This window comes from Ischnura elegans, chromosome 7 (assembly GCF_921293095.1).
Source record: "Ischnura elegans chromosome 7, ioIscEleg1.1, whole genome shotgun sequence".
NCBI lineage: Eukaryota > Metazoa > Arthropoda > Insecta > Odonata > Coenagrionidae > Ischnura > Ischnura elegans.
In genome coordinates, this window is record NC_060252.1 from 118,170,189 (window position 1) to 118,242,277 (window position 72,089).

Consider the following 72,089-nt stretch of genomic DNA (forward strand, 5'->3'; position numbering starts at 1 on the left):
AGCTATATGAATCCAATTGAGTGAAATGGGTTAAACTTAAAAAAAATTCTCTGAGCTATTCTCTGAGCGAGGGGGTTTATCCCCCCCCTCTCGCTGCGCCTCTGGGTGCATCCACACTTTAAATTGCATTTGGATACAGTTCGATTGAAAAGAGGAAGTAATGGTCTATTTGTCGATAATATGGTGATATGGATTCTCCGATCGTATTATTTCTCTACCTGCCGTATAAAATTTATAATTCGAGCCAATAGTTTCTCAGATATCCGGTCGTGGACACAAAACTTTGCCCATTCCCACGTGAAACATACCGATTCTTTGTGCACTTACATATTTACTTTTAATGCAAAGACTTTCCATCAATAGGTTTAAAATCCAATGTCAGGGTATTGAAATACTTCTTGGTAGTTTTTCAATTTATGGCGTTAAATGCAAAGGACTAAGGAATTTTTTCCCTTGACCTCAAAATTCTGTGCCGCTTCTTTTTTCCTAACCAGAACGAGCCGTGGTTATTTACCATTATTATGCAATATATGCTATACTATATGCATTTATTCGTGCGTTTATTGATCAATTGGTAGTTGTTGGTATTTCAATTAATGACATACATAGCTGGTGAATCCTCGCTATCTAATTTTTGGGTCGTTTTCCTAAGCAATTGATGTTGAATTTATGGCCCAAAACGTAGACGTATTCAACATAACTGAATCAAGTATATATCGTAATTTGTAATTCTGAAACGTTTTGATAATCATTACCAATGAGGTTTGTTTAGTAATTTAAGAAAAATAACAATGGAAAGTTAACTAAACATCTGATTGGATGATGCTGAAGAACTTTGGAAAATTTCAAAGCCATATTGTTTGTAGGCTGAACACATTCCGTGAAGTAGGCTTTGGAAGCCATATTTTCCTACCTTTTTACGCTGTAGGAGAAGTCTCGGCGCATTTCCAGTCCATCAGGGAACTACGGTTACAGGCTGGAGACTCAGGAGATATGACCTCCATCACTGCGCATATCACGTGTTGGTTTTCCTCGTTGTGTGTGTGTGTGTGACGTCTAATCCCCTCTGGAAAGCATATCGCATATGTTACGCGGTAAATGGAGGCGGATGAGAGCCTATAGTCTATTCACTTCATGTCTGCGGGTGAGCTTTCGTGAGAGCCCGGACACTCTCGGATGGCTTCGCTGATAGGGGAGGGGTAGTATCGAGAGAGAGAGAGGAGGAGCGAACATAACGTTGCCAAATGTACAGCGGTTTCCAAAAGTTTCTTGACAAATGAGCGGCGCCACTTCTGCTCCTCAGAGAAATTGAGCTTCACTTACTGCAATTATTGTCCTTGGTTACGCGCCACAAATATTTTGTTTGTTTGTAAATATATGTTTTTCTCGAAGAAGAGAGCGTAGAATGTACCGTGTTATTGCATATTTATCTTTCTCCCAGTGTTTTATATTGTTGAAAATGATATTATACGTGGTTTGTTTATGAGTCTGTAAACCATCCGCTATATTTCTTCCATCGCCTCAAGGGCGCAGCTAGGAATTAAGGATAGGGGGTTTTAGGCGCAGCTAATACTACGGGTCTTAAGGCCTGGTTACACGGTGCATTAACCCGTACGGGTTAATGTATGAATGCGTGTCTGTTTGCATGTCTGAATTCATGCACGTTTGCGTGAACGAGGAGCATGAAGGAGCGGTTACACGGTACATTCGTTCGGACAAGTTTTCACACATTTTCTCGTAACGCGAGGCGTTTCGTTTTTGCTTATTCCCTTTATAGTGCACAAAATTTAAATGTGAAAACAGTATCATTAGGTAGGAAGCAGACGATACCTACCAGCAAATAAATCCCTTTTCGTTGTTTCCTGTAGGACCAGAAAATTTCACATACTGGTAATATATTTGCGCTGCCGTGTAAACAGTGGTTTTCATTGTAGTAGCCGAAGTTATTTCATTTCGTGCCAGTAATATTTATTTATCTTTAATATTTATCGTTATCGCTCGCTTAACGCTATATCTCAATAATTCTCTATTTATTTCAAACCGTAATCAAAGTTAATACTTAGGCTGAAAATTTGTAGACGCATCTTGTTTTTAAGCCGTGTTTACTAGACATTTTCTGTCATCTGTTTCACTGGGTGTAGATGATCTATGAGAGTAGATATTTTTAATACTTTGTTTTACTTTTGTCAGGGCGGTTATAAAGTTAAGAAGATATTTGCTGTCGATGGAAAAGATGTTGGTTTAGAGGCCTGGTCGATTTATGAGCTTGCGTATTGTGAGTCATCTTTTAGTGGTGGGCCAGTGCATTCCCACCTCGGACGTATAAAAGGTAGAATTGTCGTTAATTCGTATGATGTAAATTATGTTTAAATGTGTTCTATTAGTCGTATGATAGCCGTTGTATTTCACAAATGTCGTGTTGAAACCTCTGTGATAACCTCATCGATTGTTTTGTTCCGGCATAATACAACCATTAAGATACCATAAATAAACTTGGTATGTCCGGCATACATACAGGGATAATCTATAGGAATATTAGTGTAGATGCAAATGGTGAGATTGTGGTAGGATTCAAGCACTTACGATACAGTACAAATGAACAAATACGCGTAAAGAGTTACTGAATAGCCAAGACGGTCGTGGAATAGCCCTGCAGATGACAACTAAATGTGTCGTTTTCCACCAGGTAGCTCTGTTATCAACTTGTGCGAATGCATGAACGAAATTAGAACAGGTTCTATTTTCCGTTCACGCGTTCATGCATTTGTACATTTTGGCGTGGTTACACGGTGAATTTTTCCGTTCATTCTCGCATTCATACATTTAGACATTAACCCGTACGGGTTAATGCACCGTGTAACCAGGCCTTTAAGGGTATAGAAAACTCCCTAAGGTAATCGAGAGGTGTGGGGGCCCTCCCACTGAGATATTTTAAGATAAATGCTTCAAAATAGTGGGTTTTGCGGCTGTGTAAATAGTTTTTTGTAATATGTTTTGTTTGTTACTCATCCGTCCCCCTAATATTAGTTACAAAATTGTTTATTAAAAGATTCTCTGAGCTCTTGGGGGGGATTTATCCCCCAAAAACCCCTCTCGCTGCGTCACTGCTTCGCTTCGCTATATTTATTTAGCCTCATCCGCTTTATCTTTCGCCTGATAGCAAAACAAAAACTGTTGTTTCTCAGAAGGTGCTTGACGCAAGACATTAAACCCGAATGTGTAGGGCACACCGTGGTGCGTTTACGCAGTGCATTTTTTCCAAACAGAGATACTATAACTGGCGCGCCTAAAGTCATTTGATACGAATGCTGTTTCATAGGGGCTTTTCTTACACGATTTGGAGTTCAAGTCGATTTCAGGTCAAGCGTTGTGTTAACCTGCCCCGAGAATGACATAGGGATCTCGGATGACCACTAATAATGACGTTCAACCACTCTTTACCCAAGCATATTTTTGCCATGGTTCCAAAGGAAAAAATTGATTTTGATCGAAGATTGGTTGGGAGTTTTGCGCCATGTTGGTCCATAAATCGCTTTTACATTTTGTGCCCCCAACGGGTGCCATCAAAATCGCTATCAAAGCCGCAAAGGGAAAGTGTTGTTCTGTGGGCCTGGAGCAGGGGTTGGCAGGGTTTGAGATGACACCGGGGGTTTGCCCAAGGGCTCCCCCTTCTTCATTTCGGCGTCCGTGGGTTATAGGGTACGCTTTATTGTTTCGGAGGCGAGAAATAGATTTGCCTCGGACAGAGGCAGTAAAATATTTATGGCCTCTGATCCTCTGCCGCACTTCGTTTTGGCCCATCAAAAATATCTCCTGGTCATTCCGGCCAACCTCTTAAATGCGGCATGTGGTCAACACCAGCGGCGTAGCCATGGGGGAGGGGGTTCCGGACCCCCCTTGAAGTATAAAAACACAATTACTGTCCTTCATAAAAGAAAATAAAATATTGAAAAATTAGGAATTTACAAAATGTTTCTTTAACAAATTAGGTTTTTCGATTATGAAAAGTGTTAAAATGAGTTTAAAACCCATTACTTAACACCCGTTTTTTTTTATTTTCCTACCTGGTTTTGGACCCCCCTCCCGAACGAAAATCCTGGCACACTGGTCTACAATAAGGCATATACGGTCCTCAACGCCGTGAAACAAATTGTCAATCATCAAGCAAGGCTAATTACACGAGCAATTAGTTACTTGAAGATGTTTTCCTTCCTTATGAAGAAATTGTTCCTTGTATTAACATCCAAGCCCGATTTGACGATTCTCCATGACGACGGAAGAAAACAATTGGAGTCAAATAATATTGGACAGCAATTCACGTTGACGACGCGAAAGTAAACAAAATGGGGCGTTATATAATGGAAAGTGTGACGTTTGGTTGTACGCATCCTCGCTTCCGATTTTTCGTCTTCAATATTTATAAATTGTGTTCGAAAGTTGTGCTAATTTGATTTGTGAAGTAATGGTAAGTGTCGTCACTCCCGAATTTTCTCCGTGAGTAATTTTACGGGACAATTACGCTTGTAATTAGTGTGAATTTGATTTCTGAAATACAGGTGATTGTTTCATAGCACTTAAAAGTTCCGTGACTTATTGCTGATACGCACATGAAAAGCCCGTGTTGGCTGGTGCTATACCTATCACCCAAACCACTGCGTCTACGTAATATGCAAAAATATAAATGCATAAATCACTTTTACTGTCATGAAAGGAAAATCATGCACACCTTATGCAAGTGCACGCAAATTGCGTTTATAAATTCCGCTTCTCGATTGATATGCTGATCGTATGGAATGTCTAATGTGGACGGGTGATGTCGATATCAATGAATGTGTTGATGTATTAGTATCTAAAGTAAGTCATCAAAAAGTTTACAAGCAAACGGCTAGCCTGATTTCACAAACCATCCCTTTCTGCTTTGGTTCCTTCTTGTTGTTTTCTGGAAGTTTTATTTTGACGGAACTATGAAACATGTTTTGCTGTAATGTCGTGCCTTTTTAAACTTCATTTTCATTTATTTTATTTAAATTTCTTTATTGAATGTTGTTTGTTATTTGAGTTTTAATTTCATTAACTCGTATGTTAATGTATGTTTTCCTTGATCGATCCTTCAGATTGTTCATTGTTTTTGTTGAAAAAGGGGTTGCTATGTTGCTGTTGATTAAAGCAGGCGATTTTTATAGAAACGTTTTCAGAGAGAAGAAATGAATAAAGAAGAAAGTGCCAAATTGAATAGTTTCAAGGATGTGTATACGGTTTGAGGGGGCAGAGAAGCCAAAGGATAAAAGTAATTTTTTTAACAGCATTAGGAACAGAAATTCGGTAAATAAAACAAATGAAAAATGAAAAAGAAGAAATTTGATAATTTAGTGGTGCATTTATTTTACTCTCGTCGTAAGCACAGAACTGAGACTCCCTCGTATCATTTGGCCACCGAGTTTTTTCAATACTTCCTCTATCAATTTCTTCACCTAACTCTGTTTAGGAGGAAAATCACTTGGTTTCTCACCCCTAATTTGAGGGATCCCGGCATCACAATGCCAGGGTAAAGCTGTGTTTACACTGGGTAACACGTTATTTAAACAGGTTGCATATAACATGTTTGACGAAAAGTTCCATACAGTTGTAACATGTTGCATGTAACATTGCGTTTTAAAACAAAAATTCGTGTTATACAACAGGTTTTTGGTTTCCAGATTCGTGTTGGAAACCAAAAACCTGTTGTATACCACGAATATTTTTTATTTGATACTCTTGTATGTAAAATGTTACATGGATTTGTAACCCTTTCCTTAAACATTTTATACTATGTTACATGCTTACTTGAGATGTAACTCAGTGTGAACGCAGCTGAAGAAGATCCCGCAAAGGCAATCCATGGAGGAAAACAGAGAGACAGAATTTGGGGATCAGGCGAGAACTACGGACTGGTCGGAATTAATCCAGGTTGTTGGTGTGGTCCACTACTCTCTCCTCCCCCTCCCTTTCCTGCCGTCGCGAAATAACCACCCGCCTTGGCCGTGGTCTCACTCCTCAAAGACCTCTCTCTCTGTATTTTCCCTTTGTCGTCCCGAACGACATCCAGGCGTCTTTCATCTTCGCCTCTTCTCCATTGGAAGTTATTTCGCCTCAAATGCAAACTCTCCAAGGCTCTTTCTCTATCTCACGTCGTCTGGAAGAGTAAAAGTACAGTTTTCCCGGAGAAACCGATCTGTTTGCTTCGGCTGTTTACCTACTGTGACGTTGGATGGAGTCCAATCGCGGAAATGAGTTTGGCGTGAAATATATTGGGCTCACCTGCCCACATCGTATGTTTGTGACTAGGATTGTTATTGGAAAAAAACACGATTATCTAGTACGTATTGACATACTCTTATGGACTATGCGTGATGTCTTCCTCAACTCTTAAAACAATTCCGACACTCAAATCCTAATTTATTGTATGCAATTATGAATAAAATGGTACCTACCCTTTTAAGAATTTCAGATTTTCCGGATAATATCGAGTTCTGATGTTGAGTACGCGTTTTATGCTTGATATAGAAATTGGTGAATGCGTATGCCTCATTTATTTTCTAGGTGCTAATGCACTATGACCTAACATGCTGTTGCTTATTCAATGAGTTCAGCGTTAAAAAATCCACGTCCGGTTAATTATCGAAATGCGAGTATGATGCATGGTACGTGTTTTAGAAAGGATATTTTTTTCTTCAGTAGATTAATTAATTAGTTGTATTTCTCCCGCTTCATCTGTATAATTTTCAACACCTTTTACATCCTTCTCCTGGAATTAATATTATATCATAATTTATTCGTTCGGGTGGTTCTATTATTTTTTGTTTGTGCTTTATAACTATCCTCTTTCGTGTAAATCTTAGCTTCCAAGAGTATGCTTCCTTTGAGTATGGTGACAGTCGTACTCAAGGCTTATAGGGCCATTGAACGTAGGGAATATTTAATCGACACCATTCTTACAATTATCGTTAACACAATTGCATCTGAAACGAACTCAATTACTCCTGTGTGAGCCATTAGTGAAAGAAATATGGCCATTAATTGTGACTGGACTGTGCTTGTGACAGAAGTTCATGAATATGCACGCCTAATTTCTTTCAGAGATGCTCTAAACAGTGGCGCAGCGAGGGGGGTGGGTTTGGGGGATAAACCCCCCTCCCCCAGAGATCAGAGAAATTTTTAAGTTTAATCCATATTACTTAATTGAATCAGTATTACTTATAGCATAGTGTCAGGATTAATCAATTATCCTTCACAAAGCCGTAAAGCTCGCCATTTTGAGCCATTATTGTTAAAAAAAATTCTGAACGAGGGCCCCCGCAACTCCTGCTTACTCTGGTGGGTATGCAATACCCGCACACTCCTAAGTATTACTTGCTACTAAAACCCCCCTAGCCCTAATTCTTAGCTGCGCCCCTGGCTCTGTCTACCAGGGTGTAATATATTGTAGAGAGAAAGTAAGATAGAGGGGAAAAATAGGCTAATATTTTCCCAATAGGGTGGTTTCCTATTATTTTTTATTGCTTAAATCGAAACATTATTACTCCTGGACTACGCATTTCACGTTCTTAGATTTTTTAATGACGATATCTTTTTTTCGCGATTGAACGAAAAATGAAAATTTTCTAGCGCGTCAAGACACGGCGGCTAAGTAGGAATGCTGGGAAAGGTGCGTGTGAAGAATCAACTTGAAATTATCCAAGTGAACTTGTTTATTTTAGTTGCTATGATATGAATTTGTTTGTTTAATTTTTATTAACAAAAAAAAACGGAACCCTGAATGTATCAGTCGAAACTTGAGATCTCTCTGTCAGGTGGGCGAGTGGATTTTACACTTTCGGAGTTCCCACCGAGATTTAGTGATCGGAGCGTTGTTGCGTGATAAAAAACTCTAGTGGCCAATCGTCAACGTTCAAGTGTGCAGCCAGAGTGTGGGAGAATGTACTATGGGGGAAAAAAGTATCCCGACAAAGTTTGTGCCGCCACCATCGCTTCACAGGAGAATGGATTCCCTTTCTAACGGTATAAAATCCTTGGAATGAGACGAGGGAAATTCAAATACGGTCTTATTTGAGCCACCAAGGTCGTGACGGTGAATTGGCCTGCCTCGAACCGAGACTCAAATGCATTTCGTACTCCTCTCTAGAATGTTGGCGCATTCGATATCCTAAGGAATTGTGCCTTTCTTTTACCCGCTATCTCCCTCAAACCCTCCTTTCCGTTCCTTCTTCGCTCCTACTGCGGCACTCGTAATACAATTCACTGAAAGCCGATCTCCAGTTCTCTCTCGAAAATTTACGGGATAAATATTCGCTAGACGTAATCTGCAAGGCAGCATTAGCGATGAGAGATTTTGAGCATCAGGAATAACTCTAAATACACTGGTCAACAAAAAACTTTTTTCTATCCTAGAGATTTTGTTGGGGTAATCCTTTTCGTCCTGATTCCAAATCTGTGCTCAGATATTTTTTTATCAAGTCTACTTTCTTTAGGACGACTGTACTAAATAAGTGTTCAAGGATATTTAAGCACATAAATTGTGATTATAAAAAATGTGAAAAAAGTACTTTGATAGGATTTTCTCGTATTTTTTGCATCTGGTAAGTCCCTATTCAGTGTCAATCAGTAATTTGCTATCATGTTGCTGAAATTTATTAGGTGTTATTTTTCCAAATGTAAAATATGTTGGTCGAAAGGCTCACTGTGTTTATCTCTAACAGCGCAGAGGTTTTGTGGAAAAAGACAGGGTTTGAGTCAAAATAATAAATTTTTAAATTCATATTGCAGCCCATATTTTGGTACGATTTAATGATATTAATATAGCCACCAGATCACGATAATGTTCAGCCATGATATTTCCTAAAAATGTTGAGATACATTTCTAAATGCGTTCCACGCGCTTTTCTCCGTTGATCTAACTCAGTGTTGAAATTCCGAGTCCTTCAATTCCCAATCTGCATATTCCTTATTTGATCTTAGCCTCACTTAACCAAAGGACTTTTGTTTCAAATGAGTAAAACCCGGCACCATTATTGCACATGTCTTCATCAAAATTTTAAAAAGTCCTTATTTAATATGCAGAGGCGGAAAAAGAATATTTTTTAGGCCGACCAAAGGCTGACAAAGGACGTTTTTGGATCCAAGGACGAGTTCTTTATGTTCCGAACAATTTTTTTCTGTCTCTGATATCCCATTCGCAGGTGAAGCAACAACATTTCATATAGCCAAGCTGTAATCCAAGTAACATAGAAATTACTTTAAGTGGCCACAAAGTTTCCATTTATATTTTTGGTAGTGATATTTTCTAAAAGTAACCGCATATTCTCGTAAGATTCTTTCATTTCAGCTTCACGAGTTAACAGTATTGATGGGAGCCTATTTCCATTCTTTATGAGATTAGCCTTTAACATAACCTAGGAGGAATGGGTGAACAAACGCTAATTATCTTTGTTTAATTCAAAATGAAGAGTATCCACAACACAGAGAACATCATTGCAAATAGCAAATCGTTTTTTGGAGAATAAACCAAATTAAATTTGTCATGGCGAGAGCGGGACATCTAAAGTTTCGTATTTGGATGCTACAATTTTCAACCCTTTAATCGTGATCCTAAGATTTCACCCTGCTTTTTGGATAACATATAAATCGTGCACTAGATAATTTAAATCCTCTTACGTTATGAAATGAGGTCCAGCAGATTTACTCGGTCCAAAATTTGGGTCCTTCGAGTCTCTGAATCCTTCATTATCACGTTCTTGATTACTTTCTGAATCTTTGCTAAGATTAACATTCTCGATTGGATGCGGCACTTTTCAATATTCGGAGTGAGGGAACGGTAGTATCGCTGATTCAAAGTTGTCTGGATACTTTACGGAGTGTTTTGACTTCGTTGTAATTCCTTTCATTTTTGAAATGCAATATGATCTGCCAAATCATGGGGACGGCAAACTCCTTGTGACATTTTTTTGTCCAACCAGTAAGAAGCCCTACACTGGTGCCACTCAACACATGGGGAGCCCATGCTTTACCTTGGCTACCCTACAGGCAGTCAAAATAAAGCTTATAACACTGTCTGGAAAAGGGAATAATTTTCCACTTTTGAGCCTTAAAAGTAATTTCACCGTATACATAACGAAAGTCATCAAGATGGTTCACCCACTATCTAAATAGCCTGGCCTGATTAAAGCTGGCAACTTATCAGCGATTAAATTGTAATAACCTGTAATTTCCTGCGATCATCGAAATTCTCCATCTTCTACTATCTTCAGAGAAAGCACACGTCTTCACGCTCCTACACCTGGTCAAATGATGATGTGAAGTGGAGGCTGAGGCAGTATTGCTTTGAAGAAAACGGTAGGATAGTACGATTTTAAACACATTTTGACAGAATAGGAAGGCATAACATCGTAGGACAACATGTTTTTTCAGGAAAGTTTTATTTTCTCTTTCTCATGCTATCACGATACATAAATTAATTAATTTACTACTTTCGTAAAAGAAATAAACAAACACTAAGCTGTCCTAAAGACACTAGATGTGATAAAAAGAATCTATCCCGGATTCGGTATAAGTGCAAAAAATACGCCTAAGTCACTCAACAGCGTCTCTAGAACAAAATCTATGTTGACCGGTCATGCCTAAACAATTATCGCTTTAAAACGTTTTAGTGCGTCAATTGCGACTGAAAATTTCTTCAATGATATGATTGCTAAAAATTTAATTGACGACACATATTTTTTCGAGGTAAATTACATAAATCGTAAAACAAAACTAACATTTTATTTTTTCCTATCCAGCGGCAAAAAAAAATTTTTCTGCATATCGATACCTCACTTTTTTTCAATTTATTTGAAAACAATTTTTTTAAATTAAAACAACGCATGAAATTTTGCTGCCAAATTACCTACTTTTGAAAATATTTAAGAGTTAAATAAAATATCTAAATTAATGTAGCAAAAATGAAAGACACAAAAATATACTCCAATGAATTCACACTTCACTTGGGACAATAGTTCTGCTTTTATTAAATTCGAAATCTCAGCAGCACTTCGATGTATTAAAATATGTCAGCATCAACATCTCCGGTTGTACACCTAGGTCCTAATCGGTCACTTCTCAGGTGCGTCTTCTCCGATATTTCAATGCCTCATTACCCTTCTTGTTGCGTTTATTCGAGTAGTATACGGTACTTCAATTTTTATTCATCCTTCGCTATGTTTCCGCTACTGTTAAGCCTGCCCCCAACAAGCTGACTACTTATCCCTCTTTCGCCTGACGACAAAGGTATCTTCAATCAAGATGGGAAAACATCCTTCTCGATCGAAAGGAAAACGCGTTCTGGCAATGTGCACGGCAGTCCTTCCGGAGAAGGTAAAACTTCTTCAAAACCAACTGCATTCAAATTCGTGGCCCATCGAATATTCTGGCTGATTGTCTTGTTTACTTAAAGAGAGAGCTTGCTTTGGCCCTAGTGATGATCGTTGAGATAGGCGAAGGAAAATTCAGAGGAGCGTTCCCAATGTGCGCTTATGATGCCGTCGAATGCGTCTCTATTCTACGGATTTCATCGCGAGTCATGCTTTGGGTTGCGGGAGACTCAGGTCGCGTACTTGGACGGCGAAGGCAGGAAATGGTTTGCCTTGTTTGAATTTCCCTCACTGACCAAAGAATAGCAACCCACTGGAAAGGAAACCCACTAACCCGCGGAGCGATAGTGGCGGCGCAAACTTTGTCGGGATACTTTTTTCCCCCATAGTACATACAAAGAAGACGCTAAACGCAAGGGTCACGCACCAGTTTTTAAGTGTCATTCACCATGGTTAAATTCCCCATCTGAAGTGGAGTGAACAGCAGCATCATTCCAGTGTGGTTCCAGATATCAACGGATTATTTTGCGCCGTATAATTAAATAACCCGGTCGCAAGAGTGCGCAGTTGCCGCCGAGAAAATGGAGAAGCTTATTAGAGGAAGGAACGCGTTGAAAATACAGATTACTAGGTTGATGACCGACATCGAGAAGCTTCTTTACCTCAAGGATGAAGAACCTGATCATCTTGCCTTGGAAGTCGAGCTCACCCTGATGAACGACGTTGTGAGGGAATGGGAGGAGATATGTCACACCATACTAAAGGAATTAGAGGAATCAGAAGCATCCGAAGAAGCCTTGGCAGATGAAATGCAAGTAGTAATGAATTTACGACGACGATTCACCGTAGTTCAACGGAAGTGTGAGAGAATAATCAAGCCTATTCAGACTTCTGAAACGTCCTTAACGGAAATGGACACCATTAGCAACACAGGATCAGTTAGCAAAAGAAGGCTCAAACTCCCCAAGATTGAGCTCCAGAAGTTTGACGGGAAGTTGAAGTCATGGCTTGGATGGTGGTCTCATTTTCGAAAAATTCATGACGACGATACACTCACAGATTCAGACAAGGTGGAGTATCTATCACAGGCTACGGAGAAGGGGACAGAAGCTGAGGAGTTGGTGGAAAGTTATCCAGCCGATGCCAAAAACTACCCCAATGTCATAGGTGCCTTAAAAGAACGTTTCGGAAGGAAAGATTTGTTGGTACAAGTTTACATTCGAGAGCTCTTGAATTTGGTTATCACGAATACAAATGGAAAGGAAGAAATGAGCCTTTCGTCATGCTACTTCAAACTCAATTCTCATCTGCGATCACTGGAAGCTTTGAAGTTAGGGAAAGTGGATCCGGAGACGTTTATCTTCCCACTTGTGGAGTCAGGCCTTAGTGAAGAAATTCTTCGTCCTTGGCATAGAAGCTCATTTAGCAAAACTGAAGGCAACCAACTCAAGGCGCTAATGGAATTTATGAGAGTGGAGGTACGAAGTGTCCAGCAGACCTACCTGGCTAAAGCAGGATTCCACTCCAGTGAACCTGTCACCTCTCAATCTACGAAAGGAGGAATGACAAAAAAGGGAAACTGGAAGTCCAGGAAGGAAGATGATATTCCTACAGCAGCAGGTCTAGTAGCCAGTCCCGCTCCTCAACGACATTCTTGTGGATTCTGTAATGGAGGACATGAAACTATGGCATGCGTCAAGGCTCAGGCAATGAATTTGGATGAAAGAAAACAGAAATTGGGAGAGAAGAAAGTATGTTACGCGTGTTTCCGGGGAAAGCATAAGAGCAGGGACTGTCGCAGTCATGTGAAGTGTATTGTGTGCCAAGGAAAACACTATCCTCTTCTCTGCCTACAATAAACTCATTACAAGAGTCAAAGACTGGAAAAAAGGAGATACTATCACAAGATGTTCCCCTCACAGCTAACAATCTGAATCGTTGTGCTAAGGATGTACTTCTGAACACTATACAAGTTCGAGTCGTGGGAGAAAAAGGCTCGTCTATAGTCAGGCTCGTGGGAGAAACCAGTAATCAAAGCAGCTACATAAAGGCTTCTACTGCAACTCCAATTCAGGCAAAAAGAATTGGAAGCGAATTGCTCAGGAACGTGTTGTTTAGATATCAAGTTACGGCCCCAGTCAAGCACCCGATAGTTCAAATATGACTGGAGTCTCTTCAAAACAAAAGTCAGAAAACGTTCGAGCTACTACAACGGGAGAATATCTGCGTAGATCTACCCAAGGTGCCCCATGGACAGTGGATCATCGATCTAGCTAATGTGGGGATTCATATAAATGATGTTGGTGAGGGATACGAAAAAAATCCAAACACTCATCGGCAATGACTATTGGGATTCCATTTTAACCGGAAATTGGTTCAAACTGGACTGTGGATTAACTGCAAGAGAAACAATCTTTGGTTGGACGCTGGGAGGACCCGTTCCTGATGTACCAAGGATCGTCAGTTGTAACTTTTCGTGTTCCATAGTCAGCAGCATGATGGCTAACAATCCGAGCATCACGGATTTATGGAATCTCGAAACAATTGGGATATCAGATCCTGTGGCGGTCAAGTCAGCAGCAGAGGAAGATGCCGAAGCGATTTCTTATTACAAGTCGACCGTACGGAAGGAAGAGATGAACGGGCGATACAATGTAGCCCTTCCTTGGAAGCAGCCCAAGTCAACACTTCCTACAAATCGTCAAGTAGCAGAGAAACGATTGAGGTCAGCTACGGCGAAGTTGGAGAAAACAGGAAAGTGAGAGAACTACGACTGCATTTTCAAAGATTGGGAGAAAGAAAACTTCATCAAAACTGGATGATGGTGACAATGGACACTTTATTCCCCATCGACCAGTGTTCAAGGAAAGTCTCACTACTCCAGTTCGACCGGTGTTCGACGCTTCGTGTAGAATTGGACGGCTTCCCTCTCTCAATGACTGCTTATACAAAGGTCCTAATCTCATTGAGCTCATCCCAGCATTACTTCTCCGGTTTCGGCTTCACAAGGTTGGAATTTACGCTGACATCCGGAAAGCATTCCAGATGATTGGGTGAAAGAGCAGGACCAAAACTATCAGAAGTTTCTCTGGTGGGAAGACTCAACCTGTGAAAGAATCAAGGTCTTACAGCACCTCCGAGTGGTTTTTGGCGTAAGTAGCAGCCCGTTTCTTCTCATGGCTCCTTTATTACATCACTTGGAGACGCAACCAGAGAAAAATGTGAAGACAGCTGAAATACTGCGATACTCTTTCTATGTGGACAACTGCCTCGTTTCCCTCCCCTCACTACAACAAGCAAAGACGTTCAAGGAAGAAGCTGTAGGAATCATGGCTGATGCAAGGATGGAATTGCGTCAATGGGCCTTTACAGGAAGAGATTAAACTTCAGCTGATCTAGGAATGCCTGGGATACTACCAGTATTGGGGCTGATGTGGAATCGAGAAGAAGACTACTTGACATTAGATATCAAGTCACAGGAGGAGTTCATATTCATGTCAAAACGACACATGCTCTCCATTGTCACACAAGTGTTTGATCCAGTTGGATTCACCGCACCAGCTCTACTTCTGCCAAAGCTACTCTCTACCTACTCAAGCCGATAAGGATTACACACTACTGTCAACTTCACCCCGATTCCAAGGAAGAGATTCACATTTTCTACGACGCAAGTGGACAGGCATACGCCACTGTTATCTACCTCCGATCTGAATACGAAGGAGAAGTCAAAGTCAAACTTCTCAATGCAAAATCGCGTCTTGCTCCAGTCAAGAAGCCAACAATCAACAGATTAGAGTTGTTAGCAGCATTGTTGGGAGCCAGGATGGCAAGACCGGTGAAGGAAGTGCTAGGAAAGGACATCCCTTTTCACTATTGGAGTGATTCAACTACAGTTCTGGCTTGGATCAAAAGAGGAAACGAGTGGGAGAAGTTTGTGTCGAACCGCGTCAAGGAAATTCTCGACACCACCACTACCAGGCAATGGAATCATGTGCCTGGAGAAGACAACCCAGCAGATCTGCCTTCACGAGGGTGTACTCCGGCAAAATTGGTGGAATCAAAGTGGTGGGAAGGACCTAAATGGTTAACATTGACTGGGGAACATTGGCCGTGTCATACATCAGCTGAAATTAACGAGGATGAAATCAATAAGGAACGGAAGAAAATGACCGTATCAATGATCTCTACTGCATTTCCGACTCCAAGATTTTCCTCTTGTCAGAAGAATGTAACAGTCTGGGCATGGGTCAATCGCTTCACTTACAATTGTCGTAACAAGAAAAGGATTACTTCACCCATCATATCAACGAAGGAACTTCGACTAGTAGAGAAGACAGTATTGAAGGAGATTCAATGTCAAGCCTATGGTCAAGGAGGAGTTCCTAAAAACTTACTCACGGTGATGGGGACCGATGGATTGTTGCGAATTATGTCAAAATTAGTACACCGGGAAGATACAACTGATTTCATCTCCCCTATTCTCTTACCACAGCATCGTCCATTAGTTATTACTTATTTATTCTTATTCGGGATATTCACCTCTTCAACTGTCATGCAGGGATTCAGACTACTGTGGGAAAACTGAGGGAGAAATATTGGGTACCCAGTGCTAGGAAGACAGTCACTAGAATCATTCACCAATGTTCGGCTTGTAGGAGGCACGAAGCAAAAGCGTTTGAGGTTGAGACGGCAACACTCCCAGTTGCTCGTGTGCAAGACAGTAAAGTATTTCAGACCACGGGAGTAGATCTGGCTGGTCCACTTATCATTCGAGATGGACAGAAGGTTTGGATCGTGATCTACACTTGTGCGGTCTATAGATGTGTATCACTGGATGTCATTACGGGATTATCAACCGAGACATTTCTCAACTCTCTGGAACGTTTCGTGGCCAACTACGGAAGACCGAATACTGTCTACAGCGACAACGGTACTAACTTCATTGGTGCAAAGAACATATTCGACAAACTGAATATGGAAGAAGTCGCAAAAATAAGTCAAGTCAAGAAATTGCAGTGGATACTAAACTGTGAAGCAGCACCATGGTGGGGTGGATTCTGGGAACGACTCATAAGGAGTGTCAAGGGCCTCATGAAGAGGATGATTGGCAAGAGCAAGTTGTCATTTGATGAGTTACGCACCTGCATCGCAAGCATGGCTGCCACCATCAATGACCGTCCACTTACAACCATTACCGAAGATGGAAATGATCTTGTGTCTCTCTCTCCAGCCATGTTTTTAAGACATATAATGCCTGGAGGTTTCCCGGAAGGAAATTTTGCCAATGGGCTGGAACAAAGCTACCGAAAAATGCATAATCTTCAAACCCAGCTGAAGGATCGTTTTCGAAAAGAGTACCTGTCCCTTCTCATCCAGAAGAGGAAGAAAGTTAACATTCGACCCACTGCTGTGGGAGATGGGGTACTCGTTGGATGTGACAACAAGAAGAGGTTCGAGTGGCCCCTTGGGAAAATTGAGGAGCTCTACAGTGGAAAAGATGGGATCGTGAGGTCTGCAAAAATCAAGATTTATAGCGGTAAGGGGATTATCTACATAAATCGTCCCTTACACCGTCTGTACCCGCTGGAGATTTCTCAACAAGAAGGTGCAGCAATGTCGACGAAAACACCTATATTAGAAGAAACCTCGTCGACTTCAATGGAACAGCCTGTCAAGAAGGCTGAGAACAAAGAGGAGTTCATCATTACACGTGGTGGAAGAAAAGTGAAAAAGCTTAGTCGCTACTCTTCCTGGTTTGGAGGAATCATCACATGAAATTCTTAAACAAGTATTTAATTCATCAAGCTATTCTTTTTTTGATATAATTCCCAACAAATTGTAAATAAGGTTAGGAATTAGTGGGAGGATGAAGAATCAACTTGAAATTATCCAAGTGAACTTGTTTATTTTAGTTGCTATGATATGAATTTGTTTATTTAATCTTTATTAACAAAAAAAAACGGAACCCTGAATGTATTAGTCGAAACTTGAAATCTCTCTGTCGGGTAGGCGAGTGGATTTTACACCGTGGGACGTATTTCTGGTTCCAGCTGTCGACGTGTGAGGTGACCTTGGGGCGCGGCTTTGAGCGCTGATACGTCGCAGGCTGCTAGCAGGTAGCAAATTACCTTGCTAGAAGGTAGTGCTTGGCTTAAATAAGGATTATTACCCTATCAAACGAAGGAACCTTCCGAACTTAGGTATTTTAAATGAGTGATTATTAAGAGATGTTTCCCTGAGCTCTGTACCTCATGCGTGCATTGGTAATCTCAGACAATGTAAAACTCCTATCTACTCGTATAGAAACTATGTCCCTTTGACGTCACGTGTAGTGGAATCGCATGGTCGCCAATCTGGCCTTTTTCAAATGGGGTTAAAATTGTTCATTAACATTCGTCTGAACTGGGATTTCTAAAACCAAATAAATTGAATGAATACACTAATGGTGGGTACTGAATCGCAATCAATGCCTTCCGTTTTCTTTGATGAAGGAATTTACCATATTGCCTTTTCACATGTCATTAAGAATCACGCTGCAAGGCGACAGCGACTCCAGCAAAGTGAATCATACCTAAGCAGGAAGTCAATCCTAATCTATCTCTCGTAAAAATGAATGGAATGGATAAGGAATCCTTTGTTTTCAGAGGTTAAAGGAAATTTACGGGAACACGTCCTCTGAACCCCAGTGTTTACAATATCACGCAGAACAAAGAAGGCTGGTGTATCAAGTAATTTCTGAGTCGCGGCGATAAAAACATGTTGTGCCGGAGTTTCGGTGATTGTCTTTTTATGGATTCAACCATCCCCGAGTCCTGAAATTAAGGCTTAGGGTGCAGGCGGCTCCCCCAAAAAACATTCACGGCAAAACACAATTTCTCTTCGTAGCCATTTGCTGCGATGTTTTCTGCTGAAGTATTCCTCTCCGTTTTATCATTTGCATTGCGGATTAGACAGTTGTTTAATTAGGAATACACTTTGGAGGGGAATGGGGGAGCGACCCCCCAGGCTTCGGGACAGGTCCGGGAAAAATTTGAAAAATGACATGCCTGGAAATACATTTTACCTTATATTAAACTATAAGCAGATGGAGTAATTATACCGTGTGTTTATAAATGAATATCGGGGTTTTAACGCTTTATAATATTCATAACATTATACTTACAGTTGTAAATTATACGTCAAATGAAAGAAAAACTTGTAGAGTTTTGTTTTTTTAGCAACAATGCTCATGTGTGTGGAATGTTTCCACCGCGATCCGCTAGAAACAGGTAGTAACAAAGATGGCGACTAGTGAACAGAAAGTTTGTTCACTAGTCGCCATCATCTAGTACAAAAATGTGTTTTACAGTTTGCAAAAACTGAATCGCGGCGGAAACATTTCACACACATGTGCATTGCTGCTAAATAGCAAAACTTTTTGAGTTGCTCTTTCATTTGACATACGTCACTAGAGTAAGGGTTATAAGAGAGCTCGGTTTGCTGATCGAAAGCTTCCATTTCAAGGTGAAGCCTTCAGGCACCCTCCAATGAAAATCCTCGAAGTTCGCGGTGGCCCAAGTAAATTAACTAATACGTCCACCCTGACCGGGAATTTCACTCGCCGGTGGCTTAGTCGAGGGCGAGCCCTATCCTCACCTATCAAACCAACTTTCGGGTCAAATTAATGAGTTCGTTTCTTTTTGCTCATTTCAATGTGTAAAAAAATGTGTTCAAAGGCAAACTTGATCCAAAATGTGACGGGTTTATTACCAATTACTCTCATTATAAAGATGTGTAACTTTAATATTTTGTTCAACTCCAATTCTCTTTATTTGACTTTATAGAATAACATTCAAAGTTTAGGTCATAGACCCTCCATTTTCTGTCATCCTGAAAATTTAAGTGTGAACAAAGAGTCCTTGGAAGAAATTTATGCTCGCTGAATGTGCCCGAAAACGTACTATAATTTTCATAAAATACAAGTATTTCAAGTGATTCTGTTGCATGAACGAGAGGGAAACTAGTGTACTACATCTAAAGTATCATAAACGTATATAAGTTGAAATTCAGCTAAAACATTATCTTTAGTATCTTTGCTTAGTTATTTTATTTATTTATTTTATCATAACACTATTTTTATATGCTCTCTACTTGAAACTATTGTAACACTTGCAATTGGGGTTACCTGTTAAGGTTACATAAATTATAATTATTAGTCTTAAGTGCTGTCACTTTGCTGATTAGTATTTTCTTCCCTTAAACTGTTCAAACATCTCGTGTATGTATTAATGCCAATCATCAGCCTTACTGGATATTTTACTCCGAGGTAACCTTAAAAGCACGGGTCTGAAATGGAATCGGATGTAAAAGAAACACACCTGGCTCAAGTGGAAAAAACAGGCCTGCCTGGACCGAAATCCCTGAGTATAGGCTTGGCATGCCTAGACATCAGATCTACCCGCCTTTAAATTGTGTCCAATGGCAATTCCTTTGAAGCCCTAGGCGAGATTAAGGGCAATGTTCAATGCAATGACACCTATCCGGATCAAAACGAAGTGATTACCGATTTTCTACCTAATACGTCCTATACCGACTTGTCACTTCCCACACCATATTTCGATAAACAGCAAAATTTATGCTTTGAACCCCTTCATCCATCTCTTCGTATATTTCATCAGATTACGTTCTTTCAACGGAGGAATAGATATAAACCTTTCTTTTATATATTCCCCTGTGCAGATGCTTCCTCATTCATGTGCGTTTTGAAGTTGTCAAAAATGATACATGTGATAGTGGTCCCATATCCTAGAACTTTTTTTTGACGGTCAATTTTCTGCGTTTTCCTCGTCATTTTTGCAACAGATGAAATACTACAGTTTTAGACACTTAGTGAAAAAGTGCCAGAAAAATGTTTAGTAACTTACAAACTTCGCCGTAGCCAACGTTTTCATTATTAGAGATCTTCATGTTTTATCGCATTTACCGCTTTACCGCTTGCGTTTTAAATAGCTACTTTTTATCTGCTTTCTTTAAATTATATTCTTGTGAAACGATAATCTTTATTTAGCAAATCAAAATAACTCAAATAGCAAACACAAATCGGGGGCAACTGTAGTGCACATAACTGGATACCTGTCACCAAGCAGTAGACTGTTTTTTTTACATTTTGGAATTTGATTGTTTGTATTTCATATGTTATTGAATGATGAATAAACTGAGTCTGTGAGTGATATTACAGCGACGTCGCATAACACCGAACGCAACCATTTCCATAACATGACTCCCTTTTTTATTTTTGTGTTGTCAACAAGAATTGTTGTCCATTATTACTTGGATCACATTGTTTTTTCCCCGTCGTCAAGGAGAACTTACACTAGGAAATAAGTTTCAACAAAACTCTACAGCCATTAGTAACAAAAGCAAAAATTTCCAAAAGAAAAAGCAAATTGCATCCTAGGATATATCATAACCAATTTCTCTCCTAGTATTTCCTATTTGAATTAAAATTTCCAATTTGAATTTCCTAAAGTAGAACTGAGAGTATGATACGCATTTTAATAAAGCTAGAAGTTCCCGTGGAAATACCCACGTAAAGACGGTCAAAGGCTCCACTCCGCGGTGTCATAAAACGACCGTTTTCGAAGTAGAATCCTTAGGGTCAGGGATCTGAGAGTGAAGAAGGTATAAGGATCTCAGCTGGTATCTTTCTGGTAGGTCTTTTTGTATAAGTCCCAGGAAAAAAACTCACTTTTTCGAGGTTTGAACGCTTTTGAAGAAGTATGGTCTTCGATCGTATACAAAGAAAACGAAATGAACTTCGATGAAATGTGCAATTACATGGCATGAAAAACCTCCACTGTCTTCACCATAGACCATTTGAGAATCGGTGTCTTGAAGCAAAACATAAAAACGGTGAATGCAGAGCGTTAAAACCCATACAGCTTCAATAACCTTACCGCGTCGCGGCTAATCCAACTCCCGACGCGCGGAGACGAACCCGGCCGCGCGATCGAAAAATCAATGTGATTTCCGGCGACGCAAACTTATTTCAAAGGTAACTGCATAAACACCTCAATAAATCTTCAAAGAATGCTCTCATATAAGTTACTCTGCGTGACCTTGCCGAAAACCTATTTGAAACTCTACCTAAATGTAAAACTTCGTCGAAAAACAGTATCCGCCATTTTGTTACTGCACGGTAAGAATTTATGGACTGTATTCTTTAAGGTTACGGAAAAATAAAGAAAAAACACCATGGCAACAGATTACGTGGTTTTTTATTCGGCAAGAATCCACCCATAACTTCACCATCCACTTACTTTGAAAGATTTTCAGAGAAAATTGAAGACGGGCGTTGTTATGGAAATTTGCTCACGTTTGAGCCTCTGTATCTCAGAAACGGGTAAAATCAATGTCAAATGAAGTACATATCAATATATTTCAATCGTTTTTGAGTATACCTGCGAAGTTTCAAGGTTATAACTAAAAAAAAAGCCATCTTGTAATTTTGTCCGGCTTTTTCCGATTTCCGCCCACTGTGCGACGTCGGCAGTGGATTTTCCCAGATAGTGTCATCTAAAATTGTAGAGCCTATATGTGAGAAGTGCCTCCGATGCAATTTAAATTCTTTATCAAAAGTTTAGAGATAAATGTAATTAACCAAGATAAAGTGGAAACTTCAGTCGTTACCTGTTGCGCCTTTGTTACCTGCTGCTTTTTAATCAAACTAAGAGATACAAGGGAACATCAAAACCGTACTTAGAGATTAATCTGTAGTTCACCACACATTTTAATTCTTGAGAGGTGGAAGTGGTGGCTAAGCAGGCTATTGTTCCCAATATGGTGAGGTTCAGTGGTGCTCGAAGGTTTACTTCGCACATGGTCTCAGTTATTTTAATTCCTTCGTTATAAGCTGCCTTTTTTGCTATCGCTATTCTATCATAACTGGGATACAATTCGTGTCCATGGCTCAGAGCTGTCCTACGAAAAGACCGATGTTTACGCTTGGTCAAATCAGAGGCAATCATCAATGACAGTGCCTCTTCCACTGTCATCTCAGGGTGGACCTTTTCACTCGTCCTCCACTTTGAAAGAACTCTCTTAGCCCGAGTAGGGGTCGTAGTTGTTATTTCTGCAATTAGGTGAGCTGCTGCAGTGTCTCCCCTCTCTCTCAAACTTACAGATGCCGCGAGAGCAAGCTCAGCAGTAGTAGCAGTAGTTTTTAAAGTTTGAATTTTCTTCTGCGTGATCTAACACATTAGGTGCGACATTTTTTTGGCCGCCCTGGAATGCCTGGCAAATATTATATGAATTTTGTAGCATGAAGCTACAGGGGGAATCAATTTGGGAAGAATAGATTTTTACAAAAATACAATACTCAACCGGCTGTCGTTGAAGTATCGGGAAAGTGGTGCATAACAAATTCTGGAAATGTTATAGAGTCAGCGAGCCAACTTTTGTATCGACACAAAAATCATTCATTATTTCGAGAACTCTCTACCCATGTCTTAAGGTATGGCCATAGGATGCGTTTTTTTCAGGAAGTCATTGAGAAATTTCAGAGCATCAGGGCCTTGTCTTAAATTCAGCCTCCGCGATAAATAATGGAGCAAATATTTTTTTCCGAGTGAATGATTTTTTTTACCAATTCCAATATTATTTTGTAGATATCAAGTCATGTAATAATGTGAGGTGGCATTTTCTATGGAATGGCGGATGGAGCCTATGTAAAATTTAGAAATAATAAATTTGTCGAACCTATGGTTATCCAATGCCCTAATGCGTACACGGGGAGGAACGTATGGTAAACGTGTAAAGACATGGTAATCTGTATGTGAAAGTTGAACTGAGGGTATGATGCACATTTTAAAAAAAGCTAGAAGTTCCCATGGAAACACCTCCGTTAAGACGGCCAAGGGCTCCGCTCCAGGATGTCATAAAACGTCCGTTTTCGAAAGTAGAATCCTGAGGATCAGGGATCGGTGATTGAAGAAGGTATAAGGGTCTCAGTTGGTATCTTTCTGGTAGGTCTTTTTGTATGAGTCCCAGGAGAACAACTCACTTTGTCGAGGTTTGAACGCTTTTAATGGAAGCATGGTCTTCGATCGTATCCAAAGATAACGAAATGAACTTCGATGAAACGTGCAAGTACATCGCATGAAAAACCTCCACAGTCTTCACCACAGACCATTTGAGAATCGGTGTCTTGAAGCCAAACATAAAAACGGCGAATGTTGAGCGTTAAAACCCATACAGCTTCAATAACCTTACCGCGGCGCGGCTAATCCAACTCCCGACGCGCGGAGAAGAACCCTGCCGCGCGATCGAAAAATCAATGTAATTTCCGGCGACGCAAACTTATTTCAAAGAAAACTGCATAAAGACCTTAAGAAATCTTCAAACAATGCTCTCATATAAGTTACTCTGCGCGACCTTGCCGAAAACCTATTTGAAACTCTACCTAAATTTAAAACTTCGTCGAAAAACAGCATCCGCCATTTTGTTACTGCACGGTAAGAATTTATGGGCTGTATTCTTTAAGATTACGGATTATTAAAGAAAAAACACCATGCTAACAGATTATGTGGTTTTTTATTCGGCAAGAATCCACCCATAACTTCACCATTCACTTACTTTGGAAGATTTTCAGAGAAAATTGAAGACGGGCGTTTTTATGGAAATTTGCTCACGTTTGAGCCTCTGTATCTCAGTAACGGGTAGGATCTATGTCAAATGAAGTACATATCAATAAATTTCAATCATATTTGAGTATACATGCGAAGTTTCAAGTTTATAACTCAAAAAAAGCCATTTTGTAATTTTGTCCGGCTTTTTCGGATTTCCGCCCACTGTGCGACGCTTCGTTGAGCGAACAGATTTTCATTGGTTTGCATTGCATCTCTGAATCCGTTACTACGATGGAAGGCTCATCGAAAAGTTAGGATTAATGGAAAAACTTACCCGTTTTTAAACCCGAGATTATTCTTCACTGCCTTTTTTTTTATCATTTTGAGGTCGCTATGGATTCATAAAAATGCAGTATTATTACGTTTCCTCGCTCATTGCCTCAGCGAATCAACGCAAAGGTTGTCTAGGATGGAGGATAGGGATCTCGCATCGTTGCAGATCGCGGGACATTGAATGTCGCACACACAATCAGCAACTCTAGTTAACAGTACATTCTTAATGCCACGACAATAACTTGGCTCATGAAAGTGGCCGTAAGGAAGCGGTTTCACTATCAGTTTACTTTTTTCTCCGAGATGGCGATGTTTATTTGTCTTGAGTTCCCAGAATTGTTTAAATAAACACTTGCATTTTTTCACGACTGTAAAATTATTTCCCGACCAAGGTTTCCATATTACTACATCATCTTCAAGGCTCAAAATGGTTCAAAGTTACAAAACATTTGTTATCTTGAAGATGATGTAGTAATGTGGCGCGCAGCTCGGAATTAAGGTTAAGGGGGGGTTTAGGAGCAACTAATACTGGGGGTATGGCATACGGGATTTGCGGGTGGCTTCCCCCAGAAAAGTTTTAAGATAAATGGTTCAAAATGGTGAGTTTTACGGCTTTCTGGGGGATATTTTGTTAACCCTTACACTATTCCATAAGTAATATTTATCCAATTAAGTGAAACGGATTAAACTTTAAAATTTCTCTGAGTTCTGGGGGGGTTTTATCCCCCAAACACCCCCTTCCTTGCTGCGTTTTTGGTAGTAACATCAAAACCTAGGTCGGAATTAATTTCATGGTTGCGGAAAATTGCAAGTGCTTATTTTAATAAGGAACAATTCCACTCCATCAGGCTTTGGTCTTGGGATTTTATACTACCCGAATGGGGGTTGCTTCGGATAAGCTCCGACAAAATTGTGGTCCAAGTGTCGGCCTCTGAGGAGACATGGTGGGTGATAATTCAAATGATAAACTCCGGCTGGAGTGACATTATTGGACCATTGTTTCTGAATGGAGTCCCACTTAGACCCAAGTCCCGAGGGTCGTAAAATGTATGGCGGTCTTCACGCCACCTACCCTCGTTATGATGTCCCCAGATATTATTTCCCACGACCCTCTTCATTGTTGCCGTCCAGAAGGATTCTCTATCCCCCTTGAATGTCTTGCTCTTATATTCACGTGTCCCTTTTATTTATTTGCCACAGAACGGTTAACCGAGGGTGTATACATGAATGCCTCCACTGCATCAACGCTCAACAATTACCCACCGAATCAACTTCGTGCTAGATGAGCGGATTTGATTCGGTGGCTGATTGTTGAGCGTTTTTGAAGTGGAGGTATCCATTTACCACAAGAGAAAACTGTAAAAAACCTCGGTGTTACGTTTGATGGAACCCTTAGCTGTGTGCCTCAAACCCACTATGCGAGGCGTAAATTCTTAGGATCTCTACGTAGACTCATCAGAGCTAGAGAAATATGCACGCATTTCTCTAGTAAGGCCACTAGTCTTCCCTCGCCTGGATTATCGTTCAGCCTTGTTCCGTAATCCCCATAATTATTGTGTTTGTTTTCCTTTCACCCAGAACCAAATGATTAGTCTGCGCCCAACTGCTAATTCTCTCGATTTCCTCATCGATAAGTGAGATTAACGCTATAACGATATATTTAAAGTACTACGCCAATAAAAGTAAAATGATAAATTTTTTTCTGTTCATTTTTTCTATTGCATTGTCAAGAAAAAATAGCTCCATTCTTTTATCCGCATATCCTATCTTCTATACCCAACTACTGCAATGAAAATACCTATCTCGCCGCTTCTTTTGTGCTGCTATTTTTACGGGCTTGTACCAAGTTATTTTTTCGGTATAAAAAAGTCTTCCTCGAATTAAGTACTTGAAAAAACTTCAAAACTCATGGGATGAATTAAAAAAAATATTTTAGAACTCGTTCATAATTGAAATAGTTGCATGCATTTTTGTAAGATTTTCCTCTCCTTTCCATACACTATGTGTCTCAAGTGACCGAGAATTTGGGAAAAATATTTTTCTGTTGCTGTTCGGATACATATTTTGCCCCTTTATCATACCATACCCATAGGCACTAACGTCACGATCTTGTGTCTACGCAACGCAGCAATCACCATTTTCTTTTAGTAGATTTTATTGCTGTTACCTCTCATAAATTATTTACCGTATTTAGCTTAAATAAATATCATGCGAGCTTTAAATACTTGCTTACAACCCTTTTTGCCATACAATGCGAAAGTTTCAATAAAGTATTAGTGGTGATAGTGAAAAGTGATGGTGATAAATAGTCTCGGTAATTTCCATGCTACCAGAAATTTCTTCAAAGTAAAGAAATAAATTTTACTTATCATCAAAATCAATACAAATCCAGTTAATAGTAGCGGGCGTAACTTGGTGGAAATCCATACTCGAAGGAATAGAAGGATCAAAAACTTTGCTATTTCCACATAGTAATTTATTGACACCAACCATGGTTTTGTTACAGAGTAACATTATCAAGGTGAAAAATACAGGTAAAAGGACAGTATGTATAGCAGAAGGTTGGGTAGGGAAATTACCGGGAGCCGTTGGTTAGGGGGAGGTAGGGGTTGGGTTTGGAGTTAGGTTAGCGTCACTGTGGGTGGAGGGGTGGTCGAGTAAGTGGGAAAGTGGAGGAGGGGGGAGCGAGAAGGGTAAAGGTGGTCGTTAACCAAGTATGAGTCCCTGTGGCTTAAAATTTCCAGCCCTTCCAAGGCGTCTAATCTCCGTCCTTTCTTCTCAAAGTGCTGAATAGTAGGGATGAAGTCACTAATGTGCCCCATGTCGATGAGGTGTTTGGCAAATTGTGAATGATCTTTCCCCTGCCTATGACACATCTGGTGCTGGGCCACCGTGGTGGAAAAACTCCTCCCTGTTTGGCCGATGTAAATCGCGTCGCAGTCGGCGCAATTGAGGCGATATACTCCGCTCCGTTCCTCCGGGATATCCCTGTCCTTTGGTGACCCCAGCATGCTCCTTAGTGTGTTGTGGTTATAAAAGGCTGGCCTTATTTTTTCTTTGGGAAGTAGACTTTGCACTCTCAATGACAAATTCCCAAGGAAGGGTATCCGGCACCATTTAGGAGATCCCTCCGGGGAATCATGCGTTTTATATATTAGACGTCTTGTCATCTGAGTTCTTATTCGCCGTAAAATGGTGTCCATTAATTTTTCTTCGTAGCCATTGTTTACAGAAGTGTTCATTGTTATGGTGCGGAGTTCATTCGCCATGTTACTTTCCGACATAGGAATGTGGCATACCCTATGTATCAGCGATTTGAGGGCTGCTGTTTTTTTGTTGAATGCGGTGTCTGGAGCGCTCGTGGATGATGGTGTCGGAAAAGCATTGTTTCCTGTAAATGGAAAGGTCGAACTTATGATTTATGATTCTAATGGAGAGGTACAAGTAATTCAGTACGCCTTCCTTCTCGGTTTCCATGTGAATTTGAATTGTTTATCCTGAGAATTGAGCACTCTGAGAAATTGCGATAACTGTCCAAACGTACCTTGCCACACACAAAACATATCATCTACGTATCGGTGTCATTTTACTATGTTTTTTAGTAAGGGAGTTTTACTACAGAACAGAAGTTTCTAAAATTGTTCATATAAATTTCTTCTAGGATGGGGGACAAAGGTGATCCCATGGCAAGGCCATCTAATTGTTTGTAGTGCTTCCCATTGAAGAAAAAACTGTTTTGGTTAGTGCACGAATTTAGAAGATCACACAGTTCACTAGTCACTGGGTACGGTGTGCCTGCCTTGATGAGGGTCAGTTCTGTTAATTACACAGCTTCCTTTGTAGGGATACTCGGAAATAGATTGACTACGACGAATGACACTAATATACACTTATGTTGTAGCACTTGTTTTGAGAGCAGGCTTGCCAGTTCACATGAATTTTTCACACCATACTTGGGGGAAAATTTAGAATGAATAGATTTTAGAATGTTCACAATACAAAACCTGAAACCCGCAAAATAGCCTCGCATTCTCTTTCAGACATCAAGTGCCTCAAAGAAGTTTAGCCTAATATTCTTGCAACCATGGGCGTACCCAGTGTTGGGGGGAATTGCCCCCCCCCCCAATTACCAATTGCCCCCCAGAACCAAAAATCGCAAAGTATTTAAGCAAAATCAAGACTGGATTGAAACAAAAGTTTTGAACAAATTTTCTGTAAACCCACGAAGAGTAGAAGAAGTAGTATTAGAAATGTAACTAAAATAAATATCGTACTTTTTCAAGCAAATAATTTTAAGAACTAATAGAGCGCTGTTATAATTTTCTTCAAATGTTGGTTTCAATTGTTGGTTGGTTTGAACGACCATGGCTTGCCCCCCCTTCTCCCTTGTTTTGATCCTGGGTATGCCCTTGCTTGCAACGCCTTCTGTTACACATTCATTCAGTGTTTTTCTCTCCTCACCTTATAGCAATCGTTAGGAAAATCTCAAATTTCTCAAAATTCACACATTTCTCATGCTGTCGCCTACCATAAAACCGCTAGACTTCTTTTATTGTAATTATTTGCGTATTTTTGTTTTAAAAATCATTTTATGACTTAGAGGGGGATGAAAAATACTTCCTTTCCAGTTTCTTCACTCGAAATGCACTGGTTTTCCGATCCTATCCAATCATCTTTTTAATTTTACCTCCGCTTCCGACTTACCCCACCATATGTTTCTTCCCCTCCACACTCTGCCTTTTATTCCTGTACTATCTCACCGCTTCCACATTTACCACATTGCCAGTGTAGGAAAACCCATTCCCCAATCCTCCCGAAAAATCTAACGTAACATCGCAGAATATTTTCTAATCTTCCGTTTGTACAGGTCAATGCCTGCGATGAGAATCCTTATGGTATTTTAAGCACCTGCTGGGAAAGGACGGTAGAAAAAGCAATTGCGCTCTGTGTGTTTGAGCGATTTAACGTGAAGGAACGATTTAACTCCCTTTCTTTTGTTGGCACATGTAGACGTATATTCGTGGCTTTACGAGAATCGAACGGCACACTTAAGGTCGTCTTGTCCGAGAAATAGCCTCCCATTTAGCCCATCCTCTTACTCTTTCAATCTGTCTGTGACCTCCAAGAACTCCGCGATTTAATCTAACGAAGTCGTTGCCTTTGTTCTCGGGTGAAGTTTGAGCTACAAATGGCGAAATTAAGTGGTGATGGAATTAATAGGGGTAATTACGTTTCGTTTTCACGCTGATTTGGTCGTTCCTAACGGTTATGGATGACTTTTTTTTTACTCTTCGTAGGTGTAATATAGATTTTTATCGAAGACAAGTCCTCATATATCTATGGCTGCTCATCTTATTTGACTCATTCTAAGCCTTGCTAAGGGTACCTACGTGTGGTAAATCTCTTATGGGAAATAATATCTCTTTTTTAAGGAACCTTTCAATTTTATGTTGGCTTATGTTATTTTAGCTAGAAAGACGGCTATTCCGGCCCACAAAGCGTTCATGTCTATTACTTGCACTAGCATCCAGGAAACAAAATGGTTTTCTCCCTATTTTCCCCGGGATAAATTTTCGTTTACGTCCAGTCTTTCAAGGTTTCCACCGTTAAAATATTAATATAAAAAGCAGCAGGGAATGCTTGTGAATTTTAACCGAGGGAGATATTCTATCCAATTGAAATAATAATTTGTGGAGTTAAAGTCCACGGGATGTTCGTCGCATTTGATGAATCAATTTGTTGTAGGGTGAAATAGCTCCTGGTAGTTTACTAGACTCACGCATACCTAGAACATCCCATGTATATCTTCTTTCTAATGACATATTTTCTCTCTTGGATTTTATATCTTGCAAGTAATACTCTTCGTCTCTCCTATCCACATGCTCAATCTTGACTTCTCCCATTTCTTCGAATATGACGTTCATTTCGGTTCTAAAAACATATATCCCCTTGCCAAATTCCTGAATTCAACTTGCTTTCATGATATAGTGTTTGTATTTATCTCAGCTTCTGGGAAAACCATTGTGCCTTGTCTCTGCAAATGAAATTCATTCAGTAAGTGGTGATGATAGACTGAATACTTGATGATTCATCTTTTAGGGGCTGCATCTTTTCAATAGTTCGGAGTAATTTTCTTATCAGAGCGTGATGTTACACGAACGGGATAATTAAATGTCTCAAAAAATATATTTCCTTCGTAGTTTACATTGCCTTTAACCCTAGAAGGGCACACTGGGGTCCGGTGGACCCCAGAAGTTTTTTTCTTTGCTGTAACTTTTGTAATGCACAAAATATTGAAAGCTCTTACCAATGTAAATTTCCTTTTATATCTTAGTAAAAGTTTCTAGTGTGTGGTGATTTTTTCAACGTGCTTATTGCTTTATAATTTAATATTGAAAATGGTCTGGGGTCCATTGGACCCCAGTGTGCACTTCATGAAATTTTTTTGAAATTGCGAAAAAAAATTAACACATTTGTTTATAGCCTTTTTTGCTGCAAATTCATTTTTTATAATCGTATTTATACGTTTAAAGTAATTGAAATGCAATTTATCATTTTTTATCACTTTGGGATTTTTGAGGGCATCAACTTTTTTTGTGAAATATCTTCGTTTCCTCTTTTGCAAATAATTTAAGAATTTCGGAGTGAAAGATGTACGAACAAACTTCAATGGAATGGATTGTAGAGCAATATTTTTGAACATATATTACTCATAATAGTAAACTATTCATCAAACATTGACGTTTGAAATCATTTGGAGATCGAAAGAGAGAGCGAAAAATGGGTTTTGGATCTGCCTGGACCAAAAGGAGCAGCGCGCGACGTCAAAACTCCCCGGCAAGCTTGGGAATTACTGTTGGATAGCGCTTTACGAAATAAAATAATGACGCACACAAATGAGGAAATACAACGGCAGCGTCAAAATGTCACAATTCCTCAATCGTACCACGGTGATGTAGATGTTGAGGAGATTGGGGCTTTTTTTGGACTTCTATTTTTTTCTGGGGTGCAGAAGACGTGCAACACAAATTTGTATGAACTGTGGTCAACTGAGTTTGGATCTACGTTGTATCAATGCACCATGTCTCTCTGCACCGATTCCTGTTTTTGCTGTCAACCTTGCATTTTGATGATAAAAACACCAGAATGCAGCGTAGAACGATCGATAATTTTGCGTCAATTCGTGAAATTTGGGAAGGGTTTGTAGATAATTGCAAGAAATATTACACTCCTCATGAGCATTGTACTGTAGATGAACAACTTCTCGGTTTTCGAGGCCGTTGTCCCTTTCGGATATATATGAAAGGATAGCAAGATAAGTATGGCATAAGAATTGTAATGATGAATGATGCAAAAACGTTTTACATGGTAAATGCCTGTCCTTACATAGGAAAAGTAGTTACCAATCCAGATGAAACTGTTCCGACATATTATGTACGGACATTGTCAACACCAATTCATGGCACGAATAGAAATATTACGTGCGACAATTGGTTCACTTCTGTTGAGCTTGTAAAGAAGATGCTAAAAAATTATTCAATAACGATGGTGAAAATTCGTAAAAACAAGCGTCAAATTCCAGTGGATTTTACAAGAAGTGCTGTTGTTCAATCTTCACGATTTGCCTTTGACCCTGACATGACCCAGGTGTCTTTCACACCGAGAAGAAATAAAATAGTGCTTTTGTTGTCATCTTTTCATTTGGATGGAGCTATAAATGAAGACAATGGAAAGCCCGAGATTATTTGCATGTATAATGCCACTAAAGGAGGAACAGACACATTTGATCAACTGTGTCATGAATATACAACAGCCAGAAAAACCCTTCGATGGCCAATGCAGATTTTCTATAGCATGCTAGACCAAGCTGGTATAAACGCAATGGTTCTTTACTCTCATATTGATAGTAATGAAAAAATAAACCGGAGAACATTTTTTGAAAAACTTGGCTTTGTCACTCTTCAAACCTCATTTGCATCAACGGATTTTGAAAAAAAAACCTGCGTTCTTCAATTAGGAATACCATTGCGGAAATTTTAAAAATTGAAATATCAGCAATTGATAAACCTGAAATCCTTCAAAGCAAAATACGATGTGGCTTCTGCCCAAGGAATAGAGACAGAAAAACAAGAATTATATGCTCATCGTGCCACGCTCCGATGTGTGACGAGCACCTAAGTTATCTGTGTACTACCTGTACTGGAGTGAGAAATTAACAACAAAGCATTTTTTTCTAAAAATTTATATTTCACCTGTAAAATAAATAATAGTAATGTACAATTTGGAGCAATAGGAAGTCCTAATAAAATTTGTGAAAAAAATTTTTAAAAAATACACAGGAAAATTTTGTTCTTTTCAATTGTTAAAATTAATACGTTTTATGGAAAGAAAAAATATGAAACATTTTTTTACATGAACTACACAATGTAATACTTAAGCTGTTAAAACTATTTGTCTGTACATCTAAAACATTCGTAAGAGTAAATAAAAGTAGGATTGGTGACTTTCTTAAAGAATTTTTATGTTTTTAGAATGAAAAATATTGTTTTACTTTCATTTTAATATGTTTAAATAAGTTATATTTACATATTTGTGTAAGAAACACTTCTATTATTGATATTTACTATACTAATAGTAAAAAAAATATCAGGATGTTGAAATTAAAAAAAATTAAAGTTATGGGGTCCGCTGGACCCCAGTGTGCACTTTATGATTGAAAAAAGAAGTGTGCACTTCTAGGGTTAAATAAGTGTGTGATATATAGTCTAGAATTGTCGATAACTTGTCGTAAAACACTGTAGTTAACACAAGATAACGTTGAAACCATTTCCACCGACCTTAGCCATTTGGCTGCACCTTACCGTGCTTAGAAAATGAGGATATTCACGAAAAAAATTGTGCTGTATTTTGTTTTTAAATTGCCACAAATATGCTGCTTTAGGCTTTGTCAGCATCATTTATCTATTAATTTATTTATAGAGGTGGTAGAAATAATCCCCCTTGCTGTAAGAGGTGGATGCCAATTGGAATTAAATATGGACACCTATTTGGTGTGTATAAGATGCAAGTACATTAAAGGGAAAAATAGGACGACATTGAAAAGATGATTTTTAACTTTTGTTCATCCTAAACTATGCTTTTATAGAAGATTTAATCCTTTTTTAAGCTGGTAGATGATATTTCTCATTAGGTTTTGACAATTCATTTGCCCTGTGTCGCTACATGGCCTCGGGTAGTTCCGAGAAAACTGTTTGATGAATGCATCTCAGAAATTGTAAATGATTAATTTTTAAAATCATGGTAGCGAAACACCAATATATCCTCAAAATCGGAAGCAGACATTTTTCTGGGCGGAAATAGTTTGGCGTCTATGCACCTTCCGCCAGACGCCTATTCAGGCGGCTTCCTAGGGCAGCATGTACACGTAGGCTGTTTCCACTCTGAGTTTTCTTTCCTCATAGGCTATCTCTTCGTATCATTTCTGTAGGATGCCTAGGAGATTTGGAGGAAATTGCGCGCGTTAGTCTTCCTTGGGATTTTATTGAGAAATAGAGCACAGGGCTTCAAATTAAGTTTCCTTGTGTTTAGAGGGGGTGGATATTTTCCGTGAGGAAATGGAGGTCGTTTCGGGGCGGCAAAACCGAGGCGGGGATTAGACCGAGGCGAGGATTAGGGTGAGGGGTGGGGGTAATCGAGTTCCCGTAATCATCCCCTCCCTCTCCGCCGTTGGTTGCGATGGAGAGGAGATTAGCCACCCCCTCCCCATCTGCTATTTAATGCCCCACCCCCAAGGAATGAGCATGGTCCCTTGTCCGACATGCACCCCTTACCATTTCAAGCGATTATAAAAACTTAAATACCACTGAAACTATGCTTTTTCATTATTCCTTACACCTCGATATGGCTTCTAACACAACAATTCTTTGTTTTTCTGTCACCATGGACACAAATAAGTACAGTAAAGAATCAAAAAGCAACTAAAATAAACAACAAATGAACTTCAGAAAATGAAGCAGAATGATAACTTTGATTATGATTAAAAACTTTTGGGCTGTGTCACCGTGTCAATTCTTGGGTGGCCCCAACGTTTCCCGACCGATGCTGGTCGCTAATCCCTTGAAAAAGCGACCAGCATCGGTCGGGAAACGTTGGGGCCACCCAAGAATTGACGCGGTGACACAGCCCAAAAGTTTTAATCATAATGACGAGCACCCGCGAAAGTTTTAACGCAGAATGATAACGTATAAAAAAATCATGTGTAAAAGTGATGGGGGTCATTCATCATTCCTTCCCCCACCCCCTCCTCCCTCCGTGTCACGTCACATTTGGATGCCTTAGAAACATATTGGAGCAAATCAATTGTTGTTGATTTTGAGCTATCCATAGCAACCGACTTCATAATTTTCAATGGTCTGGAAACACAATTGCGCAAGACATGCTTACACTTTGGATGGACAGGTAGCAGCAAATACGGAGGAATTCACCACAAAATATTAGTAAAGGCAACCCGCAATACAACAATGCATTCCCAGAAGAATTTTTGGCTACGAGTGTACCCCTTGCAACATTGGTGCCATTGGTAAATCTTACTTACCAATGGCAATTCTGATATAACGTATCCTTTTAAACTCGTTGCAATGGTAGAGCAAAAGCCTCCTCCTTGGCCTCTAAATGTAACCGCGGGCGTGACGCGAATTCGTCGTAATTATCTCTGCTAACAAGAATAAAGCCGGCATCTTCTATCGAATCTGCTGTTAATATCTTCCATTTGTCCTGTGGAAGCACAGGTACTATAAAATTTTCTTTGAGTGACTATAACAACCTATGGTTCTGAATGCGTTTAAGGCATTGTAATAACGATGGATTTTTGTTATCTAAATAGTTACTTGGTAAGTCGTGATGAACTTTTTCTCTATCGATAAGATTTGCGTAGTTACAATTGGCGGTACTAACTTTGATATCCTATGGGCCTTTATATTTAAAATTTTACATTTTCCCGAACTTTTTTTATAAGAAGCACTTGAAGAACAGATCATTTGGATCTCATCACAATAATGACGAGTTCGTGTGCGCGTAAGCTTGTATGGTGATAGCGTTTAGCAAGCTATATCGGTTTGCATTTTCTTATGACCTCATTGCATTTCTTTTTAATAAATCGAGTTCAACCCACTGTCTTAATGCGTAGAACTTCGATCCTTGATTATGATACTGTTAGTCACCAAGCCGCACAGCTAGCTAATACCTACATCTGGCAGAGCTCTTGCAATTTAATCCACGAGAAGGACTTCCACTTTGATTCCTGATCCAATAAGAGCTCTTAGAGTATCGCATCTGATAATGAGTCCTCTCAAATGGATTTCAAGTGATTAACTCCGGTTGGAGTGACATCATTGGACGGTTATTTTTTAACGGAATCTCCCTTACCCCAAAGTCCCAAGGGTATTAAAATGAATGGCAGTCTCCCATTCCCTCATTATGATGTCCACCACGCATTATTTCCTTCAACTCTCTTCATTGCTACCGTACAGAAGGGATCTACATTCCCTTTGGATTCCTTGACCTTATATTCCTAAGTCCAGTTTCTTTATCTGCCACGAGGAACCATAGGAGTTTATGTACCAACGTCGTGTCCCTGCATCTATAAAAGGAGCAGTAACTTCTGGTGAAGGGTATTGTTGATATGTCTCGTAAAAGAGGTAACTTCTTTTTCCGATAAAAATATCTTGCGAGTTTTCAAACTCCTTGATGTTGGCTGAGCGAGATATTTTCTTCGTTTTTTTTTGTCGGGCAATGCGACTGTTGTATTGTACTCGAGTACGATACATTCTGCTAGATGCAAATACTAGAGTAGGTACTATACTAGATCTCTAGTATAGTACCTGCATGTATTGAACTCGCACGAAAGGCCTGCATGAATTTGAATTAAAAAGTTTAATTTATCGTCTTTGCTGAGATTCATTTTTAGATTTTTTAATTCTACACCAAGAAAAACTTCATGCGAGATTTTAAAATACTGCGATGAGAGCAAAAGATGATAGTTCTCGCTTTTTGATGAGCAGTGTAAAGGCTGCACGAAATGGTTTGGTGAACTATAATTTAAAATAATAAACGGTCTTGGGTGTTTTCGTGTGAGCAGAAATTTATTAAAAGCAAAGAAATGAATACTGCGCATCATTCAAACCAACTCCAATGCTGAAACTCTCTGGCAGGCCATCAGGATTTCCATTCACCCAACGCCCTTCATCCCTCCATCCAAAACCACCCTTCCTCATCTTCAGCTTGCCTCATGTTTTTCCTTTACAATTCGTATGTTATTGACTCTCTTTTTCTAATCAGAGGGAACTTGACATATTCATATTGTCACCCCAATTCAACCACTTTGCCTGAACATTAGATGGACAATGGATATAGCTGTAAGGACGTCAGGAAGAGAAGTGCGTTAGCAAAGGAGGCGATCAGAAACAGGTAGGAGCTTATGAGAGCATGGTTATGTAAGAGTTTAAAGAAATTGTTAGTTAAGAGTCTGATACGGGGTGTAGTGATTTACAGGGCTGAAAAGTGGACGCTGAAGGAGGAGGATGAGAGAAAAGTTGAGGCATTCAAGGTGTGGGTGTGAAGAAGAATGGAGAGGGTGAAATGGACAGACAGGAGGAAGAACAACCAAGTGTTGGACATGATGGGTGAAGAGAGGGAACTTATAAATGAGATACGGAGGAGACAAGGTATGAATGGAGCGAGTACTTAGCGGGGAGGGGGTGTTGAAAACAGTGTTAGAGGATAGAATGTTGGGTAAACGAAGGGAGAGGAAGGAAAAGAATATAATTTTTATAAATAGAATGGAAGGGAGTAGGACTTATTGTGAATTAAAGAGGGAAGTCCATGAAAGGAGAGGGGACTGCCGGAATACGTCTTAAACAATCCAACTTCAGGACTTCATCGATAGAATGCATAAATAACTATACCAACCTATCCGTTGTAAGTATGGTATCGAATTACTCCTGTATCTCCGTAAGTCATAAACTTTCTCTTAAGTGCCCTCAATGAGAATATGGCAAGTATACCTAGTAAGCTTGTGCATGGCTTTAGGAACCTGTAAGAAATGAAAGGAATGGGATTAGAGGTAAATTATATTTGGAAGCACTAAGTATTTATACCACAACATATGACATTGTTTACCCGATGGTTATTAGAAATTCTATGGATAAAAATGTTTTTATATTTTAAACATTCGTTTATGTTCTCCTGAAATATTCTCATTGAGTTTAAATATGTTTAAAAGCTATGAATTCGGAGATACGAGGATTATTGGTAATCAAAATTAAAATGGATGAATTGGAGTTTTATTGAAGTATTCTTACGATTATGGTTGGTAGGTCAGGTAGGTCAAATCTTTTCTCCTTCTTGTAAAGGAGCTTATTTTCACGAAAATTTTAGAATACACGAATCAGAGTATCGTCGAACTATGTGCATTTAAGTTTTGAATTCAAAATCAAGGAATTTAATCTAAATTCAATGATAATAATCAAAAGTAAAACCATTCGTGATTTCAGTGAAAGTTGATAGGTACTTTTCCTGCCATATTCTCATGGAGTATAATTACGTAAAAGTATTATGACTTGGGAGAAATGAGGCTATTCCAAAGGCATAATTAAAAGGAATTAATTAGAGTTATTATTAAAGTATTCCAAAGACTAAGGCACGTCAGTTACTCCAAATCTTCTGTTCTTCTAAGGAAGAAACTTATTTTTGTGAAAGAAAAAAATCGCTCTATATAGAGAAAAAAAATCTAATTAGATTAAAAACGAGGTTCGAATTTTAATAGTAAAAATCAAGGTAATCGTGGTCGAGCCATGATCTTTGGGTTTTGATTCTAACCAGATTTTTTAAAATTCGATCTTGATCACTCCTTTTTATCTCAGCAGCGTAAATACCGGCCCGTGATAGTGTAATCCGTTCCATGCTTAAAATAATTTTCTTTCAGGACGGTAAAATTGGAAAGCACGTCCTCGCTTACCCGAGAAAGCATCTCAATCAATTCCTTAAAAATTTTTGAATCTAAATTTTTCGAAGCGGTGATTCTAACAGTTAACCCTCGAGGCGTGATAAAGTGATCGCATCTATTTTTAGCACCAATAATTTGCGTTGAAAATGGCATTATGTGCCGAAACCTGGGTCGGTAGAAATATGGAAATGGACACGCGCTTTAACTATTCTAAATACCAAAGATTTCCACGGAATTACTTCGCAAATTGTGTCTTATTATCTTTACATAGCCGTCTGCCTTCCATTTGTCTCAAATTCACACTTTTAAATAATATTTCTTTCCGTCACGACGTTTAAGGAAGTTTATTTTTCAAATACTTTCATGTGCTTGCTTCTTGAAATTAGTTTAAATCCTGTATCCTTGGTTCTGTGATGTATGCTTTCTGCTTTAAATGTAGTCTGTATGATCTCTATTGATGCTAATATCTAGATTTCATATTTTTAACGCTATTTTCGTTCGATTTTATGTTTAAAATCGCGTAAAACTTATGCCCCCCACTTTCAATTGTACGGGTACCTGAACTCACATTAACATCTCTAGAACCAACTTAAAATGAATAAAATGCTGCTTTTTTATAACGTCACTCGGATATAACGTTAAAAATCTTCTGGTCCCTTTGATGACGTTATCACCAAGCTTCACTGTATGTGTCAATATCCCTGCGGTAAACCCCTGTATATTTCGGATTGTTTACAACCTGAAAGATTAAAACTATGCAAAGGCTAATCCAGTTTTTTTAATTGTGAAAAAATAGTCATTATATTATGGGTTCCGTGCGAAATATTATTTTAAACAACTCGAAGTGTTCCTCACAAGATATTATCATTAATATTTTGATTGTCGTTGCTGTGACGTAACTGAATGATATATTTACATGTAAAATACATATACTATACATTCCTTCCGTTAGAATTACTTCACTACTAATGGCAGAACTAATTTAGGTCTTATTATTTTTCAGTGTTAAATATTTCCGTGGCATTGGGGATAAAATTATGAAAGTCAGTCTAAATACACCTTTGACAGCTTAATCGTCCCAAAAATCATAGCGAAACTGTCTTATCGTTAATTATGTAGTTTTCACAGAATAAGCATTATTTTTTTATTGGTCATTTTTCATTGTGTCAGAATCATTGATGAACGCCAATAGCTTGCGTTGAAAAAAGGAAATAATAAAAAAACACTAACAGCTCTCTGCATTCTATATTGAGGAGGGATACAAGTTCTCGTCTAGTTCTAGGCTGCACCTCGGAGATTACTGGACGCTGAGGTCAGTGGCGTGGGAAGCAGTAGATTAGCTGCAGTTTACCACTGGCACATTATGAGTGCATCTGCATTCTTTAGTCAGCGTGCAGGTGGTCCATTAGTCGGAACCCTTGGTTGCACTTTTAAATGCCAGTTCAGCTTGGCCGCTCAATCTTTCCCACACCCTATACACTGAACCATAGACCGTTCTCACACTGAAGATCCTCCAAGGATGTATTAGTTAATTGCTGTTAAAGATTTCATCCTGATATTTGAAGCTGGAAGAGGGAACGACAATACATAACACTATATCACCTTCATTTCATCTTCCAATATTGAATTGAGAATTTTTTTCTCAAAATCTCAATCTCTTCCTTTGCTTCGATCGATATTTCTTCGTGGTTATTGTTCTCGCTGCAGTTTGGAAATTATCCTTTTTAATCAGGTAGCTCACGTCCTAAATCTAGTGTATGTATGGCATTTTCCTGCGAGAAGTCCAGAGTGAAAAATAATTATAGCTATGCGCGTAGGACTAAGATGGAAACGAACAAAAATCACGTGACTTCCTCTCCCGTCTCTCCGTGTGAAAATAGATGGCTGAATACCGCTATAGCGTGTGTGTTCGTTCTGTTTGAAAATGTCATTTCCCATGAAATTAATGCGAATAAGTGATGGCATCAGTATTTGAATAAATTTATCTTTAGGTAGTGAACTTGTGCATTCCCACGTTGGCCCCTGCTTTTGTTTACTGCGCAGTTGCCAGGAGCGCTCTTGTTTATATTTACTCGGAGGTTAACAGTGCCTCCTTGCCTCGAATCCTCTTGTTTATGCTTCTTCAGCGTTTCCAGTGATATTGCACAAGTGCATCAAACATACTCCTCCCTTCCCTCCATCACTATCCAATGCCCCTGACCTTACCATTAGCTCCACCATCCACTCCTCCCCGTATCCTTCTTATTTATCCTTCACCTTCCGACGGAAATAGAAAAAAATGACGTTTCATCGGTTTAATTACGCATTAAAAATCTGTGCGGGAAAGTCGAAGCTGTTGAGCAGCACTGGTCGAAATTCGTACTCACATCTCACTCTTCCATTTCATTCCTTGCTCAGTATTTGTGATTCATATCACCAAGTTTTTTTTTATTTATTCATCTCAATTACTCCCGAAAGCAGCGCAATGAGGCCTTTACAACGGGAGTTTAAACAGTCAACAGCAGACGATCACACACACCCATGTCCTACAAAGGGAAACTTATACGGGTGGGATTCGAACCCGTGACCTTCGGTCTGGCAGGCGAGGACTTGTAGTCGCCACCGAGGCCGACGAGAAGTTATGGATATAATAATAATTTCGTTTATTTTCATGGGCCTTGGGAAAATGAGAAAATTAATGTACTGCACTCTACATTTTCAGCATTGGTAGATAAATAAAGGAAAAGATTTAAATAAATACAAATTGCAGACAATTGCAACCAGTGCAGATCGCCAAGAGCATGCAAAAATTCAGCAAAACAATATTTTGAAAAATAATTAAATACATAAATTATCGCACTTAGATGTAACAGACCAATTACAAGAATTTAAGATGATAACTCGGTATGATAATTATGTCAAACGAACAATTTTTTTAAAGAAACCATATCATTAGGACAACACCGTGATCTGGCACAATTATAAATTTAGTTAACTATTTAATCACATGTGTATCAATAAAAATAACAATAATGATTAGGATAAACCTGTGTATAAACAAAATAAATTCAACTTGATGTTAAGTAGGCACTTTTCAGAAACCCACATGTGCTATGCTTAAATCGATTGATGTTTGTAATGCTTCTTATTTGGGCTGGGAGAGAGTACCATATTCGTGAGGCCGTTACTATGAACGATTTGGTCATATGAGGCGTGTGATGTTCTGGAATGTGGAGGTCAATGGTATTATTTCGGGTAGGTATATTATATACTTCAGTTTTTCTTAGGAACTTCTCGTACAGGTATGGCAGGTAACCGGTCGCTAAGACACAAAAGGCTAGAGGTATTATCAGAAGGGTGCGATGCTCTTTATACTTAAGCCAGTTCAGGCTATATTAAAAAGATGCTATGGATGCATTAGATGGCATGCCATTATTTTATGAATCGCGGTGGACATTAAATGTTGCATACGTACTGAATCTTACGCTGCCAGATGTTTTTATCTTAGTTTTGAATGAAATCGTTTCAGGCTTGAGGTGGTGGGATTGCGATATATCAACTAGAGAATTTAAATAATTAATGGTTATTTCCACATTTCAATTTAACTCTACTACTGACCCATGGTTTCAACACTCTACGTTATTTTCTTAGTCAATTTTATTCACTTAATTCCACCTGGAGCGCTGCTTGCACACTCGCCGTATTTTAACCGGTCAAACGATCGTGGTTGTTGTGACGGCGCCGGTGATCCACAGTGGCAATGAATGGAAGCTAACTGGATTTTTATCGGTACCGATGCATGGTTGATCGGTGCGCAAGCTCCCATGCCTTCCCATTGTTTAATAAAGGATTGTGGACTGCCGATATTATTACCAGCCGTCCAAAAACGGTGTGTGTGAAACTGAGCAAAAGTGTTATATTTTTAGAAAAAAAAAACGCGTAAATAATTGAATATAATATGCCCATTTGTTTGAAAAATATGGAATGCATTACGCCTTATAATTATATTGGAAAGAAATATAAATTTTGGAGAGAACATATGAAATCACATCAGGCTTGACGTTTTGGAAATGCGATAAAGGTCTTTGAATCTGAGAATGACATAGGCTGTCGAAACCCTGGTCGGTAGTGGAGTTGTATGCTAAAGTGTAGACACTGCTATTTGCTATTTATACTTTATCAAGAGTTATCTTAGCTTCCCTCGCGTGCTTGAAAGTTGAAACACAATTCCTCAATGCTCCATGAATTTATGCTTTGAGTTTTCCATAACCTTTGTAACTGGTTGGTGTCTGTCGTCTGAGGTAATTGTGGTAGATACCTGGCGTGAATTTTCCTAGCGCTGTGTTTCGTCTTCTTTGCGTCAGTCACCTATCAACCCTTGGCTTTGTTCTCACGCCAGCATTTCCTGCGTAAGCTTCCACATCTCGCGAACAGAGGAAACAATCTTGCGTGCGCTTTGTAGCCATGTGCTTCTTGTCAAGGGAGCCAGCAGGGAGTTGTAAAAATAGTCCCCTTTCAATGCATCCATTCCACCGGATTTTGAAACTCCATCGCCTCTCCCGATTCTTCGACCCCTCAGCTTTCTTTTGGCGGTCGTCATCGCTGGAAATCGTCGGCCCATTCCAATCTAAATCATATAAAGCCTCTTTCGCGAGAGGATGCTTGAAAGGCACCACTCATTCCCTTCCGTGCATTTATTTTTTCTTGGAAGGAAACAAAAAAATCTGCGAATAACGGCCGTGCTAAAGTAAAGAAATTAGCCAACACTATATGTATCGGCTACTGATACGAACATTCCTCTGCTTCCAAAATATTATTTTATGGGAATACTGGGCGTATAATCGGTGCAAAAGATTGCGCAAATTGCGTTGGATAGAATTATATTACATCGTAAAACACCCAACTACCCCGTGTTCCTGCACCATCATGCTTCAGTGATAGCTTAAGAACTATACAATTACCAATTATACAATTTGTCCTTTTCGGTCTCCATGGTGAACTCGATTTTGGGGTGGACGTTGTTCATATGCGCTAGGAAATCCGTCAGCGATTCGGATCCGTGTGGCCAGACTATGAAGGTGTCATCCACGTATCTAAAAAAGTGCTTTGGGTGGAGAGGGGCCAATTCAAGTGCTCGTTCCTCAAAGTCCTCCATGAATAGATTGACGATGGCCGGTGACAGCGGGGAACCCATGGGTACTCCTTCTTTCTTCTCGTAGAACTTCCCCTGATACAGGAAGTACGTCGAGGAGAGGACATGTTGGAAGAGGTCGACCGTTTTCTGGTCGAATCTCGCCTCGAGGAGCTTCAACGTGTCACTGATTGGGACTCTGGTGAAAAGGGAAATGACATCAAGGCTCACCGGCTACCCTTCTTAGACATCCTAATTGAACGAAGGGCTGACGGCAGCCTAGGACACAGCGTGTATCGGAAACCCACGCATACGGACCTGTACCTCAATGGAAGGAGCCACCACCACCCAGCGCAGAAAAATGGAGTGTTGAGAACTCTCATCCACCGAGCCAAAGCTGTCTCTGACGCTCAACACCTAAAGTCGGAAATTGATCACCTGAGGACTACCTTCCGCTCAAACGGATTTACAGAGGGAGACATCAAAATGGCCCTTAAAAGGTCCTTAAGGAAAAAAGCTGAAGCCGAAAAACCTGACGTAAAACCAACAGCGAGAGCCTGCCTGCCATACGTCTCAACAATATCCAACAAAATTGCGAGGATATTAAGAAGGCACAATGTGGAGACAATCCACAAACCACTGCGAAAACTCAAAGCCCTTCTCGGAACCACCAAGGATAAATTGGGATTGAAGACATCAGGAGTCTATCGCATACCGTGTGAATGCGGCCAAGTGTACATCGGGGAGACCGGACGCACCATTGAAAAACGCTTGAAGGAGCACGAAAGATGCATCAGACTGTACTATCCCAATAAGTCTGCGGTGGCCGAACACAGCCTAGAAAACGGTCACCGAATAAATTTTCAAGATACAGAACTAATATGCCATGCCAAAAATTACTGGGACCGTGTCGTGAAGGAGGCAGTGGAAATCAGGCTTGAGGAGAAAAACATGAACCGAGACGCCGGCTTCCATCTGAGCAATGCGTGGAAACCAGCTCTGAAGAAGCTGAAGGGGGAGAGGACTCGCATTGGCCCGACCGTCGACCAATCAGAGCCCACCTGAAACCAACGCGACAGTATATAGGAAGGACACAACTTGGCGAATCCATTCACCCTGAAGACGATGGCAGACTTAGCCTTCGAAACGTCGGTGCTGATAAACCCTTGGACCCGGCTGGAAACCCGAGAACTCTTCCTCCAGTCTATTCGCCGGGAAAACCTTAGATCCTTCATATCTTTCACTGGGTCTTGAAGCTCTTCGAGGGTATTGTTTCCTTTTCATTGTATTATATACTCATATGATGGATGGTTGGTAACGAGACTTCATGAAATAATAATGGCACAAAAATTGAAGCGAGCTTTTTAATTTGTCTACTCTCACTTTCGTCAATTTTATTTCGCATTAGTAAGAAATGGATCAGTATATTTTACTCAATGTTTTATATTAACTTCGAAGTCTAACATTCATCGTAAATAGCGTGGATAAGGACGAAATACTTTCTCGTTTAAAATTAAAATACTTCGCTGTCTTGGGCGTGACTTAATGAGATCGACTTAACGTAATAACATGTGAAAAAGTATAAGTCCACTTACGTTTATAATACTGTACGACCTATATGTCGACGTGGCATGTCACATCTGGTTCATTTGCATCGATGGAAATGCATCAGATGATTACGGGCCACTTCGAAACCCAGATGATACACTCTTAAATATATATGAGTAATTATAAATATTTTATTTAAATAAAAGCTAGTAGTACATTCCCACAATATTTTGATCCGTACGACATGTTTCGGCTCACAGAACCATCATCTGGTACAAGGTACTGTCTTGCATATAAACACCACCTTTATACCTTTTTAGAAAGGGGTGGGGGGAATTTGACATGTTTGAATAAGGCGTGGGATACAGGCGTAGAGAATGGAGAAGGGGAGAAAATATACAGTTAAAGAGATACGGGAATCCCAAGTTGGAATGAGGACTTCAGGTTGTATCTTTTCTCACTGTCTCCATTCTCTACGCCTGTTTCCCTCCCCTTATTCAAACATGTGAAATCCTCCCCACCCCTTGCTAAAAAGGTATAATGGTGATGTTTATATGTAAGACAGTGTCTTGTACCAGATGATGGCTCTTTGAGCCGAACCGCGTCGTACGCAATAAAATATTGTGGAAAAGGGCTGCCATCTTTTATTTAACTATGTCGAACTTCCACCACGTAAAGACTGAATCTATTGAACTTATAAAGATTTTACACTTAGTTAGGTACATAATTTCTTGATAACTTGGTGTATAATGAATCAAAACTTGGCAAAAGAATCCTAATCAACTTTCAAAGACAGGCGGAGTGAATAATAAACTCAGAAATAAGCACTTTTAACTCGAGGAAAATTTATAAAAATAAATAATTGAGGTTATATGCTTGGTTTGCGTATTTTTTTCGTTCTCTTTGGTGAAATGCGAGCGCATCCCTTCCTCCTCCTCAGAGAGCCATCCATTTGTAAGAAATATTAATAAACTCGTCATTTTCCGTTTGGACCAAATGCTCTCCATCTTGCTCGCCTCTCCCCCCAATCCATTTCCGTATCGGACGAATAAAGACGAAATCATCCATATAGGCTCTTTGAATTTTAAGTTAAGATAGAAAATGTTGAGCCGCTATTTAAGTGGTGCACACATGATAACGTCATTTCGTAAGTTTTTGTAAGACTTTGTTAAAGTGGACGTCTAAACTATATTTGACTTTTTCCCAAACTTTTCACTACAGCTGATCGGCTTTTATAACAGTCTTCACAATCAGATCCAACATTTTTCTGTTCAAAGATTACTTTGGGCACGCATGGATTGATGCCTTACTCGCTTCCATTGCAGAACACCAAGTGTGATAATTCTTTTGAGGAAAAGCATTTGCCGGTATTCGAACTCGGATCTCCTGAATTAGCACTACGAACTCTTTTAAACATTCATGACATCTTTCTTCATGGAGATTCTTTGGCTTATGTTTTCGTGTTTTCTTGGAGGACAGAAAAGAGATTTTTTAAAAATCAATAATAAATATTTATCAGATACATGGCGTGAGTTTGATACCATGGCAGCAATAACAAATTGTTAGAATTGCATGATAATCCATACTGGTGGAATGAGAGATTAGGAATTTGCTGATGACTCGGTTTGCGGATTCAAGAGATGTTTTGCATTGTATGAAGGTGAAAAAGTGTAAACGTTATTGATATATTAATGGCAACAACAGGTACAAAACATTGTACCTGGACCAAAAGATTGTATCCCGCAGGCACTATGCGAAGGCGTGTACACAGTGCTATGCTCCTGCGGAAAGTCATATGTTGGCGAAACATGCCGAGGAATGGCGACAAGGATGAAGTAGCATGTGAGAGCTACCAATAAAAAACATCTGCACTTGTCAGCCATTGCAGAGCATGTTTGGAGTGAGGCCGGCCATAACATTGAATTCGAAAAAGCGAAGATAGTGGCAAAAGAGAGTCGCTACTACCCAAGGAAAATCAGGGAAGCAATTGAAATTCACAAAAGGCAAAATATTAACAGGGACAACGGCTACCCAATCAGCAACGTTTGGAAGAGAGTTCTGACCAATCAGCGCACAGGAGGAGATCGGCCAGTGCTATATAAGACGGCAAAAAATGACCTTCGACCTGAAGACGGAAGAAGGATGGCTTCCGAAACTGTAGTCAACTATAAACGACAGACGCGGCTGGAGAACCCGGAAATTAGCAGTTATCGTGAACAATGCCGCGGAAACCTACGCACGAAGAACATAGCGTGCTTCTAATATTTATAAACAATCCCATGTATTGATTCCGAATAGATGGTTAGGATATAGTTGTATTCAGGATATGAGAAGTGGCTATCTTGCATTCCCTTGAGTTGGAATGCTTAAGTTTATCAGTAATGTAGATGTAGGGATGAAAATTGCTTATTCGTAATTGACTTAATGCCATTGTAATTGGTAACAAAGGCGAGTGACCTCTATTTAGGATATATTTAAATGGTTAAAAAATCACGCATTCTTTCCAGACAAGCATTATGAGATACCGACCCTATTTTGGAACTGACTTCAAAGGACCCTATTTTGCAGCTCAGAATTCATGAAATAATGTGTTTTAGAAGAAGGGTAGATATTGATTAGATTCCAGAGAGTCTGGGTAGAAATTGTTCCTTTGCAATTGACCCCATCCCATCTCTGTTGGATTCTATGGGAGCTTTCAAGTTAATTTCATTGGCTTCCTCGATAGATATAAAGTTGCTTTCCAGGAAATTGTCCCCAGCAGTAATGATATTTGTTCGACACTTCTCCCAATCCAGCCGATTTCTGTATCGAGGGCAACAAATGATTCTCCCAAGTGAACGATGTTAATCCTCTGGCGAAACCGAGAAATGGCACCTTTCCAATGAAAGGCCTTGGTGTGGAATGCATCGCATTTGCCGCAAATAGAGTAAAAAAAATAAACCTTTGAGATGAGGGAAAGAAATATTCTGTAAATCTTTTTCTGTTCGTGTTTCTCCATAAAATTAAATATATCCAGGTTTAGCTTAGTATCGAATGCCTATTAATGAATAAGTTATAATTAGGGATGGACGGATTCAGGATTTTTTCGGATCCGAATTCGGATCGGATTCTTGATTTTCGGAGCCGGATCATTCGGATCGGATATTTTCGGATCCAAATGCATTTTCAAATTCCTGAAGCTGAGATTCCCCCGATGATTGTTCAATCTCTTGGGAAAAGTCACAATATGTGCCAGTCGTATTTTGCCTTTTTTTATTTTCCACGACTGAAATTCTCCTACGCTACCTCTGCGAGAGCTTTAAAAAAAAAACGGTTCATGAGGATCGCATGCGACGGCGCATTCGAAGAGAGAATCGGAACTCTTTCCACCCTCATTGCGCGTTGCATTCACTGAAGCTTTATTTAAAATTTAGGATTCAGATCCGACGTCTTCCGCGACTTTGGATCCGATGTATGCGATGAAGGGCAATATCCGCGGGTATTTTAATCCGAGATATCCGATCCGACCATCCCTCGTTATAATACGTTCTGCTATTCGTTAATACGAGCCGTTATTATTCTTATACACAAATTTACTGCTAAAATACAGCCAGTGCACTGCTTTACTTCTCTTTGAACATTTATATCAGCACTAAGAATGGTCCGTTTTATCATTTTTTGTGTCCTATAATATGCCATTAATTATCTTCATTTTATTTTACAAGAAGTAAAGAACAAACGAAAAAAACTAAAATTGGTTTTGAACCCAAAAATATTTGGAGCAAAGTGTTATTTCCCTCGTGTGTATTTTTAAACATTTAATGATTATCTTTAAATATTGCATCGGGGGTTATTTTACTCGATAGCTATAGTATTTTTATACTTCAACTTTAAATCATGTATAAATGAAGTAACTCATTGATCAAACATCTTTAATCTTCTGAAAAAATCGAGTAAAAGACCAATAAGGGCAATGAGGGAAGATTGCAAAGAAGGTTAGATGGGCAGTCAATACTGATAGTGAACTTCATGCCAGGGGTAACACCGCGCTTGGACACGTATCTGGTACATTTCAAGCCTACGGCGATGAAAGTCATATGAATTTTCATGGGATATAAGTCCCCAAAATCGAGAATCGAACCACGAATCGAACATAAAAGTCCGTGGTTCGATTACCGCTCCAGGGGAAGTTTTTTCGATGCAATAATTGTGAATTTTGCCACCAGCGTCGGCAGGCCTGAAATTTCTCCTGGAGTTAGCACTATGAGGGAATGCAGGGTAGAATTTATTCTTGGAGAAGTAATATACGTACATATGTACGTAGACATATATTGTACGTTTTGCATTTATTGAATAGTTCATTTATCATTAAAGGAACTTTTTCCACTTACAAACTTCTGTTGAAACTATTGCGCGTTATTTGACTGATTCACGTTCGTATAAGTCTCAAAATGATACCTAAATATTTAAATGCATTAAGCAAAAGGCTTTCGATTCGATACCCTTTATAGATTCTGCTGTATTCGTGGGTGGCATGATTACTCCTCTTGATTATGGTCCAAACCTCCATCCGCGGCTCATGTGATGGTGACAAATGATTTTGACCCTGATCGCGCTGCCAAATGGACCACAAAAACTCCTAAGTCATCTTTAGGCGTGTACGGGGAAGAAAAGGGTGGACGGAGGGGTCAGAAGAGGGGGCGGGAGGTATGAGATCCAGGCGGAGGATCTTCCGCAGACGAGAGTGCACCCCTTCCCTCCCCCCCGAATTCCTTCCCATCTTCCTTCTTTCCTCTCCCTCTCTTTCTCATGATTCATCAATGTTCTCTTTTGATCGTCTCTTACACCCTCATCGAAATTCGAACAATCCTTACAGCTTTCCTTCGGTCTTCTAGCGTTGAAGAGATTTATCAATTTGGATCTACTATGACCCAGAAAGTTATTCTGATTTCCTCTTTAAACAATGAATGTGTTCTTCCATGCATAATTTAATATTAAGCACTTTGATATAAAAGTACAAATATGCACATTGAAAAATTTGGCACAATTTGGGTTCAAGTATTGATTCAGTTGAAACAAAATTGAAAATATTCGGAAAGAAGGTTACGGTCTAAAGTCCTTAGCAGGGATAAGTGCAAAAATTGATGTAAATTCAACACATTGGCTCATCATATTTACATATTTATCCTTTTAGTCTCATTTGCACTATTTATTTTTTTGTTTAACAATTTATCTCTCTTTCTTGGCTTTTCAGACACTTGGATTTCAATCAATCTTGTCATTATATGTGCTGTAAGTCACATAATAAAGACACACAATGATATCCAATTAGTTTTAATTTAACAAAAATCATTTCAGGGAGACTAATTATTTGGGTTTAGTGAAAATAAAAGTTGTGGAATATTACCAAGTTTTCTTTTAGTAAGTTGCTGATCGAATTCCACCAACTTAAAACTGCAAAAGAAACAATTAAGCTGAAAGTTAAAAGAGGAAGATTAATATTCATAACGATCATTTGCTGTATTTACATGTTGGAAATGTAAATATGCGTGCTAATTCAGGCGATACACACGAAAAGATAACGAGAATTCATGTGAAATTTACCGTTAAAAGCAAGCCATTTAGAGGCTAGTTAGGAATCCAGCCGAAAATTGTGAAGTATGCGTTTCTGTCCATGGTTACGTTGTCATGAACATCAAGATGATGCATGAAAATTTTGTATGAGATTATGGTAATCGAAGGAATGCTTAAATATGATCTTGAATGTATCGACATGTGTACAGTAAAAAATAAAAATGAAATAAAAAAGACCATAAGTCACGCTTTTTCCAAAATATAGTATAAAATGAATGCTTATTTCTAATGAGTGCAGAAGAACCTGATTGGTGGAGGATTGGCGCGAAGTATTACAGGAGAGGGAGCCTATTCAGAACTCACGCTTTTGACTCCAAGACATGAAAAGCTTATATTTCAATTTTCAGCACATTTAAACTTTTAAAATAAGACTTTTTTTTAAGTTTCTTATTATATTTTTTATCCCTACTTTTTTAATTCTCTTTTTCGTTGTGTACCATAAGCCTTACTACACATGCATCAAAGATACTGACAAGGATCATCTATAGAAGAATACAACGAAAAGCAGAAGAGTATTTGGATGAGGACCTATTTGGACTCAGAAAAAACAAAGGCACAAGGGAAGCAATATTGGCCCTAAGACTGCTCATAGAGAAGAGAATGGAAAAGAACAAGCCAACATTCGTTGCGTTTGTGGACTTAGAGAAAGCATTTGATAACGTGGATTGGAGCACAATGCTTGGAATCCTAAAGGAAATTGGGGTTCTTTATAATGACAGAAGAATCATCCACAGTTTATACAAAAACCAAGTAGCCGTGATAAAATCAGGGCCCAGCTGTGAAGAAGCAAGAATTAAGAAAGGAGAGCGACAAGGCTGTACATTGTCACCCGTAATTTTCAACGTTCACATTGAAAAAGCCATTAAGGAAATCAAAGAAAAGGCATTGGGAGTGAATATCCATGGAGAAAAAATAAGCATGCTAATTGTAAGATTTGCCGATGACATAGCCGTTATAGCAGAAACAGAGAAGGATTTGAAAAATATTCTGGTTAATATGGGTAGGGTAATGAGTAGATATCAACTGAAAATAAGCACGAAGAAAACCAAGATCTTAGTATGCAGCAGAAGAGAAGAAGTCAAGACAAACATTAAAATAGGGAGGCAAAAACTGATAGAAGTGGATGAATTCTGTTATTTGGGAAGCAAGATAACTAGTGATGGGAGAAGCAAGAAAGAAATTATCAGCAGAATAGCCCAGGCGAAGAGAGCATTCCACCAAAAGAGAGACCTGCTTACAGCGGGAAACTTAAATATGGATGTAAAGAAACAATTTATAAGAACCTACATCTGGAGTATGCTCCTATACGGAAGTGAGGCATGGACAATGACCGCAGCGGAGAAAGCAAGGATAGAGGCCTTTGAAATGTGGTGCTACAGAAGAATGATGAAAATCAAATGGATCGACCGAGTTAGTAACGAGGAAGTCCTAAGAAGGGTAGGAGAGAAGAGAAACCTCATGAAAACCTTAATAAGAAGACGGAACAACCTTATAGGCCACATCTTGAGACATGATGGCCTGATGAAGACAATCGTCGAAGGACAGGTGGAAGGCAAGAATGGAAAAGGAAGACCTCGAACAAAATATATGGAACAAGTAAAGAGAGATGTGAAAGAGAAGAAATACGTAGGAGTGAAAAGATTAGCTGATAGGAGAACTGAGTGGAGAGCTGCGTCAAACCAATCCTAGGATTGTTGACCAGTGATGATGATGATGAGCAGTTTCAGTTGTCTTTGTTCTTCCGGCAGGGTTTTCTGGAACTAATTTTCTTCACATACTAATTATTACCTGTTATTTCCTTCCTGGGACCTTCTCATTCTTCCTAATTGAATGACACTAATGTACTGGGCTTGAACTCTTTTTTCTTCGGTAAAAATCAGCGTCAAAAGTTTCAGAAGACACCAACACCATCTATTGAGAAATTTTGATACTGTTTTTCCGTATTGAAATAATTTAGTTAATTAATTCGAGCACAATTGAACAAAATTTAAAATGTCTGGTTATTTAATACCGAATTATCATCAGGTCCAACCCAGTGTGCAACTTTTTATGCCGATTTAACGATAGGAAGCGGCTTTAAAAAATCAATTAAAATATTCCATCGATGAAAGAGATAAACCGACGAAGTAAGTTCAGAAAAAGCGAGCGATAAAAGGAGTTTTCTGTTCAGATTCTGAATGGATTGATGCAGCCATAAAGCTGTTCACGAAATGATGGAAGGAAAACCACGAAATGAAACGGAAAATATAATTTACCAACTAACACACATTGAATAATGTAACTCTTTTCATTTCTACGAGATATGTGTAAAGCTGAGGATAACAAGTAAAAAACGATCAAGGAAATGATGGTGAATGTAAGAGTGAAATCATGACGTAATAACAAAATAAGAACTGCGTTAAAAATCAATTACAAAATTCCATCGACGATGCAGGCAGTCGGAGCAAGTTAAGGAAATGAATAAGGAAGGGTAACAATAAGAAAGTTATCGTCATATCCATCTGTTCGTTGATTCCCTGATTCTTAGTCATCTCTCTTCCTCCGTGCATCTGCAAAATGCCCCGCATCGCATCCCTCTCTGGTCCATTTGTAATTCAGCATGCGAATCCAGAGATACTTCCTTGTTTGAGACTATTTCTAGTGTATTCTAACTGCATCGGTGTGTTGCCATATGTTCCCTGTGTATCTGTGATGTAACCGAAATCCGCTTCTCTCGACATAGTCGCCCCAAGCAACGTAGGTACCCCTCTCTCTGTTGCCCTCTCCTTCCCCCCTCCTTCCCCTCCACAGTCCCGAGGCCATTAAAGGAGCCGACACCTGGTGGATCACGGGGCGAATTTCGCATGAGGCGAGGAAAAAATTCAAGAGGAACAAATCCCACGCCATCTGGCTTCAGAACTTCGCATTCATGGCATGGCCTCCCTTTCCATATTTCTCTTTTCACGAACTTTTTTCTCCGTGCGGTATCCCTTTTTTCGACATGCTTGATGAGGCGTCGCAGAATATCATCCGCCAAAACGTACTCCGAATATTTGTTTGTGTATAGCTCTGGATTTTGGCTTGGTGAAAATTAAGTCTAGATAAAAAAGTGGCATGTTCGATGCCTTTTTTTCGTTTTCAAAATTTACGAGACTTTTCTCCGAATTTCTATTGTAAAGGATTTTTCTTGAAACCTAGAACTCTGAATTATTGCAAAATTTTCACAATCTTTAGTGATAAGTTGAGGCTCTAAATTCGTGATATATTGGTATGTCTCAGTTTACAATACGCCCAACTGTTTGTTATATTTTAATTACATACCTTAATTTTTTTATGAGAAACTCCATTGGTTGCAGTAGTGGATACAGAAAAAACTCAAGGGGGGGCGCAAAAGATACCTTGAGTTACCTTTACTTTTATCGTAATAAAAAATAATCAAATCACATGCTAAGCTTAGAAGTTTTTTATTTAAGTTATTATGTAAAAATACAAGACAATGCCATCTTATGATACAAAAAGTTACAATTGTGGTCCCGTAATGTTTGGCAATACGGCCGGACCCACAAGAGGGAGGGGGCGCGCCCCATCTGTATACGCCACTGAATGGATGTATTTGCATCTGCGCGTCTGACTGCGCACTGAGTCATTTGCTTGTGGATTGCTCCTTGAATTCAATTTCCTTAAAGTTAAAACCTTCTTAAATATTGCGTTTAGTTAAAATAGCATGGTCCATTCACTTTGATCGTGGCGACGACTCACGAGACTTTTCGCTGCATGTTTCCCTAATTTGGAGCATTTTTCTTTAAATCCAACATTTTAAATTAATTTTAAAATTTTCCTAACCTTTTTTTACACCTTTAGGCTAAAAATTCGTGATATATTGATTTATCTCAGCCTACAATATGACTGGCTGCTTGTTAACTTTCAATGAACTTAATTTTCACGCGAAATTGCGGCTGATACAGTCTAAATTTGGAATATTTTGACGTCGTTATAAGACAAATGCTCTCAATCAGTGGAGCAGCGAGGGCGGATTTTGGGGGGTAAGGACCCCCCCCAGAGCTCGGAAAATTTTTAAAGTTAAATCTATTTTACTTAACTGGATTGATATTACTTAAAGAATAGTGTGAGGATTAATAAAAAAATCCCTTAGAAAGGCGTAAAACTCACCATTTTGAACCATTTATCTTAATTATTTCCTGGAGGAGGTCTCACGCACCTCCCGCTTACCCTGGCGGGTATGCTATACCCCAAGGTCCCCAAGTATTAGTTGCGCCTGAAACCCCCCCTAGCCTTAATTCCTAGCGGCGCCCCTGCACTGAATGGAGTGTCATTCACCAAATTCTTTGCAAAATCCTTGCACGCCCGTCGAAATCAAGCTGAACCTACATCCACTATTGCCCGCTCCTAATGTGCAGTCGGTGGAATGTGAGTGAACTCAAACTGCAGCGATATCTAGCAGAGCGCGATTTTCAGCTTTTGCGCATGTGACCAATACTGGAGTGGAAAATAATCCAATCACGTGAAATCCAATCCCTCGCACTCCTAGTAATCCGTATTTGGGCAAGTTGCTGGTTCTGATGGTAATTTTTTTGCAGCGATGAGTTGTTTACGTGTTGTTTATTTCTAAAAGTTTTGTTGCTAATTTCTCATGTGTAATAAATAAATATTAGGAAATCAGGAATTGATGATATAAATATCTTGAATAATGTACTCGGTAGTTTCACCCAGAAGGTCCGGGTTCCATTCCTGGCATCCTAACAATTTGTTTTGTCGAACTTGGGGGGCAGTGGAGTAAAATTCTCACGCGTCAAATCTAAGGTCAAAGGTCCGAATCTTGGCTGAGTGGATTGCCAGTTTTCCACGTCATACGATTATGTGATTGTCCATTGTTTTAAGTTGTCAACTCTCCCGATGAGAAGGACTTTTATGATGTTTTTGGTGATATGTATATAAATGAAGCAACAAACCAATAAAGGTTTAATCTGGGTCTTGATCTGTAACCTCCGGGATCAGATAACCACTGGCCCGTATATTAGTTGAGGGAGGATATTTTTTTTTTCAATTTTCTTACGAAGTGGGAAGTTTGATAAATAATGAACTAACAGGCGTAAAGCACTGAATGATGGGATTAAATTATCATACACACTTTAATATTTTAACTAAATATCTCATTTCTAGTTCCTGGCTCTTCCGTAAAAAATCATTTCTATTTTTACAAGAAGGTGACTAATATATTTCATTTTCTAATTTTAAATATTATTTTATTTCAGGCCAACGCATTGATTGCATTTATCTGGTGAAGGAATAGGTGAGTCGCTTCTTTCTATCGTAAAGCCCTTAAAATAAGTGCATAGATTTCGTTGAACACCAAAGGAAGAAGGTTCTCTTATTAATCGACAATTTAAATCTTACCTCACCACTTACCTCACGCCAGCTATTTTCCATCATTCATGCTGGCATATTTTACTTTTTTAAACATTTAATTGGCTTTTCAACCACGTCAATCATATATTGATATCTCTACATGCAGCAAAAATAGTGAAAATTATATTATTGCATGGTGCAAAAAATAATTTTTCTACCGTAGTTAGGCACGAAGGCGGATCCGTCGTTGGATTGAAAATTATGGAACGTTTTTCCTTCTTTATTTATGTGCTGCGATTCGGTCTCTCAGTCTAGCTCATGAGCATCTGGTGATTGTCAATTGTGAGCCTACTGGTGGCGCTATGCGGTGATTTTGGTTCTACGGTAGAAAAAAAGTTTGTTGAAAATGAACCGAAAATCATCATGAAACAATGTAATTTCGCGTATCACGCCTATTGTGTTTGATAATATGCTATCATTAACTGCATCATGCCAGTAATCTTTGATGAGAATTTCGGATGGGGATTTAATGAATTAACAGATAACGTCATCAGTGGAACACAGGAAAGAATTATAGTAAGGGAAAGTGGGGCAAAACCGACCGGATAATCTTTTTTCATTTAAAACTTGAGCATTCTGCTGCTAACATTTTTTTAAATGTGATTGATAGTAACATTTATACATATAGGGTGTAGAATATTAATGTAGATGCATTTTATTATAGTTATTACATGTATTTATATTTTTTTTCAAACATGGACAAAATGACGATTTTGCCCCATAGGTGGGGAAAAACAGACACCCATTGAATTTGCATTTACAAAACCTTACTGTACAATTTTGAAAGATTTATTTTACGCGCACTCTTTTAACACGTGTGTGATATTTCTGAATATGAAATAGTAAATTAACAATATGTGAGGTTGGATATGAACTTACGTACATAAATCACAAATGATATTGTCATCTTCTTCTTCACAATTTGAAAACTCCTCGTGAGCTTACCCTCTGCAGTTCAAACATTGTATTCAACCCTCTTTATTCTTGGAACCGGAATACTACTCATTGCAAAATTTCAAGCCTCCTCGTCTCCTTCGTCACAATCATCCATATTTTTAAGAGAATCCAACCTCTGTCGGTCCTGCCCCACTCTCCGGTGACGGTTTTGCCCTTCGACACACAACATCAGAAATATTTCAATACAGGCGTATCCATAATCAACTACTCGGCTACACGGGCTTAAAACACAACTGAAAACAGAAAAATTATCATATTAACTTATCGTTGGTAAATCAGATCGGCATTATACCTGTCAGATCCAAAACAAACGTAATAAAAATCATTAAGAAAACTGTATTAAATTTGAAAAATTCACAGAGACTAAACGGCGGCCACTACGCAAACGAAAACAAACTCGATCTGCTGGTAATGGCGGCCACTTCAACTAGCATATAATGTTGCTACTTGAAACCAACAACTACCGGGTGATTTTAAAGGGGTCGGTTTGACCCGCCTAGTCGGTTTTGCCCCACTCTCCCCTACCACGAAATAGAGTTGTACCATGGTTGGGAGGACTTGCTTACTCCGCAAATGTTGGATCCCATAAAGTCAATGATTATTTCTCAGAGAATTTCCTCCTTTGTTGATCATATATTTGCGTCTGCGCGCGTGAATGCGCATAGAGTTGCTTCACTTGCTTGCGTGTTGTTCTGAATTTTGGCTTCTTGAAAATTAAGTTTCCTTAAAATAGTACGTTACATGGTCTTGTTTGGTGTCGACGATTTACGAAACGTTTTTGTATTCTTGCCTATTTTAATTTATTTTCCTATTTATCCAATATTCTTAATAAGTTATAATATTTGTTAACAACTTGAGACTATAAATTCGTTCTATCTTGGTAAATCTCTAATGAATATAGGTGTTCTTTTATCTTTTTTTATGACCTTAATTGTTACATGATTTTGCGACGGGTACGGTCTAAATATTGAATGTCTTGACACCGTCACAAGACAAATGCACTCAATGATACATCGTTCGCGATAATTCTTTGCGATATCGGAACATTTAAGTGTAGGTATTCATTGAATCTTCAGGCATATCCTTGGCCCTTTCAAGGTCACCTCAATGAAGGAGCGACATTTTTACATGCTCGCCTTCTCTTAATGACATCACAGCCGTTCTCTCGAATCGGATACGCGTATCTTGCGGCGTGCTAGACAGCGAGTGTCTAATAGCGTTTGGGAGTCATGGGCAGCTCACGTTCTCATGTGTTTGTGCCGTACTCTGAGATGGTCCATTAGCGTCTCCTTCCCTCCATCTCAATCTCGCACCGCGCCAAGACACACACTCACCCCGATCCCTTATGTACATCACTCACACTCAACTCCACGAGCCGCCTCTCCTTCTGAGCCAAAAATATATTTTTTTAAATATTAAATCCTGAGTGAGGTCCCTTTTTTATTATTCTATTTGCTCCCCACCCGGTTGGTGGGTGGGTGCTCTGGTGACTTAGAAACCATTCCGGGACCAAACTGTAAGAGGTGACTAGGTATATTGGGGCCGGGTGCAAGGAGTCCATCGGGCAATTATGTACTCCAACAATGCTCCTTGACGACGGGGGAAAACAGGTGAGAGTAAATAACAATGGGCAACAATAGGGTAGTTTCCTTAACAAAAAAAAACGAAATGCATTGATTACGATTCGTTACTCACCATTAGTGTATTCGTAATACATAAATTATTTGGTTTTAGAAATCCCAGTTTAGACGAATGGCTATGGTGAATTTTAACAGAATTTGAAAACGGCCAGATTGGCGCCCAAGCGATGCCACTCGACGATGTAATCTCAGACGATGTTTTACATCGTCTGAGATTACCAAGGCATTCAGAAGGCACAGATCTCAGGGAAACATGCTTTAATAATCACCGATTAAAACTGCCTTTGGTCGGAAAGTTTCCTTCGTTTCATAAGGTATTAGTAATCGTTATTTAGGCCAAGCGCTACCTGCTAGCAGGATACTCTGCTACCTGCTAGCAGCCTGCATCTCAGCGGCCCACACATCCTCGCCCCAAGGTCTTCTCACTCGGCGACAGTGGGAACCAGAATGACGTCACGCGGGGTTTTCCCAGAATTCATACTTAGCCTTCGCGTTTTCGCGTGCTTGAAGATTTTCACTTTTCGTTTAATCGCTAAAATTGATATCGTCATTCGAAAATCTAAGAGCATGAAATGCGTACTCTAGGAGTAATAATTTTTCGATTTCGGCAAGAAAAAAATAATAGGAAACCACCCTATTCATTTTGACGACGGGAGATAACAAAAGGAGCCCAATAATAGTGAACAACAACAATTATCGTTGACGACGTGAAAGTAAATAAAAGAGGGAAGTCATGTGACTTAGTGGCGTTCGCGTCGTCGCTCCCGAATTTCGCGGCCGAATTGCTTATTTGATTGTGTGCAAATTGTGTGCAGTTTGATTTGTCATTTGAATGGTACGTTTTGTCGATACCGATTTTCTTTGCGAGTAATTACCCAGGACTATTGTGCTTGTAATGTGTGGTTATTTGATATGACATAGTTAAAGTAAAAAGAGCATTGCAGTAGGTACTAACCACAAGGTGTTGCAAGATGGTTTTTTTCGCGTCTATTTTTCCCTCTTCCTTCTTACAGTTTTGTGTTTTCTGCCGTGTGATTGTGTCGTATCCTCATTTAAAGCTTAATGCGTGGAGTGACACCCATTTCATTGGCCAAAACTATATAAATTTAAAAAATCCTCATCTTCTAATTATGTTCAATGCCCAGTCAAACTTTTGGTCATTAGATTTACAAGTAGGTACTATTCTGTGTAGTGACTAGGGTGTACGACCATGACTATACAGAGGAGGATGCATTAATGTAAAAATCCAATAATGGTAATGGCATTATGAGCCCAGGCGCAGCTGATAGATGCCTTCAAGTGCTAATGTTAAGGTTCAAGGAGAACCCTGTGCTCGAGGCGATCGAGTCGAGGCACCGATGTAGAAGAGAGAAGAACTCTGCGTAACGCCTCCCAAACTCAACGACGCAGTGAATTGAAATTAACATAAAATTTTATTGTGCTGGTGCGTTTTTTAACCATATATTCCCTTTTTCTAGTGATGGCTCAGTAAAATTCCTTTTTCTCCAGTGATATTTCTTCAAAGAATCAAAGAAGTTAATTATACGTTGCGAAGATTAGCGTAATGTAAGCAGATTTCGCGGATGCGGAGGTTACCGAAATTTTAGTGCTGAAACCCAGAGCCAGGAGCTACTTCCTCGAAAAGAATAGGCACAATTTATACTGCATTAAGATATTTGGCCTTTCTTGCTTTGGATGTGATTTGTGGGAGGCGGTGTTCTAGGCGGATTAATTGGAGCCATGTTCTTGGCGGGCTAATTGGAGCCAGATATTAAGGAGGAAGCTCGTGTGTACCTGTGCGGTGATGGATGCGCTGCAATGAGAGGTTGTACTACAAGATAGGTGCATGGAGATACAGGGAAGGGGATCCTTATTTTTTTGGCAAATAGAGTTAATGGGCGGGGAAAATGGTGTGACAAGAGAATAGTATATCATTTCTTTTTTATCCACGGGCACACGTAACTTCGCAAGCCACCTGGGATGTTTTTAAAATCATGGAAGTATGTAAAAATGTGACATTTCCGACACTGCTTGAAAACTAGTGTATACGTGACACCCTTTCCCTGTGCATGGCATCTGAATTTTGTATTATTATCATGCTTGCTGTTTTAGCCACTGCTGTGCATATAATCCTTTTTTTCCAACGTGTTTGCTGTGGCAGTGACGTTTTATGGAATTTATTTGTTTAACTACAGGCGACCCCGTGACTTTGAATAAAGGTTAGAGCAAAGGTGCTTTCATCATATTGTAAAGAATTGTTCAATACAAAATAAAAATCTCGTGTTTGTGGTGCAATGCCTCCATATTCCAACTCACGTTACCTATTTTTCAAGACAATTATTTTCATATTCTTTCACGTTGCATCTCCACAAAAATTCTGTATGGCTACTTATTATGATTTGATAATTCATTGAAACCCGGGTCGCACTCTGTTAAAAAAGCAGTGGTATAAGTAATTGTGTGAAATGCAGGCAAACTTAGGGCGGTATTTACATATTCTTATGTAGGATTTCGCCGCCGTTGAACGGGGGGGGGGGGGGGGAAGGGGTTACTTCAAGAACGGTGGTGAGAGAGTGATTGGGAAGCTATTGTGAAACTATTCAACTGTTGTGAGATCCTTCACAAGTATATACACCGCTCTGTCCGTCGATCTGTTAGTTCACCTCTTGATAATGACCTCATAACCAGTTGAGTTAAAAAAATACTGCGTGAAATACAACGAAGTTTATTTTTGAATCTATCATGTAACCATTCCCCAAAGTCTCGTAAAGCATTGATTTCAAATATTATAGGTTTTTAGTGAAAAGAATAGAGGCATTTTAAATGGTTCAGCCATAGTAACTAAATATTTCTTTGACGAGTAAACAAGTTTATCACAGCACGTCTGTTAATTCTCTCTATTGTTCGGCAATTTTCATTCATAAGGTTTGATCTTGAAGGGAGTTCATCTTAGTTTTAGGAAAAAACCTTTCCTTTAGTCAGTTTAAAGTTATACGATAAGAATAAGCAATGGCGAAAGTCAGTGTTCAAGTGGCTTTGAATTCTAATCATTCATATCTAATTGTCAATTATCTAATGCTATAAAAATATTGAAGCTAGAGTAAGTGGTGTGGCATCAAATCAAGCGATATTTAATTAGATTAATTTGAGACGTTTCTAGCGGACACAATCATGCACAAAGGACATTGCTAGAAAATAATGTTTTAGCCTGGTTAATTATGGCTAAAAAATTGGCGATTAAGTACAATTCACTTCTAATTCAATCCCATCCAAGACGCCTTTACGAAGTATTGTCTAGCGCCAGATTCAATGAGAGCTTTTCCCCAGAGATTATTTGAGACGAAAGTTCGTATAGTTTCGCTGCACGATGGACAGAATACTCTCGGGATATATCCCCTTGGAACAAGAATACTTTTACCCCAGGTTCATAAATACCTTAAATCCGTTCACGTTCGCTGTAGCTTTGAGCATTTGGCGTGCTGAACTCAAATTTCATTAATTACGTAAATTCAATTTTGAACAACTGAATTTGAATGAACCAAGAGAACATTTTCTACTTTCTCGTATGTTTGATCGTATTTGAAACGAAAAATAAGTTAATATTAATTGGAATTTTATATTATAAGTATATTATTAATATTATTGTACTGCATTAATTGTTTAAAAATTATAATATGTAATTCTAATTAAGTGGACAATTTTATAGTTCCTTGTAACGTGCCAATGGATTTGGAAGCAATTTTAAACGGGGTTCCTTATTTCACAAGTTTCAGCGAAGGCATTATTACAATCATTGAAATGTTATAAGCAATATTTCATAACTCCTATTACTCAAGTTAAACGCCAAATTTATTGATACGCTTGCAATAAGCTCTTTACGCAGTTTAACGAGCACATGATTTGGTACGAAAAATAAAATGAGATTTTCCATTAATTTGGGCTTTCTTAACTATCAAAAAAATAAGTTAACATTTCTCCTTATCTTTCTCAGTCATTGTTACGAAAACAATTTAAATACATTCATAATCACTATCCGACGAATCCTCATCACAGTCGTCATCCACTCAATTCTTCAAGGATTAATAAACTCTTTACCTCGACTGGTAATTGAAGTAATTTCCTTCTTTGAGCCTTAAAAATACTTGATATCATTGCATCTGAAGTTAGGAGTAATCTTTTAAACAGGTCTTCATTCGTTGCTATCCAGGAAAATTTCATTGCATGGTGCTCCCTGAATCTTCTTATGTCCTTATTCCTCGCCTCCATTGCCTCCCCGGACAGGTGGACAATAGGAAGGGCAGCTTCTATAGATGTCCGTCGGAGGAGCACGTACTGATGTTTCGTGAAATTACCAGAAACGATCATGGAAATAGCTTCTTCCTGGGAAATTTTACTTTGCCTCACATCCTTGGCTCTCCATTTTGATAACACTCGCCGCGCTCTTGAGAGAGTGGTTGTTGTCACCTCATTTATTATTTTCGCCACAAACTCATCACCTTTGTTTCGATAACTCATGGATGCAGTGGCGGATACAGAAAATACTCAAGGGGGGGGGGCGCAAAAGATATCTTGAGCTACCTTTACTTTTATCGTAATAATCACGTAATATTCGTGATTGCGATATTTCTCTTTACTCTGAAAAAATTGCATAATGTATTCTGGCTGTTTGCAATTACAAAGTTTGTATAAAAACGAGGCAAGCAGGTATTGCCTCCTTGTTTTCTCTTTAAGCCATTCTAATTTAGAGAAATAAGGGGATATATGTTCATATTTTTTAAAATCATAAATGAACCTAACACATATGTTTAATTGCCGTTGAATCAGGGTGTTAATCTTTTCGGTTAGGTCATTATATACAAGGCAGCAGTAATCAATATGGGGGAATATGAACGAGAATACAAGTTGCTTGCGTGTTTGAGAGGGCATAAGGTTTTTATGAATTTTTAGCTGAAACAAGATCATGTTGATCTTATTGCTGATGGCTTTAACATGGTTTTGCCAAGACAAATTAGGCATCAATAATAACTCCAAGATTTTTAACGGAGTTTGCATATGATATTTCGGCATCACCAACAAAAATCTTGGGAAGAACATCAAAGTCGACATGTTTGAGTAGTTTTGAGGTAACAAATAACATAGATTTTGTTTTCCTAGGGTTAAGCAATGTTGTAACTAGATTATCAGCTGATATTTTAATTCTTCCTCAACATCGTACCACTGCATTTGATAATTCATTTTCAGTTGTTGGGACAAGGCTATGGAATGGTACTCCAGAACCAATCAAAACCGCAAAATCGCTGATGCCATTTAAAAATCTAATGTTCACTAAAATGTTATTACAAGAAAAAATGTAATTGTACCAATATGCCTCTATATTCTGTTACAATTTATTTTTTATTTTTTGCACGTATCTTATTCTTCTGTGCACAGAGCTCTAATATGAATGTAAGCCCTTGTATGTTCTTAGTGGACCACATAGGTCCAAGAACAATAAATATTTCTTTATCTTTAATAAGAAATTAATCAATCCACGTACGAAGTTGAAGAAATTTTTATTTAAACTCATTATACGCGTATATAAGTCAATAAATTACGATACAAAAAAGTTACAGTTGTGATTCTACAATGTTCGGCTATGTGAGCGGCCTCGCAAAGGGGGGGCGCGCGCCCCCTGCGCCCCCCATCTGTATCCGCCTCTGCATGGATGCTCTACTGGCGATGTGCTAGCTCTAAGATCCTCCGTTTTCCTTCTCTAGGCCCTATCACTGGACTTCTCAAATTGTTTTTTTTTGGTCGACCAATTTCAATAAACCTGATGAACCTTCAAAGTAGCAATTTTGACTTCATCATCATCATCATCACTGGTCAACAATCCTAGGATTGGTTTGACGCAGCTCTCCACTCAGTTCTCCTATCAGCTAATCTTTTCACTCCTACGTATTTCTTCTCTTTCACATCTCTCTTTACTTGTTCCATATATTTTGTTCGAGGTCTTCCTTTTCCATTCTTGCCTTCCACCTGTCCTTAGACGATTGTCTTCATCAGGCCATCATGTCTCAAGATGTGGCCTATAAGGTTGTTCCGTCTTCTTATTAAGGTTTTCATGAGGCTTCTCTTCTCTCCTACCCTTCTTAGGACTTCCTCGTCACTAACTCGGTCGATCAATTTGGACTTACATTTTGAATTATGTAGAATGAATATCACTAAATTCATCACAAATTCCACATTAAATACTTACTGGATGTAATGGGCTGACGTTTAAATAAAGGCGGAGGAAATTTCAACTTCTCATTTAGGCAATCAGCCAACATTCTTCTAAAAAAAACTGTCATTTCTTTTTCTTTCCTTCCACCGGCGAAGATAATTTGAGAGAAAAAACACTCCTCCGCAATTGTTTTAGGAAAAATTTTGAATTAACGTCCTCATCTAGCTCTAACTTGTTGCTGCAGCAATTCAATAAGTATTGGTTTTTAAACGATACGGACCCTTTTCCACTTTCAAGAAATTTTTCATGAATCTCAAGACGCGTGAAAATTTTCAGAGTTATCGAACTAAAACACTATGGGCACTCTTCTTCAACCCCTCAAGTCTTCTTTTAAAAGTTCGAGAATACTCGACTTTTTCAAGACCCTATCTTCATGCTTGAGAACTAACTTTCACGTCTTTCGTTTGGCAAAATCTGAGTAAAACTGAGTTTGGGCGAGATAATTTCGGGCAAGCGATATCTAGAAGTAATTTGGGGGTTCCACAGTGTGAGGTTCGCGATGCTATTATCTTCATTTTCTAGGAAATATCACATTTGAAGGGTGAAAAGGCTTACTCCGTTCATCCCCGGTGGCCAAAGTGCAATTCATAACAAGTGTACAGAGAGCGGTGGTTGTGTTTTCCCGATGGGCGCAATCAATAGCCTAGGCCTTTTCGGCAGTCGTTTGCCCTGCATGTCGTTGAGGAGGCCGCTAAGGAGGCGACAGGGGGACAATGTGCCGCGCGAGGGCGAAAACTAATCCGTCTAACGGAGGGAAAGGGTGGTGTAGCATTTGAGGAATTCTTTTTTGTTTTGAATACATTCAAGTTTTTGAGGATTACTATAAGCACAGCTGCGAACTTTCGTTCCATAAATATATCCTTCCGCTCGAGTCCTTAAGCAATTTTTATGAGAGCATGGGCACGCGTAAATAAAAGGTAAGGTCAAGTGGAAACTATTAATGATAAAATGTTCTACGTATGACAAGAGATGTTTATTCATAGGGTAAATATTTTTTGTTGAAATAAAATATCCAAAAATGTTGAACAACACCCATAAATACTGGATTTCCTCGTGCCCTACCACGCGCCAGCCAGGCCGCCGCCCGCGTCAGCGCATTGCATCATTATAGTTAAATCAATGCTGAGGTCGGAGTAGCAACTAGTAGCAAAAATTTTCTTCACTACTGCGTTGCATATACTTTTCCCTTTGTATTGGTGCAAAAGACACCGTGATGGAACGTGCTTCTCTAAACGATATTGTACATTTTATTTGAAAATTCGGGTAAAAAACACTAAAAGTAACAAAATATATATATAGAATAGTAAACATTGTAAAATCCGAAAGAAATTTATGTCCCACTATGTAATAATGTTTATATTTGTAGTTACAAATGTTTTGATACACTAATTATAGGTACCTCAAACAACCGTACATGAATTACATCCGTCCATATTTTCCCCTGGAAAATTATTTTATTTTGTATGTTTCAGTCTGTACTTCTCTGTTTTTTCCGTCACAATTTCAATATGCTATAAGTTTTCCATATGTTGGGCTAATTAAAAATTATTCCTTGCAAAAGGTTCTTGAAACTGAGCTCGCTGAAACAGGTATTCTAGACTTACATTAGTAGAACCTCCATTGCCATTTTATACTTAATCTGAGCCAACCATGTGTCCATTTTCGTCGACAAATTATCTCCCTTGGCACGAGCATCACCTGGTATTGCGTGGCAACCACTCCCTAGACAAAAATATTTTCCTCCTCCTGTCCCAGCATCACGAATGCGCTCAACATTGAAAATCAATTTTTTTATTGCTCTATATTGTACTTTTGGGCAGTAATAAAATATGAAATAATATATAAAATGAAAATTCTTTTTTTGTAATTCTCGTCAATGAAATGAAGACACACTTTACCGTAAGCCTAGACTAAGCTGATGCTCGCGGGTTGACACTCACACGTGCGACATATAGGCACAAAATGGTTGTTATTCGAATACTTGCAAAACCTTGCAGCTGATTTTTTTACTATCATCTTAATAATACCTTACGATCTCTTCACCGGTTTGCATTTCCGCGTAAATTGACGCCAAATTGTTTATAACTCAACATTTATGAGAATTTTTGCGAAAAAAATGACAGCTACATTATTATTTTACTAAGTAACTTTTCCGGTTCAATGCGTGCGGACCGTGGGGTCGACTGCGGTTCTGGCTGGCGGCGGCGGAGGGTACGGTGACGGGGCAAACGTGTGGATGCGATATGACCACATTCACTTTTATATCTGGATAATAGATATAATCGTGATAGAAAACGATCACCAAAAAGTAAAATTAATAAATATTGCTACGAATGATACTTATTATGCAATCGCTGGGCACTGCAAGAGGTACACTGAGAGGTTTCTTTCTTTGAGTGTATTTCATATACTACTACGGAGAATTGACTAACGTCGTTTGCTTAAAGTATGGTAACGGTTATTTTATTAACAAACTCTCTATCTCGGCAAGAGCTGTCTGTGATCCATGGCCTCCACTTCCTAGCCTACCATACCTATCTAAAGGTCTACCGACAATGTTCATGGGAGTAGTTTTTTGCTTAGATATTCGCAGGAATATTTTCTATTTCCTATTGAAATGCACTTTCACATTTGGTTGTTCTTATACTACGATGCCGAACGGCTCTTTTTGTTGTGTTCATGTTGGTTTTCTTGAAAACCGAATACTTCGATTTTTTCTGTGTTGGTTAGATTCATATATCCAACTGTAAAAGGATCTATTTTAGTCGAAGTAACGTTGATATTCCACTTTGACTGCATTGCAAATAATGGTTTCTCATTTTATTTTTGCTAAAGGTCTTTTTGTTCTTTTTATTGAAACCTTTAATTCACTTCACGTAATTTCGGATTTTATTTGTAACTAAACTTTTTTTCTCATTTACATTTCCCACTTGGAACACCATCTTTTCCATTTAATTTTGTATATATTTTTCGAAATTTCTCTCTTTAATTCCATCTAATTTTAGGATCTATTTTAAGTTACGTAAAACTTTAGGTATAAATATCTCCCAAAGAAATTTCACACTTGCAGCTGCATGATATTCTATTGAAATGTAGGAATCAAAAATCTAATGCAAAAGTATTTATGTGGCGAAATATATTGCTACAAAATTGCATTTTGCACCTGATAAGGATAGCATTGTATCTTCATAGTGAATTCTTGAATGGATTTATTTTGAAATACGTGAGGAAGTGGAATGAACGTTCAAGAGTGAGCTATAGATTCCATAAAACGTGATGGAAAATGGCTGAAGACAGTAATTGATTTTCCGAAAAACTTTCTTGAATGCTTGCAGGGTACATCGTCCTTATCCAGTAAGTTTATTAGGTTTACATTCTTGATTTTAAGTAATCTATAGCCATTCCTTATGCAGCATTATGTGCATGCTGCTCTAGTTTAGCCAGTGCATGTGCACGTCCAGTCGTATGTTTTCAGGGAGGAAAACGAAAGGCTTTATCCTCCCATTCCGCTGAAGTTCTTTTTTTTAAGCAGATATTAATGTAAGGGATGGGGGCTATGAGGCCACCTCCTAGCTAATAAATGAAGCTACAATGACCACACCACGGAGGCAAGAGGGACCCTTGCCAAGTGGAGAAAATGCAACCCCGAGTCTTATATGATGTCAGATGAAGAGGCCCTCTCACTAAGTAATTGCGTCCATGCAGCTCTCAAAATTTCAGTACAAGGGTATTCGAAAATCTGTGAAATGCCATGGACATAATCTTTACCCCAGTTATGAGAGAGTGTGGTGAACATAGGATTCAATTTACCCGAGCGATACTATTGTAGGAAAGGGTATATATGAAGTTACTGAAAGTCGTCTGGAAATTGCATCTCGAATCTTAACTTGCATTTCTACAGACCCAAGTCCCTCGTTGCATATAAAGGGCATTTTAATTTGCAAATACGGCTTTGACAGCAGTTAGGACATGCACAATATAACCATATGTGGGAACGAGAGCATATGTCTCATGAGTTCTTGTTAGTGAGCTCCCCTATTCCTCTCCGTTGGGTGAAGGATAAAACAGGTACCTAAAATTCAAAAGTCAATTATTCTAGATATCCTCTCAAGATAGCCATCTCTGGTCCTTAAAAAAACTATTATTGTATGCCACCGTCCGTACCTGATAAGGATAGTGAATTGCTTCTTTAACGGATCTGATATTGCAAATGAGTCCATTTCACCCTTGGGACAACTGTCAGAGAAAGCAATGGAGGCGCGAAATGAGGACGTGGACTATTTATGAAACCACTGCACGAGGGTAAATTTGGCAATTTTCAGGAAAAATCGAGGGTGGTATTTTCTTGCTAAATTTGTTCAACTTTGTATTTTCAGCGTTTTTCGCTTTTAGCCCACTCTGCGCCTCCACGATAGGAGCCCGAGGACGCGCACAAGGGGGGTAGCGACGGAATGGAAACATCCCACGCCGTCATTTCGCTGACGTGAGCTACCACTAGCTAAACTGATTTCACGGTTATCAAAGAAATGGCCGATCATCCAATGCACAGAATAACATACAGATATGTCTCTGGAATCTGTTTTCGGGCAGACACATCGTGCGGCCCGCACGCCACCTTACGTATCTGAAACGACGAGAGAAGGGGGGTTTGAGGGAGAGAACCGAGAGAGAACCGTCACGGCGGCCGACCGAGTCGGAAGTTCGGGACTTTGAGAGGGGAGGGTCGTTGTGAGGGGAAGTTGTCCTGGGATGAGGGGAATAAACTTGGAGGGGGTGATCTATGATCGCACGAAGTTCCTCCAGTGGTCATAGCGGGTCGCTCATGCCATTCGACGGTAGCCCCATCTCTACCTCGAGAATCTCACCACGTGCCTGTCGTGTTTAGCCAAGCGAGTAATACGTCGTAATTAAGAGTGGCACTGGCTTCTGGTGGGAAGCATGCGTCCTCTAAATCCACTCTAAAAACTCCATTTTCACATATTTTTATTTCACATATTTTCGTAGTTGATATCACTCCCTAGATTAGTGAATAAATGAATGGGAATTTAGCGGATATTTAGAATACATGACGAGACTTTTTACGCAGTATTTCCGACCCAAATTATCCTTACTACCCTGAATGGTAATATTAATCTTTTCATCATTTGTTTCTCGAAATTTATTCCTGCAAACATAATAGCTCATCAACTAATGTAATGCCAAAAAAGGACTTAATTAAAAAATTTACTTTTTCAAGGGTAAGTTATCGGGCACACATGGCTGCATTTCGAATATAAAACAAAAATTGGACCACCCGTTCCGGAAGGCGCTATCTTCTAAGTCAATAATCTGTCAGGGCTTAAAATAGTTCATTGAAAAGCAAGTAAGTTACACCTTTCCACAATTATTTAATGAATGCGACACGTTTCGGCTCACAGAGCCATCATCATCGTACTAGATATTGTAGTACATGAGAACATGACATTTATAGGCATCTCGCTTGCTGCACCAGGCGTAAATCACTTCACGACGAGCTGCTTTTGATGTGAATCTAGTTTCTAAGTTCACGTTCTTCGGAGTTGGGTTCAATTTTAGACATTCCTGGTTGAAGAATATGTTTAATTCCGCAAAGCAGCTCGTCGTGCCGTGATTTCCGCCAAAAGGACCTGGATCAAACGCTAGCTGAGAGAGTGATACAATGAACGATATGCCTAGATGTATATATGTGATGTTCTCTTGTTGGTACCATAAAGTTTTGTACCCGGTGATGGCTCTGTGAGTCGAAACGCGTCGTACACATTAAATAATTGTTAGTAATTAACTAATTAATTAATTAAATAATAATCTATTTACTCCTACATTTTGTTTTTACATCTTAATACAAAAAAAACAGGATAAGGAGCTTTAGGTGGTCTCCAAGGTCATAGGACCGGAATTGAGCCACCATCAAATAACAAAATGCATGCCAATAAAAAAATAATAATGCAGTAAATGATATATGAGTGTTTTAAAAAAAGCACCAGGAAAATGTTCAACTATTTCTTGCAAGATAAGCCAGTCTATACAAGTCTTAACATTACATTTGAGGATTTGTTTTAAATTCTAGCGGGTAGCAATTTAAATAACTTTGGCCCCATGCAAGTAAAACAGCGTTTTTATAATGTTAACTTAGGTTGTTGGCTACTATTAATGACTCACTCTTTAAATTATATTTATATTTGTCACATCCACTCGGCATACTTCCACTTCTGGCAAAAAACAATTTAAGCACTGTGTATAAGTACAAATGCCTTAGTGGCAACAAATTTAGGCCACAAATAACGGAAATGAGTGCACATAATAATTTTTAGACTATATTACCCTAATTATTTTTTTGCAAGACGAGTGCACTCTTAAATCTACTCATGTGTGCACTGCCCCAGCATATTATACCAAAAGAAATTTTATTGAACAAGATTTTATTATTAAAATTATTATTTAAATTGAACAAGAGCATGATAAATGTTTTTTTAGCCGGAAGTGGACATTTGTTTCGTAGGTAGCAAAATTTGGACAAGGCACTTATAACGCATTTGTTTACAGTAAGTAAATGTTTGTCCCAGCGTAGGTTACTGTCCAAAATTACTCCCAAGTATTTCATTTCATTCACTCTATCAATAACGGAACAGTTAGAGACACAATTGAAGCAATTTGAATGATGAAATATAAGTTTGTGGAGCACAACTTCTTATTATTTCAATGCGTCGAACTCCCACTGTATCACGGCTGAATCGGTCGAACTTATGCTTAAAATAGTCCCTAGAACGATGAGTTTGCGCGTCCTTAGTATATAGGATGCTGTTTCCCTAGCGCGGAGGAATCCCACACGATAGGAGTCGCGTAACCACAACAAAAGGCACGAACGCCGTAGCTGACGTCAGAAGAGGTGGCTTCATTTAGCGACAGTGCTAAGGCATTCGAGGGATTGCCGCCTACTCTACGCTCACTACACTCTTTTTGTTTCGAAGCTGAGTACTTACCTGCATTTCGCTCCCTACGTCCTCTTGATTCGCTGACTTGCAGTCAGAATGAATAGTAATTAGTGTCGGGCTTATAAGTCTCGGTTAAGAGTCAAGAACACTATATTATTGTTAATATTCGCTTTTATATTGCTTTTTATTTTTGTTTATATAAGCCGTATCCCATCCCATGACGTCAGTGTATTCACGAATTGACACTTCATAGACTTAATTTATGGTCAAAAACACTCA

At 39.1% G+C, this 72,089-nt stretch overlaps 3 protein-coding genes across 3 annotated transcripts; all 3 read left to right on the top strand.

The window, feature by feature from the left end:
• Positions 1-11,962: 11,962 nt before the first annotated feature.
• On the top strand, positions 11,963-13,240 carry LOC124163080. Its single transcript, XM_046539867.1, has one exon. It carries the CDS (start codon positions 11,963-11,965, stop codon positions 13,238-13,240), a length of 1,278 nt encoding a protein of 425 aa, XP_046395823.1.
• A 639-nt stretch (positions 13,241-13,879) lies between these two features.
• Positions 13,880-17,156, top strand: LOC124163081. Its single transcript, XM_046539869.1, has 3 exons — positions 13,880-14,139; positions 14,925-15,953; positions 16,037-17,156. Exons 1-3 carry the CDS (start codon positions 13,880-13,882, stop codon positions 17,154-17,156), a joined length of 2,409 nt encoding a protein of 802 aa, XP_046395825.1.
• Positions 17,157-43,557: 26,401 nt separating this feature from the next.
• On the top strand, positions 43,558-44,496 carry LOC124163082. The gene has a single exon (XM_046539870.1). It carries the CDS (start codon positions 43,558-43,560, stop codon positions 44,494-44,496), a length of 939 nt encoding a protein of 312 aa, XP_046395826.1.
• The last annotated feature ends 27,593 nt before the right edge of the window (positions 44,497-72,089 follow it).

Excerpts from the sequence above, each read along its gene's own strand:
- LOC124163080 (XM_046539867.1), top strand. The coding sequence starts at position 11,963 with ATGGAGAAGCTTATTAGAGGAAGGAACGCGTTGAAAATACAGATTACT.
- LOC124163081 (XM_046539869.1), top strand. The coding sequence starts at position 13,880 with ATGGCTAACAATCCGAGCATCACGGATTTATGGAATCTCGAAACAATT. Across the intron at positions 14,140-14,924 it reads AAGTTGGAGAAAACAGGAAA|TTGGATTCACCGCACCAGCT; the intron begins GTGAGAGAACTA and ends TGTTTGATCCAG. Across the intron at positions 15,954-16,036 it reads ATGCAGGGATTCAGACTACT|GAGGCACGAAGCAAAAGCGT; the intron begins GTGGGAAAACTG and ends TTCGGCTTGTAG.
- LOC124163082 (XM_046539870.1), top strand. The coding sequence starts at position 43,558 with ATGTTGGAAGAGGTCGACCGTTTTCTGGTCGAATCTCGCCTCGAGGAG.